This window comes from Rhinolophus hipposideros (assembly GCF_964194185.1).
Source record: "Rhinolophus hipposideros genome assembly, chromosome: 2".
Taxonomy (NCBI): domain Eukaryota; kingdom Metazoa; phylum Chordata; class Mammalia; order Chiroptera; family Rhinolophidae; genus Rhinolophus; species Rhinolophus hipposideros.
The window spans coordinates 32,408,139-32,480,227 of NC_138048.1; the positions used below are offsets into that span (position 1 = coordinate 32,408,139).

The window sequence follows — 72,089 nt, forward strand, 5'->3', positions numbered from 1 at the left end:
AAGACACAGAAGGTGCAATACCTGCGTAATTCATTAACAGTAAGAATGTTTTGAAGCAATAAATTGTGAATTTAGATTATCCTGAACTTCAACTTGCAATAGTCAAGGGTGTGGTGAGATTTGCAGTTTTCCAAAACAAATTTAAAATGTGAGCCTTTCATTTTGTGCCCATCAGAAACAATCTAAGACATTTGGAAGCTTTTTGAGGATTTTTTATTGTTATTTTTAAGATATCAGGGCAGTATTTAGTGTACTAAATAAGCTATGGGCCCTTGTAATTGAACAACCAGTTAAAAACCTGGGACCCCAAGTAGTTCCTAAAATAACTTGAGAAATGGGAAGTTCTGGATCTAAGTTCCTGACTGTAATGTGTCACCCCCCCATCTAGAACAATTTAAGGACGTTATGTATGTATTAATATGTAAGACTCTAGAAGATTCCATAACCAGAAGAAATCCAGGGGTTTGAAAGTCATGGAAGCTTACACTCTGCTAACTGGAAAGGTGATTCTGGCTGATTAAAGAGTCGAAGCTGGAAGGCTGAAACATATAAAAAGGAAGAGTCAGTGCTTTGCTGTTTGGCAATAAGCTTGATCAGCCATTTTTCTAAGTCTAGAGGAGATTGGCTGAATTTTGTTTTTATTTTCCCCCCATTCTGAAATAAAAGAGGCAGAAAAATCAGACGGGTGGCATTTGTTTCCTGAGAAGATAGTAAACTAGCACAGTCTTCTGTTTTCTTCCCCAAATCGATCTGGAGAAACTATAAAAGCGGAGAGAAGGCTGGATCTGGAAATAATGTAAAAACTGCGAAGAACTCATCAGAGGTGCAGGAAGCAGTAGGGGCTGGTGGGCAGCTTGATTGAGTTGCAGCTGTGGGAGTAAAGTTGAGGAGAGAGGGTTTCAGTTCTCTTGAGCCTTGCTCTTTTGTACATTACTTCAGAACTGTTTTTGCCTCATCATCTGCTCAGAAATTTGCAGCAGCAGCCTAGACCTGGCTGTGACAAGGACATAATATTAGGATCTGCAAAATTTCTGCTGGTGAAATGCTAATGGAACAGATGTCAGCTGCTAGGGATCTTACTTGCCTGCCCTAGTTCCCTTTAAATGTTTGGGCTAGTGGATTTTGTTTTAAGGAGATATGTCATCTTTAAAAATGATTCAGAAGACTGGTCTGGTGGAGTGGCAGCAGAGACAGAAGTGAATAAAACAAAGTTCTTGGTTACTTTGAGGCCCCCACTGAGTACCTTGTGCCTTGTCTTCAGTACCTTAGAAGAATGGAAATTCTTTCCATGTCATTTAAATTTATCAGAAAGAATATAACTTAGACTCTTCCTTAATCCATGTAAACAGACAGTATTATGAGCTCATGGGGAAAAAAAGTCTAGATATTTGGGAGAACAACCTCTGAAAAAAAGGCAACAAACTAATATATACAACAGAATTCTTAGAACAGATGGACCAACAATTTAAAATAAGCTTAATTGAAATACTTAAAGATCAAAAGGATATTAATAATATGTGGGAGGAATCATAAAAAAAGAACCAAATGGAAATAGTAAATATAAAAAATATAATAGTTGAAATGAAGAGAAGAAATAAGGTAAATAATCCAATAAATTTAATTGAAGAAAGAATCTATTTTCTGGAAAAGCAGATTGAACTCTCAGAAAGTAAAAAGATAAAAACAGAAAATATAACAATAAACCAAGATATTTGGTAAATAAAAGTGCTAATATCCAGTTAATAATATTCTCAGAAGGAAAATGAAGGTGTTGCATGGAGGGGACCAAAGGGAAGGCATAGTGGAAGAAATAAAGAGTATTAATATCCCAGAGTTAAGAAAGATGACAGACATCTTATTTGAAATAGCTTATAAGGTATATGTTCTGTACCTCAGCTTACCCATCAATAAAATGGAGTAGTAAAATGTTTATCTTACTATTAAAATAATAATTTGAGGAGTAAATGGGGTAACATATGTAAAGCCCTTAAAATAGTATTTATAAGTAATCCCTATTTAGTATTAGTTATTATTAGATGCATTGCAATTAAATTCTAGAACACAAAAGACAAATAGAAATGCATCCCCCCAAAATAAGCATATCAACTACCAAGAAAAAATATTTAGATTGCTATCAGCCTTTTTAACACCAAAATTACATGGTAGAACCAAGGGTATTGTATTCAATCAGTCCTCAGAATGTTTATCATATGAAAACCCACTTTGGAAAACTTGAAGAAGGTGCTGAAATAAGAAAATACATAAAAGCACAAGGGTGATACCAGAGACATATGAAGTAATGATGGCAAAAACAAAACAAAACAAAACAAAAAACCCCCAAAACACACACAAAAAACCCTAGAGTATAATTATTTATAAAAGAATGGATCAAGGGAAATAAATTCTAAACCACATCAACATTGTATTAGAGGTGGGAGACAGGGAAAGAAGACCAAAATGAAGTAAAATTTGCAAGATACAAGTATTGCTATATTTAAGAAACTAATACAGGAAAATAAGGGGAAAGTTCCTAAGTATAGCTCTTAAGTTAGGACAATCACCCTAAGAAAAAAACAGAGCCAGTAGAAATTTTCATGCATTTCTGGCAGGAATGATACAGCTATTCTGGGAAGCATTCTGATAGTTATTAGTCAAAATATATATACTTATACACTATGGGCTGGCAAATTCTTTCCTGGGTGTGTACTGCAGAAAAATTAGTACAAGAGTCCATATAGGCACAAATATCAGGATATAGTTGGGGTCTCCTAAAGGTGTCTGCTATTGGGTGCATGGATGAGTTAAGTTAAGCAGAGTGCCAGCAAAAGCCACACCAACATCAGTGCTGGCAGTCCTGAAACCAGCACACAGCCAGGAGAGTGACTTTGCTGAACTCCATTGTAGCATATGTAACCTGGGGTGGGGCTCTTTGTGGGTGCCCTACTAGATAAAGGTGGAATTTCCAGAAGTGGCCACAGAGATGCAGAGAGGAAGTTATCATGGGCCGTGAATGGGATACTGACAAGACTTCAAGGTCAGCCTTTGCTTAATTTGGAGCTATATAGCTGCAGTGGGGCAATGTGTTTTTATGGATTTTGGACATCACATGCTTCTCAGTCTTGCATCGCCAATTGTGGATCCAAAAAAGAATAAGAAAAGGCAAACTAAAGGGAAAAAGACTGGTTTCATCACTAGGTGGATTAAGGCAACATGTTCCAACAGAAACTATTGGAAGGTCTTGTAAATATATGTATTGGGGTTGGGATTCAAAGGGATCCAGGGTGAAACAACACCTTTGGTTCAAACTTCTCTATCATTTTCTGTACATTTTCAAACCATGTTACACACGGTTTTAATGAAATAATATATGTAAAGGGCCTGGTACGGTGTAACTGTCAAACATATGTTTTTTACTTGTTTCCTTCTGTTTCGTTATTAATCTGACTGAAGAGGTAAATCTTCTTATGTGATTCAGAAATCATGTTTTGTGACTGTGTCCAAACTGGGCAAAGCTAAAAGTGTTGGATTCGTTTGACTCTCATTGCTTCGTTTGGACTCAATTTAAGACAGATGCATTAGTCTCTTGAGGAGAACTTGTTGGCTAAACAGAAGTTTGGATTCTATGCTTGATCAATTTACATGGAACAGATTTGGTCTATTATTCCATAGTGGGCTCTGAAGTTCTTGTTTAATGGAAAGCTATGCAAGTTACAAACAGCCATTTATGATGACACAACATAAATTTGCACTGTTATCTTTATATATTAATTTATGATAGTATATAATTATGAAATAATTAATATCACTTGCATTCTTTAAATATGTATTTTTAGGCAAAATAAAGTGCCTGTTCTACTCTATAATTTTCAATTGCTTTAAGTTTTATATTTAACTGTACACTTTCTGACATTTGGACTTGAATATCATAGTTTATGAAATGTACAGTGATGTTTATTACATGTTTGTTCTTTCCTCCAGTTTGAAAGGATAAAATTTATATTGCCAATTTAGCATAATAAACAACTTAGAAATTTAGAGTGAGGAAAATGTTAGCAATAATAATTTTATTTGTCAAAGAGTATGTAAACATCAATTAATAAAATTTATAATGATTCAGGTAATTATACTCATTTTTATCATTTCTATAATAATAGGGAGATCAAACTGATTTAAGGTAGATATGTCATATATACAAAGGAATGGGGAGTCTACCCTCCGTTTCTTTCACTTAGAGTGTGTGTGTGTGTGTGTGTAAGAAAGGAAGATAAATTTAGGAAGAGAAAGAGAAAAGAGAGAAGGTATAAGTTACTTTTAGTTTAGTTGATTATTTAAACACTTGAGAAAATTGTAAATATGACCCAATATTCTTAATGAAAGGAAAGAAGGGAGAGAAAACCAACCAGAGCTTTACTTATGTTAAAATTATGATGTGAAATTAAAATTTCATTTCCTCTAGGAATTTTTCCCTGATCCTCAGCTGGAAAAAATTTCTTCCTCTTCTTTCAGTGCCTCTCCTAAAGCACTTAGGACCTTGTATAGTAGTAATTTATGAACACTCTCTAGGGTCTTATGATATTGCAAGATTATAAACTAATTGAGTAGAGGATTTATATCTGATTCTGCTTCAGTGTGGAAGGTGGCTTATAATAGAAAAGCAGGGCATTTAGAGTCTGCAAGAACCCAGTTTCAAGCCAAGCTCTGCCACTTCGTAACTGTCTGAACTACACATTAATTTTTCTTTTTGTGCTTCGATTTCCTCATATATAAAATGATGATAGCAATACTTAGCTTATAGCATTTGGGATTGGTGATTTTATAAAGTAATTCCTGCACTACTCCTATTCCCTGCATATATTCAGTAAACGTTACCTTTTTCTTTCATGTCTCTGATAAGCATTCCTTTCCTCCATTCCTCCATGTAGAAGGTGTTTCTATGAAATAAGAATGAATCAGTCATTTTGCAACTGTGCTTCTTACTACTGGAGTGGAAGTGTAACCATTTTTTTACAGGTATGCTTTGTGTGATGTAATCATAAAACACTTTTTTATTCTCCTCTACCTCGACGACCCCCTCCTCCAACACCATTCTTTTAATTCATTCAAGGGGGCTAGTATTTCCCCTTCTCCTGGATGAAATTTAGGGGAAGCCCCATGACTTTTCTAACCACGTTCAGACGATCAAAGATATTTGGTCAGCAATTTATAGGTCTCATTTCATAAGATAATTAAAACTTCAAATTTCATTTGAGTTCTATCTACTTCCTTTTTTGCTGCTCAGTTCTTTTTCAGATTAGCCATTGCTTTATTGGGGAGAGCAGGGGAAGAAGCTGGTTGACCTCCTCTTTTCCACTGATGTATGCTTCTAATTGTAAAACGGAAGGAAATTATTACTCCACTAATACTGGCATGAATTGGTGCCAGACTCTCAGATTTATTGTTGTTGTTTTGTTTGCTTTTAAAATGGAACTTTATCTCTTGGGCTAGTGTTTAATGGATTCTTTAGAGATCACTCTGACCTAAGCCCTCCCCATTGATGGGGATTTTCTATCTGCATTACCTTTGATTTAAATACTTTCTCTGGCTTAATATGAGGTTCCCATTGGTCTCAGATGGTTGATGGGTCTTTCACCCATTCATTCAAATAGTATTTATTGAGTCCCTATTATGTGTCAGAAACTCTTCTAAGTGGATTCATTAGTGAAGAAAGATTTCTACCGTGGGGACATATAACTTAAAGGAGGAAGCAGAACAACAGATAATAGACATAAGTAAATAACAAAGTATGTGAGAATGTAGCCTATACTGTGGAAACAAGAAAAAGTAGAGCAGGTTAAAGGGGGACAGGATTGTTTGGATGAGGCTAAGTTTCTATTTTAAATAGAGAGATCACTGTATTTCTTATTGACAAAGTAAATTGCAACTCTTCCCATTCCTGTATGCTCACCTCCTTGCAATGCGACTTTGTTGCTCAAGAAGTAGAATCCCTCTCTCCATTTCTGGAAAATAGGCTTGGCCATGAGATTTGCTTTGGCAAACGGGCAAAGGGTTAAAAATGCTTGGGCATTGGGGCTTTCCCTATCTTGCTGCTAGGGGATCCTCTACCACCAAGTGAAGAGGCCTCATTTTGTCTGCTGGCGGATGAAAGCCCAAGTGGAGACAGAGCTTTAAGTTTTCCAAATCATTTTAGCTAAGGTCCCAGCTGAGGCTGAAAGCCATCCACCTCAGTTCATTCTTGACCGTCCAGCTCCAGCTGAGCTGGCACAAATAAGAAGGTTAGACTAGCCAACCCACATCATCATGATCAATAACAAACTGTGGTTGCTTTCAACTACTGAAATTTGTGGTTGGCAATAGCTGGCTGATACACTGAACTTTTAATATTGGCTTGAAGTAAGTCAGGGAATGTGTCCTATGAATGGCTGGGAGAACAGCCTGTGAAAATGCCTTATAGCAGAAGAGGAAAGGAGAAGAAGCCACTCTGAGGTGGAAGGGAGTGAACAAAGGGAAGGAATAGGAGAAGAAGGTGGTAGAAATAAGGGCAAGGGCTTTGGGAGGGACAACTCAGATTATGTGGACTCATAAATAATGTGACTTTTTTTCTGAGTTAAATGGACATTCCATCCTTGAATTCCAATTACTCCTTCAGGTAGCCTCATGCCTTTTTTTTTTTTTTCCCCTCTTATGTTGCCCATTGTTGCCCTGATGCACCCTGGGAGTGCAGATTCCTTCCAGGTGCAACAACCAGCTCTTCTGCTCTCGTTAATCACACAGGCAGCTAGCCAAACTGTATCTCACTTTTCACATGTCTAAAGAATGAGCTAACCATCAGTTCCCAATGTCCTCCAAAGTGTAAGTGAAGTATAATAAGGTTTACTGACCATCCCCCTAAAAGCTCTCTTTCTAGATTTTAGGCAAAAGGATGAGGTACGTCCCCTCATCATATTTACCTTTGGAGAAAAATGGAATACATAAGGTACCAACAACTCCTTTGAAAAATCCTACTGAAATTTTAGGCTCTTTTTTTCTTTGCTCTCTAATCTCTGTTTGGGCTACAGAGGATGACCATTTAATATAAGATCACAATTGTTTTTTCTACAATCTCCTCTTGTAAGTCCTGAATATTAGTTTTGCACCTTACTTAGAATGTGGTATCTATTATTTTTATGAGTTGTCTCATCAGTTGAACCTGAAATTCCAATTAAAATTGGTGCTTTTAACATCCTACTAGAGCAACTGTCTGACAAGGAAGCCTAATTTTCCATGGTAGAAGAGGGACTTTTCAAACCTCTATCTTCAAAATTATTTAATTTGGATACCATCTTTTACAATATGACTCGGATTTTCTTATAGAGTAGATTATAATTATTCTTCTTTCTTTAATATTTAGTGTTAATTTTGCTTATTTAGCTGTTCATTTTTTAATTACTGGACCCTTACCATGTGCCAGGTCTGAATTGGGTTCCAGGGTTATGGAGAGACAAAAAACATAGTTCTGGACCTGAAGGAGCTCATGGTAGATTGTTGAACATATTTAAAAGTAATTTTATAAAGAGGTATGCAAAAGGAAAAGGGTGATGAATCCTTATAGGATAAATAGATAGCTTAGACAAGGCACAGTCCTCTTGAGTCATGGGACTTTGTGGTACATGAAAGTAATTGGCTTGTCTGGAGTAGAACTGTGCCCAGATATTTACAACATGACCTGAAAGCATTCATCAGCTGTGTCTCTGGTACAGACAGGTTGAGAAATGCAGGAGCAGGAATGTTGAACTTCTACTATCACAGTATATCCTAAGAGATTTTCCTTGGGAATTAGACACCCAGGGAAGGTCTTGGCAAATGCACTTGTGTGGATTAGCGTACAAGGAGTAGCTGATACTGTGTTGGTAGTAAGACTGCAATAATTTCCTTTGAACTATTTCTTTAAGAAGAAATATAGTTTTGAAGGCCATAAGAACTCTGTCGCCAGACTGACAAAATTTGAATTCCAGTCTTTCCACTTATTAGCTGCTTGAGTTTGAACAGTTTATGTAGCCTTTCTGTTCCTCAGTTTCCTTTTCTGTGAAATGGACATAATAGACCTCCTTTCTGTTCCCCACTGCAATCCCATGAACTTATTTCCAGTGTCTAAGTATAATATTTTGTGACTTTCTAGGTAGGACCTTGCTGTTTGACCTGGATGTATGTACACCTCTGTACTTTTTTATATGTGGGATATAGGATTCATGGGGTTCTGTTCTTGTTATATATAACCATATGGAAAGATTTTCTTCCTTGTAAACCCACGATTACATTTATTAATTGCATTGATAGCTATTGCTCTCAAAGCCATTTCCCTCATGTGTTCCTGCCTTCTGGGTTCAGAAAAATCCAGACATGCGTATAACCCTATTGTAACATGCTGATTTGTGTCCCCTGAAAAAGATATGCTCAAGTCCTAACCCCTGGTACCTGTGTCCTTATTTGGAAATAGGGGCTTTGCGGATATCATCAAGTTAAAATAAGGTCATCCTGGATTAGGTTGGGCCCTAAATATGATGCCTAGTGCTCTTATACAACAGGGAGATTTGGAGACATATGGAGACATACAGAAAGGAGAAGGCCATATGACGACAGAGACAGCTATTGGAGGAATACAGCTAATAGCCAAGGAGCCCTGTGGATTGCTGGCAACCACCCAAAGAGGAAGAGGTTAGGAAATATTTTTCTCTAGTCCCTGCAAAGGGAGCATGGCCATGTCAAACTTGGATTGTGCACTTCTAACCTCCAGAACTGTGAGAAAATAAATTTCTGATGTTTCAAGCCTGAATCTGTGGTAGTTTGTTACGTCAGCTCTTGGAAACTAATACACCCATGTTGAAATATACAAAGACTGTAGAATATAGGCTATAATAGCATGTATTGAAACTGTTGGTATAAAAGCCAGATCTCTATATTACTCTTGTGTGGCTGTTACAAAAGCCAATATCCGAATTCTAAATAGGAAGAAATGGATCTATGCAAGAAATTTAGTATTTCAAGTAAAAAAATGAAGACTGTTGGCAAGGAAGAACTTTTTTCCTCCCTTTGGGTCTTATAGTAAAACATATCCTGTCTGCTGTCAATATTGATATTTATCATTATCTCGCCCTTAAATATAAAAACACTACATTGATGTTTCTTTTACTGTATCAGATTTGTTTGCTGGATGAGAATGCTAATGATAGCCAGATCTTCATAGGATGCCTTTATCAATTTTGGTTTTGTTTTCAGCAGACTTAATGAGGCAAATAAAGATTTACTAGTTCCTTGGACACTTTTTTATATTCTAGCAAAGGAATTTGACTGTAACAGTTGCTGATGAAGAATGACAGAGCATTTTGGTTAGTGCATATAAAATTGTTGTTTGTTCAGCTTTATAACAAAGATGTTTTCAATTTAATTTCAAGTTTCCTCTTTCTTCTCTCTGTGAACCTTGCTTTGAAATGCTTCTCGTGGCCAACATGCTTTCGCAAATTGGCTAGACATGCCATTGCTTGTGAGACAAAATTAGCTTCTAAGATGGGCCGTCTGGTTTCACAACGCCAGCACCCTGAGGCCTGCAGGCCGGTTGCCAGTGTGTAACAGTGTGTCCAGGGAGATATCAACTTTCTGACTAATTTCCTCCCTCTTCCCAACCTAATTATTTGGAGACCTTCAAGCTTTCCAGAAATATCTGCAATTAGTCAGATGGAGTCTAGGGCTTTGTTTAAAATTACAATAGAAAATTTATCAAGACTATTTGGTCTAATCTTTCTCATCGTATTCCCAGTGGATTTCTCTTCTTCTCTGTGGAGAGTTAGGCAAGAGGTAACACGATTATTATATAATTACAGAGACTAATAATAATAATGCTTGAGATTATTATTATACCATTAAGAAGAAAGAAATATGTAAAGATAACTCCTTGTCAGATTTATAAAGATTTTCTTCCAGAAGCTCAGACAATGAATAATTATTAGCTTTACCACTTCCTTTTGCTGATATTGATTGGAGCCCTGGTTTTGTAAATCAGGAATCATGAGTTCATAGTTCATTAGATTCTCAACCTATGTCTAGCATCTAGACATAATTAATGCCTGGTGCATAAATATTGTTGCATGAGTTAACAGATAAATTAATAATAGGGAAAAATTTCAATGTAGAGATAGATTATATTTCATTATAAGTAATCTCTTTTTCTAACTGCTTTTGGACAGCTTATGTCCAAATGCAGCAAATATCTGGTTAAGCAAAGTTTAAAAAGAAGAAACTCTAGACTTAGAATATAAAACTCTACCTTGAGTTTGATTTCTAGTTCTATTTTCTAACTCTGACCTTGAGCAAGCCACAACCTCTTGTAGTCGGTCTTCACACATACACTGGAGTTTACAAACACACACACATTTCTTTAAAGTGTTGATTAATATAATGCTAAATATAAACTTAAAAGTCTCTTTAGTCTCCTATCCCCAGTTTCTAGTCTATTCCCATCTCCCAGAATCAGTCACTTTATAAATTTTATATGAATTCTTTCAGTTTCATACATGAATATACATCTATGTCATTGAAGAAAAAGTATTGTGTGCCTACAACTTTTAAAACTTATATAGATGCTATCCAAGTATATATACTATCCTGAAACTTGCTTTGTCCCTCCTCATTGTAGTTTTGAAGATTTATTCTTGATAACATATACAATCTTATAACAGATATTATTTAATTTTCCAATGCATGAGAAACAGCATAGCATAGCATAGCTTAAGAGAAAGCATAGACTCTGGAGCCACACCATCTGTATTTGTGCCCTGGCTATACCATTTATTGCTATGGGAACTTGAGGAAGTTACTTAACTCTCTGTGCCTCACTTTTCTCACCTACATAATAGGAATTATATAAATACCTACTTCATGGAGTTGCTAGGAGGATCAAATAAGTTATAAACTCTGTAAAAGAGTGCGAGCACATAGAAGGAACAATATATGTGCTTTCCAAATGAAAGGGAACAACAGATGAGCATTTTCTTTGTTTTCCTTTTTTTACTATCACTAACAATGTTCCACAGAAAATCTCACACTGGATCTTTGCTCCTGTGTGGGAGTGGTCCTCAACAGTCTATTGACCTGGAGTTGTTGGCTCATTGAGCTTGTGTTTCCAATCTTATTAGATCTTGAATTGTTCTCTATAGTGATCATGCTTATTTATGTTCCTACCCATGTTTAAGAATGTCCATTGTCTCTACATTCTTGCCCAGTTGAGTATTGTCAGACTTTTCAAATTTTGCCAATCTGATTCGGATCAGTGTGAAACGGATCTCATGTTTGTTATGACTTGTTTCTTTGATTACTGTTGAAGATAAACATGTTTTCAAATATCTTTCAGACATTATTATTTCTTATTTTGTGAATTGTGAATTTTGCTTTGCTTAATATAGGGATATATGTTTATTGTTTTCCCACAGGAAATAATCGTTATTCCCAAATAATTTTTTTTCAAGTTTCAGATATTTATTAATCAGTGTAAACCCCAACATAATATATCAACATGATTTCATGCGTTTGGAGGGGGAATATTCCTGGTTAAGTGGAAAATTGTGTGGATGGCTTCTGAAAGACCTCCATTCTAAGCAACTTTATAGTGAAACATTTCATTGACAAGTGTGGACGTTCTTTCTTCAGTTTGCTATAATCTACATTAACTGAGTAGAACTTGTATTGATTATTAGGACCCAGTTTGTTCCAGGTTCTGGATTATTCTTTTTATCCCAACAGACATCTGGATTGAACAATGCCAGGCGCATGACATACAGTGCTGCTCCAGTACCTCCAGTTCCAATAAATACAAAGAGCGGGATCCAGCGTGGATGCTTCCTGGCCTGAACGAGGATTTGGCGCAGCGTGGTTGTGGCAGTGGGCTCAGGTCTGGAAGCACAGAAAAGCAAGACTGCGAGGCCCTGGACTAGATAGTGTCTGGCCCAAAATAATTTTTTGAATCAATCCCACTGATGTGTAATATCACCTCAATTATATAACATGTTTTCATAAATGTACAGATTTTTGTTCTAGCTCACCAACTTTACGTGTTCTTTTATCAATATCACCTTTTCCCTCCTTCCAAATCACAATAATTTTATAAAAATCTTGATAGCTGGTGGGACGTTTTCTTCTCTTTCATATTCCGATCTGCTTTGGCAATATAATATCTATGACTCTTCCACATGTATCTGAACATCAGATTGTGCAGTCCATAAGGAACATTGTTGGAAAGTTGTCTGAAGTATCACTTAATATTTAGATTAATTTTGGGAAAATATACATCTTTGTGATATTTATGGTTCCCACTGAATTGCTCTCCATTTATTCAGTTATTCCTTGATGTTCTCAAAGAATATTTTATAAGTTTCTCCTGAGAAATACATTAAAAATGTATGTGAATACGCATTGTAAAATGAAAAAAGCTATGTATATTTAACCATTGTGTTTTTAAAAGAACTGTGTATAATTGCAATATACAGGACAATTCTCAAAATCTCACTTTATCCAATTACATTTGCCTTTGTCCTTGGTGAACCTCTTATTAACTCTTGGCCTAAATAGTAAAATTGTTCAATCTTAATTTTATCCTGTTTTATTTTTCCAGCTCATGTCATTATAAGAAACTTATGAGTAGTAATTTATACCAAGTGGTATTCTGAAAGGAAAAAGTGGGAGATATAAGCACCTTGAAAAAATCATGTCCCTCTAAACTCTAAATCATACAGGTTTTTGAGAGTGATGATCTAAAAATATTGTTGAACAAATGCCAACTATGCTTATGTTTACTTTCTTTCCTTTCTCAAAACTTCACTTTTACCTTCCTTTCTCTGCATTTATGGATTTTTTTCACTTGTGAGAAATTATTTTGCGAGATCTTGGAAGAGAAAAAAAATTAAAAGCACCATTCTTGCTTTAATTGCAAGCTATTGCATATGAGTTAAAAGGCATAAGGACAATGAAAACGAGCATATCTTTTAATGACAAGTATTATAGATTGCAGGAAATCTTGTGGATGTTTTCTTCTGGTTCTTATTTACCCAGACTACTTATGTAGTTCAACATCTAATTTTTCTGAGCAAAGATTCAGAGCTACACTTTGAAGCCCCTTTTCTTATACAGAAGTGCTATATATTGAACATTTGCCTTGTGAATCTGTGTAATTGCCTGCAAATATCCCCTACTAAATAAGAATATAGCTAAGGGTTCAGTTATTGGCTGAGGCACTATGATAAGTGATTCATTGTTCTTTGGAACCTGAGACTCTGGTTAAAGTTTCAGCTCTACCAATCTAGCTGAGTGACTTTCACAAATTGCTTAGCCTCTGTGTTTCCTGATTTATGTAATGTAGATATAATACAATGTGGATTTATTAGAAATGTGGATGTACTATGTAGATCATAAAATTAATTGAGGACTAAATGACATTACTTATATAAAACTGTACTTTCAAACTGTAGTTGGGAATCCATGGATGCATAGGGCAGACTGTAGTTATACATGGATTTTTGACTACATGCGTGTTGGCACCCCTAACCTCCATGCTGTTCAAGGGTTAATTGTGTAAGTAACTACTTAGAAAAACGTTACTTATATAAACTTAGAATAATGCCTGGCATATAGTAAATATTCATAAAATATTAGATATTATTATTATTTCTTCTAATAATGTTACATAGTGTCAGAGTTAGGGTTATATAGTCCTATGTATTAAGGGAGTTTAATTAAATTAGGCCTTATATTTCTATAATAATATGGAAGAAGTTATCCTAGCAGATAATATTTGAGAAGCCCTCCTTAAGATTTATAAGTATTCTGCATTCTGGTTTTCTACATGTCAGGATGAAGATATTTTGTATAGAACAGGAGAAAGAGAGAGTAAGGTTAGGCTGTGGTATGCTGCATGCTGGGTCAGAAGAAAGGGAAAACACAATGATTGGTACCCAAGATGAGTGTCTTGGGAGAAGATTCATACCTCATGGAATTTTTTTTTCTAATGAAATACTGTGATCCATGAAAAGTGATTCTTCTAATTTACCACAAATATTATTAATAAAATAACAAAAATCATAATTTGTTTTGGTAGAGTTGGTTTTCCAATGGATGAAGGGGAAGGGGCTGAGCCTAAAGCAAAACATATGCCATTTGCGTTACACATAAATTTTGTGGAAATTTGTCAAGCAGAAAAAATGTTTTGCAATTCTATATTTGAATAGAATTGGTGGGAGCAGCTCAAGTTAGTGGTGCTTTCAGTGAAACATGATGTTTTTTAATAAATACTGAAATTTGTCCAAATAGTTAATTTCAATTATGAACTAAGAGCAATGTCTTACAAAAACATGGATATACAATAAATATGTAAAATTATGATAGTCAGGATTAATATTCAAGAAAAGTACCATCAGCATCATGTATTGATTATAATTTTCCCATGGATACTTCTTTGCCCCAGGTTTACTTATTTTATTGCCTCATGGAGCTCACTAGTACACCTGTCCTAGAAAGAGAGAGTGCCAGTCTCTATCACAGAATTTCTCATTGTATTCTGTAATTGCCTGCTCAGCCTCTGCTCTCCAACTGAGAGTGCTCTTAGAGAGCTGGACTATGTGTTTTTTTGTTGTTGTTGTTTTTCTTTTCTCAGTGTGGGAGAGTGTCTTGTGTAAAGTAAGTGCTTCACAAATGTTGGTAGAGTGATTTTTAATAGTCAAAATTTTGATCCTGCTTGAGAAACATCAGTGTTCCAGAGGAAAAACAATTGAAGTTGTTCACTTAAACCTTGAATTAAGAGACTCTGCTAGGCAGTTCCTATGGTTACAGTGACACACTGAGCTATTCTTTGTTAGGCTTTTTCAGTAGGAACTCTCTAGAAGACCTGCAAGCTGGAATACTTTGTTTTGATTTATAATGCTTATTTAGACTCTAGACTTTTAGAACCAAGCAAACTATAAAGCAAGCATCTCCAGAGAAAAACATGAAACTCACAGGAGATATATATATATATATATATATATATATATATATATATATATATATATACACATATATATGTATATATATGTGTGTGTGTGTGTGTGTATGTATATATATATATATATATATATATATATATATATATATATATATATCTGTAAATTTTTAAAAAATTCCCAGAGAAAATTGTTGTAGTACTCTTTATCCAAAATAGCCACTCAGCTAAACTTTGGAACTTGCAGTATTTTTTTTTTTTTTTTTTTTGGTATCTCTTTACTTCATGTCAAAAAAGGAAACACAAACACCTGAAAAGGGCCCAGCCTGACATGGAGACTGAAAAATGTATTTATAAGAGTACATAGTTTACTTTGTTTCTGGCTTAATGACCTGTTTTCTCATTTTATGTAGCTGAGTTAATTATAATATTATATTTTAAGTTATAATATATTTTATACATTTACCATTTCTTTTCTCTTTAGAATGTCAAAATGAGATTGCGGATGGGGTTTATGTTATACTGTGTGGAAAATTTGTGATATGGAACCACAGAGGCATGAACACAGTCTGCCTTATAATAGATGCTCCAACGTTCTCTTCACCTTTCATTTTATATCCTTGCAAATTCTAGTCCTTTCTTCAGGATTGACCCTCTCTGTTATGTACCGAATATTTTTGGGTTCCCTGAAAATTCATATTTTGAAATCTTAACCCTTTATTTATTTTTTTAAGATTTTATTGGGGAAGGGGAACAGGACTTTATTGGGGAACAGTGTGTACTTCCAGGCCTTTTTTCCAAGTCAAGTTGTTGTCCTTTCACTCTTAGTTGTGGAGGGTGCCGTTCAGCTTCAAGTTGTTATCCTTTCAATTTTACTTGTGGAGGGCGTAGCTCAGTTCCAGGTCCAGTTGCCGTTTTCTAGTTGCAGGGGCACAGCCCACAATCCCTTGCCGGAGTCAAACCAGCAACCTTCTGGTTGAAAGGACGCATTACAACCAACTGAGCCATCTGGGAGCTCAGCGGCAGCTCAGCTCAAGGTGCCGTGTTCAATCTTAGTTGCAGGGGGCACTGTCCACCATCCCTTGCTGGACGCCAGGAGTTGAACCGGCAACCTTGTGGTTGAGAGTCCACAGGCCCATGTGGGACTCGAACCAGCAGCCTTAGGAGTTAGGAGCATGGAGCTCTAACCACTTGGGCCACCGGTCTGGCCCCGAAATCCTAACCCTTTAATGTGATAGTATTAGGAAGAGGGGACTTTGAGAGTTAATAATTACGTTTAGATGAAGTCATAAGGATAGGATCCTCATGATAGAACAAGTGCCCTTATAAGAAGAGAACCAATCTTTCTGCCACCTCTGGCCAATCCCGCCCCACTACCACCAACACCATGTGAGGGCACAGCAAGAAGGCAGCTACCTACCTGCAAGCTAGACAGAAGACTCTCACTGGACCTCACCATGCTGTATCCTGACCTTGGACCTCTAAGCCTCCAGAATTATTAGAAATAAATGTCTGCTAATTAAGCCACCTAGTCTATAGTATTTTGCTATAGCAACCTGAACTAAGACACTCTCCCATCTTATGAAGCTAGTCTTCAATGCCTGGTTGAAGCATCATCTTTCTGTGTGTGTGTGTGTTTGTGTGTGTTGAAAAGTGGGCTTACAACACACAAGGTACACAAGAATATATTTTCACTATAAAAATTATAGAAAAATAAAAAGTCAACTACAGAACCAGCCCTTTCTGTCCTCACATATTCCTCATGCCAAGAGGAAACACTATCATTTTAACAATATGAAGTGTTGCCTTTCAGTTATTTCTCTATGAAAATGCCATCTCTAGTCCTTTCAGTTATTGTTATTCTCTCCTGCTGTTTGCACACAGCCCTTTGTTACATTCTATTTCATACTCAGAAGTGGCTTTACAGTAAATTCATGAAGCTCAAACTTCAGGAATCCTGACTTACACCTTCTTCTTCCAAAACTCTGGGAGCAGCCTTGGCAATATGTCACATAATCATAGTTTTATATATTTGCAATATTGGGAGGTTCTTGTGTTTTTAAATAATTTCAAAATTGCATAAGTTTTAAGGCCCCCACTAAGCCTGGGTATGCCCTTGCTCACACCATATTTGAGTACATGATTATCTTCCTGTTTAGAAGGGAGAGAGTTTTCTTGGTTTTTTCCCCCAAGCAACAAAATGTGCAAATTGTCAACTTGTACATTGTGGGTATGTGATAAATTTAATATTGAATGAGCCTCATTTGTACCACAGATTATTTACAAAAGTCGGATAGAGTTTTAATCAGGAACAGGGAATGTAACTATAACATAGCTTAGATATTTTGTTTCCCTTTTGTGTGCTGTGGTCTTATAGGTAAATAAATCCTAAGAGGTTAGTTTCGTTTTCCATCCACATACATAATCAACACATTCTACCTAGTATATTTTGCATTCACCACTTTAAGTAAAGGGACAAACAAAACTCTGGCTTCTTACACTTCAAGAAGGCCAGATTAGATTTCTAGCTTCTCAGCCTATGAAAAACTTCATCTAAAGTGGCGTCGTGCAATAGAACTTGATGAGATAATGGAAATGTTCTGTATATCTGTGCTGGCCACTAGCGATATGAGATTAAGCTCTAGAACTGTGGCTAGTATGGTGGAGAAACTAAAATGTAAGTTCTATTTGAATATAATTAATTTACATTTCAATGTAAACAGCCACACATGGCTAATGGCTAGGATATTGGACAGTATAGTTATAGAGGATTATGAACAATGTGTTCTACTTGGGAGGGTTTAATTGAAGACGTCAAAACACCATTTAAAATAAATGATGAAGGATCACGTTTGGACAATACTGCAGGCCAGTCTTCTAGCAGCACATTTGTAGACTATGTTTAGCTGCATGCATACTTGAGAAGGAAATCAGCACACAGCAACGTAATAAATTAAAAAGGCAATTTCAAAGGAAATGTAAGTAATCAGTTTCTATATATAAAAAAAGCTATACTAAAATGAAGACAGAAGGAAAAAAATCCTTTCAAAGGCAAAAGAAGACAACAATCCCCAGTAAAACATCTCTCTTCTTCTCATTCAGCTAGAGAACAGAAGCAGAACAAAAGAGTGAAAGATTAAGAAAGATTATGGGTAAACCAGGAGTCTCATTGTTTCAATGTGTGCAAGTATTTATGTGGGAAGGGAGAAATAGGCTAGCGACTACAATAACACTTGTTTGAAAAGGTATGCCCCAACAGGGACTTATGGTCCAAAACATTAGTACCACTGTAATCTAAAAAAACCTCTGGAATTTGCAAATTGGATTATTTACTGTGTTAACATGACAAGGGAAACATTTCAAATGATTTGCTTACTGTGGTCGGCATTCTGAAGTTATTGTTCTATGCTTCCTGGTTAAAAAAAAAAAAAAAAAAAAGAAGAAGAAAAAAAGAAGAAAAAAAAGAAACAAAACATCCCAAACCTCTCTTTATTGAAATCGTGCATGGCAGGTTATGAATGTAAATTCTTTGACAAGAAAATGAAAATATACCCTAGGGATGCAAATTAAATTATGCTTCCCTGAATTCCTCATTTTGTATTATTTTAGAAAGTGCCTGCATCTGTCATTGCTATTTAGCCCATATTTATCATGTTATTTCAGTAGTCATGGTGGGTTTTTTGTCTAGAAGATAAAATTTCTTTTACATGTAGTTCTTGCAACTTATTTTCACTTGTGTAGAGATTATTTGGTGACTTTTTAATATTTAAATGCTGATCTTTAAAAAGATGAATATTTCAGCATACATTTCTGGTTGTAAACGAGAAAAGGGCAGATTTTGTTCAATTATTACATGTTGGTGATATTTTATTGTTTGAATCATTAAGCATTAAAATATGTCATTACTTGGCTATTTATTTATTTTTAATGATTTTCTTTTTACCCCTCTAATACCATTGAGGAATATTGGGGAACAGCGTGCCTCCCCAAGGCCCACCAGCTCCAAGCCGCCGCTGCCCCCCAATCCAGCTGCAGAGGGCGCAGCCCAGCTCCAAGTCCAGTCACCGCCTCCACTTTCCACCTTCAGGGGGCACAACCAATCACCCCATGTGGGAACCGAACCGGCATCCCCAATACTGAGAGCCTACGCTCCAACCAACCGAGCCATCCGGCTACCCCAATTGGTTATTTATTTTGTAAAAGTGCTCACAGCATATCTGAAAAAGCACATAAAATTGGTCTGGATGGGATGAAAAATAATTCAACATGTGTCTTGCTTCTTAAAGGATTAATAGCATGGGGATAACCACGATGTGTATTCAAAATTCCTTCTTAGCTTATCTAGTGGAATAAAATGAGTGACACAGGTTAAGCTTCAGGGGCCATGGAGGAGGGCCATGGAGGAGGGCCATGGTTATGCAGCTGAGAGCAATTTACCAGATAGGAGATTCCATTTGGATTTTGGTTGTGTTTTAAAATCAATCTTTCCTTAAAAATAAAAATACCACTGTAATATATAAATATTAAAGAAAACTGTAGTACTAGAACACAACTCTTGCTAACATTTTGGTTAATTTTCTTTAAGTATCTATTTGTGTGCTTTTAGGATTATTTTACATATCTGTAGTCATACATTTTCAATGCTTATTGTTTTGCTTGGCATTAAATGACTAGCATGTTTCCAATTGCTTTGTATTATTTAGAAACATTATTTTCTTACTGACTATATACTGCCAACAAAATCCACTATGACTGAATGACTAATTCAAAGACTCAGGAATTATTATCTAGTCTGTAGATTACCCAGAACTCTTAATGTTTGAAATTCCCCTACTTGTTACAGTCTTCAATTGTAGTTTAATAAGACAGAAGATAAACCCAAATTAGTAAAATTTTCTTCTCAGATATAATCTAGTTGATTCAGCTCTTTTAGAAGGAAGGCAAAACTAATTTAGGAAACTACCTTTAAATTCTCAGACTCTCCATCATTGTAGGTGCCCTAGTTTCAAAATCTTAAAGTAAATGCAAAGCACCTGAGGTTAGATGACAGAAGAGTAAAGCGCTTGGGGACAGAGTGAGGTAAAGAGCCTTTCTCACCCTGCTGAAGAGTGAAGAAGTGCTTGGAAGGAGAAACAGGAGACTACTGGTCTCAGTATTTCCCAGAGGATATAAAGGTGGCCACACCTGTCTCAAGTAATCGAAATAGTCTCTGCCTCAGTAGGCGAGGGGAAAATGAGGAGCCTGTTAAAGAGCAGAAAAACCAAGGAAAGAAATTTCTAGATGTAAGAGGAAGTCAACAGGATCAAATAAATTGAAGATGTCAAAGAAGTAAGGAGAGAAATATCCATCAGGTTTGTAAAAAACTGTCTTTTAAGGGCCTCCATGAGAAGAAAAAAAATTAAATTGGTGAGAATAAAAAGTTCACATTATTAAGAAGATAGGGAGCAGGTAAAGAATGAATGGAGGTAGTGAATATTGATTACAAATTTGAGGCTCTGAAATGTAGGAGTTAGAGAAATAAGATAATAGCTACAGGAGTTGGAAGCATCCATAAATATTCTCCTAAGATAGATGAAGTCTGTACTAGTTTTCTATTGCTGCTGTAACTGTTATCCCAAATTTAGTGACTTAAAATAATACTTGCAGTTCTATTGGTCAGAATTCTACCACGGGCCTTAGGGGGCTAATCAACATGGCAGCAGGGCTGCATTTCCTCTTATAGGCTCAGAGAAGGATCCATTTTTTTTTGCCTGTTCTAGCTTCCAGTGGCCACTTTGGCTTTTGGCCTCTTCCCACCATCTTCAAAGCTAGCAAAGGCTCTACTGGTTTGCCAATAAATCCAAAAATTGGAAAAAAGCTGAAAACAAAAACAAGCATGACGATGTCATATTTAATGTCCTTTTCAGTGCTTCTCTCCAAAAGGATTATGCAGTGACTCAGTGTGAAAAGCGTTTCAACTTCTAGCCCTTGAATGTGAAGTGCTGTTGGCATGTCTGGCAGTTGTCTCTCACTCCTCAATAAACAACATTGAAATACAAAAGGAGTTTGAGTGAAAACTGAAAAAAAAGCTAGCAAAGGCAAGTCAAGTCCTTCTAACAGGGCATTGCTCTGACCTTACTTCTGTTGTCATCTCCTCATTGACCTTCCTCTGCTTTTATTTCCCATCTTTAAGGATCCATGTGATCACATTGGGATCATCTGGAAAATTCAGGATATGTTTCCTATCTCAGGGTCCTTAACTTAATCACATCCCTTTGCCATGTAAGGTAACACTCACAAGTACTAGGATTAGGATGCGGACATCTTTAGATCATTATTCGTTTACCACAATACCTACAGCTATGAGTAAACTGAGGCAGAAGAATTCAGTGGAGAGGAACAGACTGAATTGCTGACAAAGATAAAAGAAAAAGGTAAAAGCTGGTGCTTGGAATTTATGATCAGTGAAGGAGCTAATGTAAAGTGAAAAGGTGCAGAATGGGAGACTTCAAGTAAAAGTCAATCTTGAAGTGTTTGGGGGCCCTGGAAAATGTTTTAAAGGTTTTATAAAACGATGGCAAGTAACATTCAGGATCCCAATGATGCTTAATAGGATAAATGTGTAGTGGGTCAAATCTTTATGGTTCTAAATATTCCTCCAACAATGATCGGCGCAAGCAGAAAGAGGAAAACAAAACTCAGGAGAGATAGAGGGATGAGAAGCGATTTGCTGTGCTTCAGTGAGTGGCCTAAGAAGCTTAGGATTATACTGATCAGCAGAGCACTAAAGTTTCACATGTTGTACTTTGTCGTATCTCACACACTAGGAGGTAAGAAAATTCAGGAATTTAATGAATCCAAGCTCTAATCTTATAATTCTACTTTGTATATATAATAGATATGTATTATCTGAAAAGTTTTAAAAATGTATATCTGAATCCCTAAAATAACTCACTTGAGGATATAAGAGCATTGGCTTTGAATTCAGAAGTATCTGTATTAGAATTTTAGCGGTTACTGATTAGTTATGTAACTTAACGAAGTTTCTTTATGTGTAAAATAGCTATCATGTTTAACTTGCTGAGTTGTTAAGATTAAAAGGAATATAATATTACTAATAATACTTGATATATATGACATATTTAATCAGCTATTTTTGTAGCACTATAAATGCAAAAAGTCTCAAAATCTTTAATATACTTTTGGTAATATACAACTAGTAAATGTTGTTAACTAGTTCTAAGAACTACTTTTGTTTTTCACTTCTACATTCAGTAAGTGATACATTTGAGAGATTTCCTTTGGGTTTCACAGTAAATTGGCAAAGTAATGATTTTACATTTGGTTCTTTTCTTAATGTCTAATGGAAGTAAAATAACTTCTAGATTATTTCAAATGCAGTAAAAACATAAATAGCAATAGTTTGCCAGCTGCAAAATTGATGCTGAAGGTACTTAAATGGCACACAGAATGTTGAATGCTGTAATCACAAGCCAATTCAGGGCTGCCACTTGGCTGAAAACATGAGTTAATGTTTTAAAATAAGTAGAACTGAAGTAGCATCTCTCCCTTGAAGTAGTCTGTTAGATTGCAGTGTGGGAACTTTGAATAAGCACATATGTTAAATGACATATCATTTCTGGAGCCCCTTGTTGTGTTCTTCTAAATAACCCCAACCTGTGTGAATTTTAAGGATAATATACCTAGACGGTGCTTGACCTGCCTCTAGAGGGCACTTTTACATTCTTGATAATTCTATTAGTAGTTATCCCCATGAATAGGCTTGCGAATGACACAAAGCCATATGTCTTTATAGGCAAAAGTCACATATTTAAAGATATACTAGATCTTGGAATATCATTTAGAGGGAATTTTCCCCCTAGAATAAAAATTTAGTGTTAACAGGAAAAACATTAACTTTCAACACTTGCCGTTCTACCTTTTCCATAAGATTTCTGATATATCTCAGACAACTATAAACATACAAAACACAAAAACATTTACTCTAAATGTTTTCTTTGGTTATAAAACACCGGTCAGCACTTTCTGCGTACACTCCCTAAGCGGCATTCCCGAGGGCCATGCTTGGCACCAAGCCTGCTGCATCAGGACTCATAGCTTTGCTTCATTTAGTTAATGACATAGTTAGATTATGCATATGACCTGCTCCTGTTAATTTTATTATTGGTACCCAGGCTGTGAACTTCATCTCTGCCCTTCTATGCATCGTGTCAAATGAAACCAGTAGTGCTTCTTTCCCTGATCCTAAGATGCTGCAATCCAGTGAGAAACAATGGGTAGAAATCCATTATACAGACCAGCCTATAATCAGCTTATCATCAGCCTACCTTTTGTTTTCCATCTTCAAATACAGATATGACTTAAAGTGGAGGAAATTAGTACAGACATACCTCATTTTATTACCTTTTGCGTTACTGCACTTCATAGGTGTTGTGTTTTTTACACACTGAAGGCAAGACCCTCCACCAGCAAAAAGATTACAATTCATTTTGTTGTGGTACTCTTTTTATTGCATTGGTCTGGAACTGAACGAGCAATAGCTCTGAGGTGTGCATGTATTGAAGCTGTATAGCAGTTTTTGTGCACATTTGCTTGCTTAAACTGTCTTCTCATGTGTGAAAACATTTTCACTTGCCCATCTGCTTTTACGCTGGATCCTATCACTTCTCACTGCTTCAGGGACATGGCAAGACATGGAGAACTTTTCTCTATCATTTTTCTTTAGCTGCTCTTCTTTTACTAGCGCTTGATCTGCAGCATTCTCCATTCTTTCTCATCCTGCACAACAACAAAGTAAGCTCTTCCTAAATCTCCTTTTTTCCCTTTCATTATACTTTTATTGCTTTTCTTTCTAATGACATCATGCTTCTTAGCATATAAGATACACTTGCTCGCCCAAATCGTTTACTTTCTATTAATTTTCAACTTGTGAGGAAGACAGACTTTAGAACAGAAAGCTTTCTTTCAAACACACATTCCGTCGCCATAATGCATTTTGACATTTCCTTTGAGAACGAGGTATTTTGAAAATTTTGAAAAATTCTTCCTAGCTGATGTCATATGAGAATTACTATCTTAATGCAATTCTTCACTGTTAACACTCTCTATTTCCAGTCTTCTCACTAAGACTGCACCCAACTGGCAAACTCTAATGCTACTTTCCAGCCTTATCTTAGTTGAGCTCCCTGAAGCCTTTGAACTCATTGACTAAGCCTTTTTTGCAATCCTTTCTCTCCTAGGCTTCCTTTACACCACTTCCTTCCTTTCCGTTTACCACTCATAGTGCTGTTCCTCCAGCCACTCTTCTCTCTCTCTCTCTCTCTCTCTCTCTGCTCTCCTGGAAGGGTTTTGTGTATGTACATATTTTTCAGTTCCCTTATTCACTGACACATCTCAAATTGCTCGATTACCATCACAACTGCCCATTTTTGCTGTGCATCAAGCTCAGATCTGCATTTTCCCTCTATATACTCATGCTGTTTGTTGAAATACTAATAGAAAACTTGGTGAAAGAAGACATGTTAAGGCATGTTAAGGCAAATCCAGTATCTTTGGCTTTTCCCCTCTCTTCTCTAAACTCTGTCAATGTATCCCTCCTATTATCACAGCTATGTGGTCCCAGGACTAAGATTCTAAGCTGAAGAGTTGTAGAGCTTGATGAAAAGGGTTGCAGAGGGAGGAAAAAGGGATATGCCATTCTGCCTTGTCTCCTTTTGCCTGGGGACGATATAGATCTATAGATGACATACTATGTTTGTGATTTACTAGGATTAAAATTTGCAAATGATTATGTAAAATGACAGGCAAATTGTGTAAACCTAAATGTAAGCAAAGCACTGAAAACTAGCATCCAGTTTTAGAATTATGACAAAGGCACAACAAAGCGTATGTTTAAAACTGAATTGAAAATGAATGTAGAATTCAGTCTGGGAAGAGTCAGGGCAGGTGTGTTATGTCCAGAACAACTGTAAATGCAGCTCATCAAATTGAAATAAGGACAATATCAAACGTGTTTGATTGCTGAAGGTTTGTTGCATAGAAAGTACAGTAGTCCCCCTTTATCTGCAGGTGGATGCATTCTAAGACCCTCAGTAAATGCCTGAAATCACAGATAGTACCAAACCCTATATACTATATACTTTTTCTATATATACATATCTATAATAAAATTTAATTTATAAATTAGACACAGTAAGAGATTAACAACAATAACTAATAATAAATAAAGGGGAATAACTATAACAATATGCTGTAATAAATGTATGTGAATGTCTTTGAGGCTATTATAAAAAAAAAAAAGGGTTATTTGAACACAAGCACTGCAATACCATGACAGTTGATCTGATAACTGAGATGGCTACCTAAGTGACTAATGGGTGGGTAGTTTATACAGCCTGGATGCATTGGATAAAGTGATGATTCACATTCTGGGTGGGACAGAGCTGGACAGTGTGAGATTTCATCGCACTACTCAGTATGGTGTACATTTAAAACTTATGAATTATTTAATGGTGGAATTCTTTATTTATTATTTTCAGAACACAGCTGACCGTGGGTAACTGAAACCAGGGAAAGTAAAACTGGGATAAGGATGGAACTACTGTACACAAAAAGATTAGAATAGCCATTGTGATCTTATGAGAGGGAAAGCAAAGAATATTAACTGAGGGCGTGAAAATTTCACTAGAAGAGAAGAGGTAGAAGAATCGACTTTATGACATACGTCAGCTGTATAAAATTTCAGAAACAGAAAAAGACACTCATCACGAGCTTCTAGATTGCAGATAGATTTTTTTTTTTGAATAGATTTAGTTACCTAGATCAGGAATAAGCATTTAATCACAGTAAAGGATTACATAGGCTATTTGAAATAGTACAACTTCCCACCACAGTTTGCATTGCAATTTGTCACCTAAGAACTCTTGGAATGATAGCTTACATTTAAGTCAATCACATACAAAAAAAAAAAAATAGTTGAATTGTTAAAATCAAATGTAGTCTGAAAGACTGTAAGTTTTAATCTTACTGCCTGGTAAAAATTTTTAGCACTTTGAGTGTGAAATAAAATAATTTATAGGATTTAGCAAACAAAATTCCTTTCCAAGGTTGATGGAAGGTTACAAAAATCCTAAAAGGGCTTTGAAAATCACTGGCTCAAATAGAAAATTCATGAAAGCTGAGACCAAACTAAATTAAATAGGCCCAACTCAACTCAATGTTATAAAAGATTTGCCAACATGCTTCTCAAGTGAAATACAGAAGCAGCAACATTGTTTGTATACAAAATAACTCAGGTGTCTCTGGAAATCAGCTACTGTGAAGTGCAAAGGTAAATCTCCCAATTCATACATATATTATTTGAAAATTATGGATAGGATGGCCAAGTAGGGAAGAATAATAGTAATAAAAAAAACCCAGAGTTACAGAAAATGAGTGAGGCTTTTCAATTACTTTAACAAAGGGTAGGTATGAATTCATATGTATCCCTAAATATTGATAGTCACAGAAAGTCTTATTAATTTTACTTATTGGGAAATATATATACCCCTATAGAATAAATTTACTAATTTAAAATAATTGAATTTCTTTATATTTTTTAAACTGAAGCTGTTTTTGCTATATATATGTATATACATATATATATATATATATATATATATATATATATATATATATATATATATATATATATATGTATATGGTGAAGAATGCTGGTGAATGGCTAAGAATACAGAAAAAAACAATAAAGGAAACATTATGAAAAGGACCTAATTACATAATCACCAAATCAAAAAAAAATTAGTGAAGGAAAGGTTTTGAGAAATGTCAGCTAGTCTATCTTCTCTGTCTTCAGGCAAAGTTAGTTGGAAACAAACATTCCATACTCTTTTTAAAGGCTAGCAGATAAAAAGATTTTCCAGGCTTACATTCATAACTTAACAGACCCCTCTGTCAGCCGATCTTTCCAGATATCTAACTTAAATCCTGTAAGCTTTAATTTAAGTCTATTTGTTCCAGTTAGAACACAGAGAAAATAACTTTTTATAATAATCTATAACAAGAAACTTTACTACAATTCTAAGAAAGAAAGAATAATAAGGATATTCACAAAATGGAACTATCTCTCCTTTATCTTAACCCATATACAATTTTTGTTCAATCTTTATCTCTTTTTGTAAAAGTATCATTGAATTATAAAACTTCATCATATTTTTAAGACGTGATATTAAAGACTGTAATAAAGATTTTTGAGATGTAGCATTATTGTAAAGAGAACACATTTCAGAGTCCAGAGAGCTAACCATTACACCACAGAACCCACTTTGAGAGAACACATTTCAGCGTAGTGTGTAAATCAAAATGATCTTGAATGAATTATAAATTAAGCCATTTGAAAATCATTGTGCTGAACTGTTAGTTATTGAAGTTTTCCTTTCTCCCTCCCTCTGTTCCTCTCTTTCTGAGACACTATTGTTCAGCTTCAGTTTCTCATTGTTTTCTGAAACATTGTCTTTAAGAGAAAAAAACAAAAAAAAAAAAACCCACAAAAAACAAAATTGACTAGCGTATTTATCATGCTATTTATGATTGCATGGGGACATAATTTGAATTCTGATGGCAGCACTTGAATTTTATGAAAAAGGAGTTTAGATTCAATCCTATAAAGGTTGCAATACTTTGCAGAAATTTAGCACTTATTTTCATTCTATTTATTTATTTATTTATTTATTTATTTATTTATTTACACATTTACTTGTGAAGTTTCAGCTTAATATCATCTTTGTTATTTGGAAACTTTAGGTCATTGCAAATCACAGATTTTGAAATAGAAACTAAGAGTTATAAATCTCCTCATTTTTTGAGACTAGATTTTTGTGTGTGTGTGATTTGATTTAAAAGATTCTGCTACCATTGCCTGGAACAAGTTAGAATTTGGGCTGTTTTCCCATGAAATTATATTTTATAAAAGTCAAGACACAGAATTCACTACGAGGATTAAACAGAATTCACTATGAGGATTAAATTATTTATTTACATATTTGATGATTTTCACTTCCTTTTTTAGGATTACTTTATCTCTTTTATTATTTTTATTTTTATTAAATTTATTGGGATGATATTGATCAGTAAAATTATATAGGTTTCAAGTGTACAATTCTATAATACATCATCTACATATTGTATTTTGTGTTCACCACCCAGAGTCAGTTCTTCTTCTATCACCATATATTTGACACCATATATTTTACTCTTTCAATCACCCTCCTTCTCTCTCCCATTTCCCTCTCGTTACTGCTAATCTGTGTGTATGACTTTTTCATTTGTTTGTTTTGTTTGTTTGTTGCTTTCAGTTTTATAGCCCACGTATGAATGAAATTATATGGTTCTCGGCTTTTTTGGTCTGACTTATTTCACATAGCATGATAATCTCAAGATCCATTCAGCTTGTCACAAATGACAGTATTTCATCTTTTCTTATGGTCGAGTAATATTCCATTTTATATATGTACCACATCTTCTTTAACCAATCTTCTGTGGATGGACACTTCAGTTGTTTGCATATCTTGGCCACCATGAATGATGCTGCAATGAACATGCGGTACATATATCTTATCTCGTTTTTAAAGAGAAAAAGTTGTAACTTAAACATTATATCAGTTTGAGGAAATACATTTTTGACTATGTCTTGTAATCCTTATACTTAGAAAAATAATATTCTGTTTTATTCTCAGGATTGTATTCTGGTAGTTTGCAATTTAAAAAAGAGTTATAAATAAATAAAAAGAAAAAAGAAACAGAAATATAACTGGGTTTCTTTTTTTTAAGAAATGTGGGACAAAGGCAATTTTTACACATGTTTTCATGTATTTAAAATTATACTGGATCAGTGGTGATAAGCCACTGCCATTGAATTATTGATAAGGAAGAGCAAATGCTCATCTACTACTCTGAAATTATATAAGGCAATATTTTTATTGATATGGAAATGTGAAACACTGACATTTGACTCCGTGGAAATTTATGATACTCTAGAAACTTTCTTTTTTAAAGAAGCATTTTTCTTACAGAAAAAAATCATGCTCGTTACGGAATGATCCCTAAACCATTTGTGGAGTTATTCTTTGCTTATAATCCTTAGCCCTGACTGTTGAGACTGACTCAAAAATGCCAGATGCTTTCTTCCCTTTCCTTTTTCCTTACACAGTTTGAGTTCTTTCCAACATACACAATTTACTTTAAGTCCATTGGGTCCACATACAATTGTGGACATAGTTTAAATACTTTTCCAAAGAAGCCACTCTACTTTCATGTAAATCAAGGGTGTGGCTAGGTACTGTTGGGGCAGAAAACGAATTTATCTAGTTTTACAGCCCCAAAGTGCTGTCTAGTCATAACATCATTGAGTCTTATGCCAATATCCAGTTTTGCTCTATTTCCATGCACCTGGGAAAATAGTAATCACATTTGATTTGATCTGGCTAATGATATATAAGTGAAAAATATTGTGTAACACTTTTGGGGGCAACACATTTAAGAAATGACAGGTAGAACTCCAAGTTTCTTCCCTCCTCTGTTGACTTAGCTGTAGAACCAGATGGTTTTAAAACTTTTAAAGAACATTAATATAAGGATGTACAGATGTTTTGTGGCTAAATGCCTGGCACCATTTTTATTCTAGTCTTCATCCAACTTACTAATAACCAGTATTGTTCAATTTTTTTTCCTGGTAGGTTAAGAGAATCCATTTGAGGTTTGCATTTCCTCTAAATATTGATTTTAGAATTTTTATTTTCCACATTTATGGTTCAGGTTTTTACCTCTGTGCTGTCAGTGATAGTAAGTATTTCAACGGGTATGTTCACCATAAACCTCAGGGAGACTGCTATTGAGCTCTCTAGCTTGCATGAGAGGAAATATTTGATTCCGTTTCCTGACAAACTAGATGAGATTTCTCTTACGATGAGCATTCACACTGCCAATGAGCATGCCATATGTTTAGACACATGGTTTTATTTTTATGATCTTTAAAACTTAATTTATTTTATGCAGCCCATGGCTGAGGTAATCATTTATAGGTTTCTGAGTACCAAGATTGGTGTCAGGTTTGAAAGTGCTCTGCTTTGGGCAGGAATGAAAGTATTGCTTCACTGCAAGGCATGCATTCAGAGAAACACATATCTTCTTATTAATAGGAAACTTCTCAGGAAGTTCATTTTTTATTAGTACTTGGTGGTGGTGTACAATATTATGTAGGATAGATGTAAGGGAAATGTTACCCATGTATTGACTTAGAGAGATAGCATTATAGATTATATAGTGTTAACCATTCTATGCATTATTGCTCCATGCCACTTTTAAAATGCATGTTTCAGATTGAGTTAAAAAAGAAAAGATATTTTCTCCTTGTTTTGAGTCTGATAATTTTTATGTCAGAGTATTATTGGAACAAATTGAATGAACTAGAGAAGCTAGGGAAACATGATGAAATGAATTGGTATTCAATCTGTGTTCATGACTGCTTTTTGGCAAAGGATCATGTAAAACTCCATGTGGGTGTCTTGAGGATAAAATTTCTTTTCTCTGGACTGTCAGATAAACTAAAATAATTCTAAATTCCAAAATGTCAGAACAAGTATCAGCCCCAGCATACTAGCTCATGGTTCCAAAACAACAGATAGAGACTGTTGCTACCCAATGTTCTGAAGATGAAACAATGAACAAGACACCGTCTCTCCTTCAACACTCCATTGGCTACTTGGTTTTACAAGGACCAACAGAAGGCCCAAATATTTTAGTGAGGTTAGTGAAATATCATGGACAAAATAAGATTTTAAAATACGAGACCCCATAACAGTTAATGCTTATTGTATATATTTAAAAAAAATAGTTAGTACACAATCGTATTGAATACTGTGATTCAAGGTTTTAAATCTGGTATTAAGGAAAATATAGGTGTTGAGAATGTGGAATCCTATGTTTCTAATTATATCTTGGAGACTCATTCTTTCTAGTTCTACAAAAGCTGATAAAGGGGTCCTGAATTTTGTAAATTCTGTGTAATTTTCCAATGGATTCCATTAATGGAAGAAGCTAAAACAGAAAAAGCAGATCATCCAGTTCATTAGCACCTCTTGGAGGAGGTCTTGGAGAGGATATTACCACTGGTTTACCAGTGAACTGGAGCAGGGCAATCTGGGATTCCTCAACCCCTTCTCTGTCTTTAGAATGTATATTCTACTGAACATTCCGCCTTTGGGAGCTGTTTGAAGGACATAACCATGAGATAGTACAGAATTACTGATACCGTCTGAACTGAACACATGCCTGAACCCAGTTAAGGGCTTCAATACAAAGTTTTAAGATTCTGGAAGGCATTTGCCGAGATCTACTCTTCTAGCAGCAGCACAAGACAAGCTTTTCATTGCTTATTCAATCTGCCACCAACCAATCTGGAATGGCCTGTCTTTTTCTTTGGTCTTTCTTTGCCCTATGTTTACAGAAGGCCAGTTTAAAATTTTACCTGTGAAACTCCTTGGGAGTTTACAAACTCCCAAGACCCCTTTTCAAAATTGCTTGTCCTGAATTACCATTCCAAATTGGGCTCTGGTATGATGACATTAGTCTATATTGAGAATTGAAATTGCCGTTATGCTCATTACATGGTTGTTGTGAGGAGTGCTGTTTATTTTATCATACAATGGCCTTTTTATCAGGACTCCTAGAAGAAATTACTGTATGATCTTACCACCAAAATGAATTGTTCTTCTGAGCAATTGGTTTATTTCATCTATTACAAATTGTGAATTATATACCTGATAATTACATCTTCTCAAACAAGACTGAATTTTTTCATTACAAAAATTTTTTTGTTACTTACTATGAGCAAAGTGCAATGATGAGTCATGGAGTTTTCTAGTGAGAATAACCTTAATGATAGCTAGTATTTATTAATCACTTCCTATGTTACAGCAAAATTCTAAGCAGGTTAATGTATTCATGATTTATTATTATTATCATTAAATTGCAGATGAGGAAACTGAGATGTTGAGACTTGACGAAATTTAAGAAACTTGCCAAAGACACAAAGCTAATAAGAGCTATCACATTCAAGGACTGACAGTTTACTATGGCCACTACATAATGTTATTTTTCAATTCAAATGGAGATGATATTTGTTTGACATCTTAAATTAACTGAGCTTATCCTGTCTTATTTTACCTAGAAAATTCAGAAGTACATACTTAAGCATTAACCATTAAGTATCATTTTACAGTTTAGAGCACATAGGTACTTGGTGAATGTTATTCACTTACCTGGAGAATGTCCATACATGATGCAGAAGATATACGGACCTTGCATCCAAGAATTTACAAAGTCATTGTTGTATTATTATAGCTTTTTACATCTAAAATATAATATAACCACAGGTCAAACTGAGGCAGAGATAGGTTAGATTGACTAACTATTGATTGACTTAGGAAATAAATAGAAAACAACAGCTATCAAAACAAGTCTTCAAAAGAGTGTCCCTTGATTGGTATATATTTCTTGTGGAAGGATTTCTTCTGCACTTGAGAAAGAGAAAATGAATAGTATTCTATTCACAATAAGAGCTCAAAGTGTTTTGATTAAGGAAAAGAGGACAAGAAGTGCAGGAATTAGGTTTCTTGTGAAACATGTATACTTGCTGCAGTGAAGTGTATTCCTGAATCATGACCCTTTGTTCTTTTAAACAGTTTAGTCTTGAATGTACTCATTTCATTTCCTAGAAAAGTTTGTACTATGGACGAAGGGACTTTGATTGTTTGGCAATTGCCCACATTGTACAGCTCTACTACCCTTCATAAACACAATGAATTTATTGGTTCAGGTAAAACCACTAAAAAAATTGTTGTTTTATTTTCCCCACTCTAAGAGTTTAAAAATGTTGAGTTTGAGACTTTAAATATCTGCAGAACTTTGAAATATAAACTTCCACAAATTTTAAGTTTGGACTCTTATGGAAAGCAAAAGCTAACTAGTAGCAGTAGGCTAGCAGCTGATTAGAACTAATCCAAAATGCCTTAGATGTTGAGTACTCCCACATCAGTGCTTTTTAGGGTAAGCATTTGACTAATTTAAATATGCTCAAAGATGAGAGCTGGCTGAGATCTTATAGAATCTAGATTTTTATTCAGTGTGTGTCTGAAAAGTCTTTCCCAGACAATATGAAACAATCAGAGTGGGAAGGCACTTTGCTCCCTAGAATCATTTTCTAGAAGGTAATTGCAGGAGGACAAATTAAACTCCATTATTATTCCTGGAGTTCAATCCTGTGAATCTCTGAACTTAGAAAATCAATGATAGGTTTTCTTTTTAATTTTTTGTGCCTTATTTTAGTTAATTTTATCATTGACATACAATGTTATATTAGTTTTTGGTGTATGACATAATGATTCGACATTTATAAACACTGCAAAATGATCATCACAATAAGTCTAGTTACCATCTGTTACCATACAGAATTAATACAATATTATTGACTATAACCCCCATGTTGTATATTACATCCCTCTGACTTATTTATTTTATAACTACAAGTTTGTACCTTTTGATCCTCTTTGCCAGTTTAACACACTCCCCAGCCTCCCTTCCCTCTGCTAACCAGCAATATGTTCCGTCTCTATGAGTCTGGTTTTGTTTTATATTTGTCTTTTTTTTTTTTTGAGTCCACATATAAATGAAATCATATGATATTTGCCTTTTACTGTTTCACTTGTTTCACTTAACATAATACCCTCAAGATCCATCCATGTTGTCACAAATGGCAAGATTTCGTTCTTTTATATGTCTGTTCCATTCTTGTTCATCCATTCGTCCATTGGTGGACACTTTGGTTGTTTCCATATCTTGGCTATTTTAAATAATGCTGCAATAAACATAGAAACTTATGTATGTTTTTGAACTATTGTTTCATTTCTTTGGATTAATACTCAGAAGCAGAATTGGTAGATAGTATGGTAGTTCTATTTTTAATTTTTTGGAGGAAACTCCATAGTGGCTGCAGCAATTTACATTCCCACCAATAGTACATAACTGTTCCCTTTTCTTCACATCCTCACTAACAATTGCTATTTCTTGTCTTTTCGATAATATTCATTTTGACAGGTGTGAGGCAATATTTCATTGTGGTTTTGATTTGCATTTGATAATTAGTGAGGTTGAGCATCTTTTCATGTGCTTGTTAACCATCTGTATTTTTTTATTTGGAAAACTGTCTGTTGAGATCCTCTTCCCAATTTTAAATGAGTTTTTTTTTTTTCTGTTATTGAGTTGTATGCATTCTTTATATTTATTGAATAATAACCCCTTATCAGATATATGATTTGCAAATGTCTTCTCCTATTTACTAGGTTGCCTTTTCACTTCCTTAATGGTTTCCTTCACTGTGCAGAAGCTTTTTAGTTTGATGTAGTTCCATTCATTTATTTTTGCTTTTGTTTCCCTTGCCTTTGGAGTCAGGTCCAAAAAATAATCGCCCAAATCTATGTCAAGGAGCTTACCTTCTATGTTTTCTTCTAGAAGTTTTATGGTTTCGGTTCTTATATCAAGCCTTTCATTCATTTTCAGTTAACTTTTGTGTGTGGTTTAGGATAGTGGTACAGTTTCATTCTTTTGCATGTAACTGTTCAGTTTTCCCAATATTTCCCAAACCAATATTGAAGAGATTGTCTTCTCCAATTTTAAGATTGTTTGTTCTATTAGTGTGAAAAATGGCATTGAAATTTTGATAGGGATTGCATTGAATCTGCAGATTGTTTTCGGTAATTTTGTACATTTTAATAATATTCATTCTTCCAATCTATGAACATGGAATATATTTCCATTATTTGTGTCTTCTTTAATTTCTTTCATCAGTGCCTTAGTTTTTATAGACTTTTATTTTGATGCACTTATCAAGTAAAAGGGAAAAAGAAACACATTATCTTCCTGAGAATAGATTATTAAATCATTAATTTTATTTAACCAATATTGATAAGACATGGGTATTCATAGTGGAATTATACATTTTGAATTGTTGGTAGAAGAGTGTTATGATTCAAAAGCTTCCGATCTCATCCCTGACATGTTTCCTATTTGGATGATTGACATCTGGATCCCACCACCATGTAGCTGGACAATGATAATAAACATTTTTTCCTGATTAGTATTAGCTCTCCTGGATCCTCTTAGTAATTCCATCAGAAGGTAAATATAAGGACCAACATATACATACTTATCCTTCTTTCTAAGGTTTAATATACCACTGAAATTTAAGACAGATCCGGTTAAACACTATAGAAATCAGTAGCTATTAAAATAATAGTGATTCGAAGCTACTTGAATGTGACAAAGATTTGGGAGAGGGCCTACATTTAGTATGGAACAAAAAACAGAAAAAAAACAATGAGTAGATGAAGGAAAAAGAGTAGGAACTAGAGGATAATCATCATTAGTAGAAGATACATTTAAAGAAAATAATTTTTTGTGTGAAGAGGGGTAGGAGTGGTGATAGAGAATAGTGGAAAGATTCATTCTTTGAAGAATTACTTTATTCTAAAATCATCATCTATAAATATCCTAGAAAAAGCATTAAGATGATATTTAAAGTCATTATCTTTGTTTTCCTATCTAGATGCTAGACTTAATATCAGGGGTTCCCAGATTATTGGAAAAGGGGGTGTCTAGTGAGGAGCAGGAACCACTCTGATAACTTTGGGGCCTTATGTTTGTTGTTTTGATTTAAGAAAGTTATTTTTAGTGCTTCTTAAAAAGTCAATGAAAAGGATTTCAAAATTGAAAATATATTAACTTTTTTCTAGGTTTCACCTAAGACTGATGTATCCCTCATGTATATAGTTATAGAGTTAATGAATTACATATTTGCAAGATACCACATTAATAAGAAAGAATGATTGGAAAAGGTGTCACCTGTATTTCATTAATTTGCTGCAGGTTCACTCTTCCTGCAGCTGGCACATATTTTTAATCTTTTAATTTGGCAGTGTGAAAATATCTGTGATGGGGAAACCAGCAGCAATTCTTTCTTTTCATAAAGAAAAGGATGCTGAAAATCTGAATAATTACAGCGCCATTTTAATTGTGCTCACAGCAGTTAAATTATTCAAATGTTGCTTCTGTAGTAAAAATACTTTTAAATTTACAAACATTTTATTATCATTAGAGCAATTTTGTTTCCATTATTTTAGCTTTACATTTCTGTGTTATTAAAAATGAGAAATAACCCTCACAAAGTGTTTACAAATTAGAGTTCTGGGGTCAAATTATATTTATTGATTTTCTTAGGTTCTTTGACTAGGGGGACTATATTGCGTATCAATAGCTAAGTTACATATATATGTATATATATATATATATATATATATATATATATATATATATATATATATATATATATACATTTTAGTCAAGCAAGAAGCATTATATTTCAGGCGAAAAATAAAATCTGTTGAATACATTACAGAGTTTCTGCACCAGGAGATTTAATACTATCCAGTCTTATGTTAGAATTTAGGGCGTGACAATTTTATTGATTATATCATGAGCTTGATGTCTTGGGACTGCTGATACTGGAAAGAAACAATTAAGAAACTTTTCCATTTTTATCCTACTATCTTTTGTGAACCCAGCTAGATTTAAAAAAAAATAATTTTGGAAAATCTGATTTTAATTACTTTAACTTGAGAGTATTTACACAGAGGGCATGAAAGTAAAACTTTTATAGATTTTGGTTAGGTTTGTGAGTTTTCAGTTTTCATTCTGTTGGTCATGATAAGATATGTTGTCTAAAAAAAAAAAGATATGTTGTCTGTCTCAATAATTTAAAGGAGGCAGCCTTCTTAGAACGCTTTCTGTCTACACAGAACATCAGGATGAGATTATGAGGTAATTAGAAATTTTACTTTATGTGCACATTGCATAGGTTAGCTATTTTGTAAACCTAAGCACAAAAGAATCAACTATACAAAGAGATTTTCAGTTTTTCATTATTTGACATTTTATATTATTATTTCTTATTTGACAGGATATTTGACTAACAAAATAGTTGTAGTATAATTTTACCATTATCAACATTTTGTGCTATTATTTCTAGGGCTGAATCTTAGAACGGTTAAATATTTTATTGCTTACTCATTAAAAAGTTGGGTCTGTGGTTAGCTCTTTGGAATGACAAATGCTTTTGTTTCATCTAATAAGGAAAAACAGATAGGAAAAAATACTTAAACTTGTCCATTTCAGAATCAAGACTTCTGGAATGGCAAAGTAAGGAGCTACAAAAATCTCATCTATGAAAGCAATGAAGACACTGGAAAAAAAATTTTGAGAACTTGGAAAATAACAAAAAGCTATAGAGTATATCAATTCTATCTTAATAAACTGGTTGTAAAAAAAAGTGCCTATTTCATCAAAATAGCTTCCCTATTTCTGTCTGTGGATGTACATTTGGATTTCTCCATTTACAGATGACATTGTAAATGACATAAATTTTGCAGAAAAATGAAAAAGTAGAAGTAGTCGGAAAAGTAGACAGCTAGATGGTGAGGAATCATGTACATGGGCATGGTGTCTGAGTTGTTAGTGCTTGGGAAATCTTAATATTTAACAAGAGTTCAAAGAGATCTTGTCAAGCCACACTGCAAAAGTTCAGCCTCGTGCCAGGCCAGATGCCCAGCAGAAGACAGAACAAATGCCTTGGAACAAGGTAGCAGAGTTTTACAAAGGAAATAAGAGGCATTTGTGTTCTAATTCCCATCACATCTCCAGTACGTGTTTGTAGAATGTTTTATTTTCTCTCCGACTGCAGCCTTTTTTCTCTCTCACATTGTAGTGTTATGTTTTTTCTGCATTATTCCAGCTTCTTACACAATGGGAGATTCCCTGGAAGGCGGGCTTCTCCTCTGTTAACAGTTCGCCTGGATCATAGGGCACCGAGTCCCTGTGGGGATGTGGAGAGCTTTTGAAGTTCCAAAGCTCTTCCTGCACCAGATTCAGAGCTAGTGTGTTTCAGCAGTTCTGTTTACTCCTTTAGCTGAATTCAGCAGTGAGACTCTTCGTCTTGCCTGTCTGTGTGCAGGGAGTCCTTTGTGGAGTTACAATTTTTCAATCTGTTGTACATTCCAGGGAAGATTTTCAGAGGCTCACCTCATGCCGCCATTTTGATGATGTCTCTCACCCACATCACATCTCAACCACTTACAAGCTGTGTGATTTAAATTATCCACTCAAAGCCTTCATTCTTCATTTGTAAAACAGAAACACCAATAAATACCTCAAAGCTCCATGTGTATACTAAATGCAATAATTGTGAATAAAATACCTAACACAAGTCCAGGAACTTGATACTAATTGCCTACTTCCCCACATCTAAGCCAAAAAGAAAAGAAAATGGGTCACTCAGCCAATTTTTTATTCTCATTCTTCTGAGTTGCCACATGAGTTAGAGATAGATTTGTATAATGAGTGCGACTTTCAACCTTTACCCTCATAAACATGGGAAACAGCCTTATTTGGTTTAATTATATTTGGTTCTGGATCTACATTCGATCTCAGTTATTATTTAGGTTTCCTTTCTTTCTCAACTTTGCAGCTGATTAGAGAGGACTGGTATGGCCTATGTGACCTACTTTATGCATTATTATGCTCAGTCTAAGGTCACAGTATCCGTTAAAATCAAACAGCTTTCTGCTTCTCTGCCATTCACAGACCCAGAGCAGCTAAATCTGGCTTTTAGTTTCCAAACTCCCTTGGTACACCACGTACTCAGTCCTCTCTGATATTTTCCCACTTTCTGAGCGAGGCGTCCCAGTTGTGGTGGGAGATTCTTCCCCCCATCTCCATTGTAGGCAGACTCGTTCTATGTTGCCAGTCATGTAAGAAAGAGGCAAAGGAAATGTGTCTGTTACGTTAACAAGCTAGTAACTTACAGATAATGTAGAAGGACAATGGAGACGATTTAGATTTTCTCTAAATCCTATTAAACAGTGTGATTATGAGATTATTGGCAAACTAAAGAATAAATTTTTCTATTGACTAATTTACAAAAGAGTTCTTTGCTAAGAAATTCTATTTGTCCCTGGGTTCTATCTGTACTGGTGGATTTTACTCAGTTCTTGAGTAAGGAGGTGATGACAATCTGAAATCTGCACTGATGTTAATAGAGTGGTTAGGTTGTGTATCATGGCACTGTTTAGACTCACGGATTGTTGACCCATGGATTTGTTGTCATTACCACAAAGAATGCCCTGATTGAGAAATTATAGATCACACATGCGATTTAATTTCTATCACTGCAATAATATTCAGATAGATAATATATGAGATATTATATCTATCATTACACATCTTAATTCATATGTGATGGTTAATTTTATGTGTCAAGTTGGAGGGTGTTTCTGGATAAGATAAACATACAAATTGGTGAACTTGAGTAAGAAGATTGCCCTCCATAATGTAGGTAGGCCTCATCTAATCAGCTGAAGGTTCAAATATAACAAAAAGGTCATTATTCCAGAGAAAGAGGGAATTCTTTATCAGGCTGCCTTCAGACTTCTTTGCATCATTTGCTTCCCTAGGTTTCCTCCAGACTGCTAGTGTAGACAAAGAAATATGTTTCCTCTATTCCCCTAGGTTCTTTTGGCTTCTCTAATAATTAAATTGACATAGACAGATTAACAGGAGAAAAAAAATAATTCCGTATATGTGGGAGCCTCACATAGACCTGGCGGTCCAAAGACACTCAGGCAACTGAAGCTTATATGTCATCCTGAAAAGAGAGTAAGGGTCTGGGGCTTTAAAGGGAAGGAAAACAATTCACAGGAAGATGGGAAGAGAAAATGTCAGGTAAATAAACTTTTGCCATGCCATGCAGAGACAATGGGATGCAGAGAGGAATTTGAACAAACAGGTCCAGGCCACCACAACCAGCCTGTATTTTTTGGTTATCTCTGGTAATAGCTCTCTTTCTGGAGCAGTCCCTGTATCTAAATTCATTTAGACAGTGAAGGGGGAGGTAAAAATCTCTTCCTGAGTCTTTTGGGCCTTGAATGTCTTCAGCTCAAAATAATCCAGTGGCACATTTTTGAAAGCTCATTCTGAACCCCTTCTCCAATCCACACTGCATATTTTGGACTCAGCAGTATCTATATTGATCTGAGTCAATTTTTTATAATAAATCTTCATACACACACACACACACACACATACACACACACACATACATACACACACACACGCACAGACACACACACTATTGGTACTGTTTCTCTAGAGAAACCTGACTAATAAATACAGCATCTATCAACTTTTAGATATGTAATGAAGAAAAGAATTCTGTATTTCAGTACTATAAAAGAAAATATCCTACTTTACTCATTTTTTTAAATTCTTACTAGATTTAATGGGTGAAACTGGTTAGTAAAATTATGTAGGTTTCAAGTGTGCATTTCTATAATACATCATCTATATATTTCTCTGTGTTCACCACCCAGAGTCAGTTCTCCTTCCATCACCATATATATGATCCCTTTTTCCCTCTTCTCCCACCCACCCCTTACCCCTTACCCTCTTGTAACCACTAAACTGTTGTCTGTGTATATGAGTGTTTGTCTTGTATATATGTTACTTTCAGTTTTATATCCCACATATGAGTGAAGTCATGTAGTTCTCAGCTTTTTCTGTCTGACTTATTTCTCTTAGTATGATAATCTCAAGATTCATCCACGTTATCGCAAATGGTAATGTTTCATCTTTTCTTATGGCCATGTGATATTCCATTGTATATATGTACCACATATTCTTTATCCAATCATCTATCAAAGGACACTTGTTTTTTTTCATGTCTTGGCCACCATGAATAATGCTGCAATGAACATGGGGTACATATATGTTTATGGATAAATGTTTTCAGGGTTTTTTTGTGTTTGTTTTTTTTTTGTAGATACTGAGAACAGGGATTTCTGGGTTGTATGATAACTCTATTCTTAATATTTTGAGGAATCTCCATGCTGTTTTCCACAGTGGCTATAACAATTTACTTTCTCATCAGCAGTGTATGAGGGTTCCCTTTTCTCCACAACCTCTCCATTACTTGTTATTATTTGTCTTATTGATAATTGCCATTCTAACAGGTGTGAGGTGATATCTCACTGTAGTTTTGATTTGCTTTTCCCTAATAGCTAGTGAAGTTGAGTATTTTTTTCATATTATCTATTGCCCATTTATATGTCTTCTTGGGAGAAGTGTCTGTTCAGGTCCTCTGCCCATTGGATTATTTTGTTGTTGTTGTTGTTGAGTTGTATGAGTTCTTTATATTTTTTAGATATTAGCCCCTTATCAGAGGTGTTGTTTGCAAATATCCTCTCCCATTTAGTTGGTTGCCTATTTGTTTTGTTGCTGGTTTCTTTTGCTGTGCAGAAGATTTTTAGTTTAACATAGTCCCATTCATTTATTTTTGCTTTGACTTCCCTTGCTTTTGAGGTCAAATTCATAAAATCTTCACTGAACCCAAGGTCCATAAGTTTAATAAGTATGCTTTCTTTTATGCAATTTATTGTTTTAGGTCTATGTTCAGGTCTTTGATTTATTTTGAGTTAACTTTGGTATGTGGTGACAAAAAGCAGTGTAGTTTCATTCTCATAGCTTTCCAATTTTCCCAGCATCATTTAATGAAAAGGCTTTTTTTCTTCATTGTATATTTCTCACTCCTTTGTTGAAAATTATCTGCCCATATATATGTGGGTTTATTTCTGGATTCTCAGTTCTGTTCCAATGGTCTGTGTGTTTGTTTTTCTGCCAATGCCATGCTATTTTGATTACTGTCACTCTGTGGTATAAATTGAATCAGTGAGTGTGATACTTCCAGTCTTGTTCTTTTCTCTAAAGATTGCTTTCACTATTTGGGGTCTTTTGTGATTCCATACAAATTTGATGATTTTTTATTCTGTTTCCTTAGAAAATGTCATTGGGATTTTGACGGGGATTGTAGTAAGTCTGCATATTGCTTTTGGTAATATGGCCACTTTAACTATCTTGACTCTTTCAATGTATGAACATGAAGAATCTTTCCATTTCTTTGTTTCGTTTTCAATTTCTTTTAATAATGTCTTATAGTTTTAAGTGTATAGGTCCTTCACATTCTTTATTAAGTTTATTCCTAGGTACTTTATTCTTTTTGTTGCAATTGCAAAAGGAATTTTTTTTTTCATTTCTTTTTCTGACATTTCATTGTTAGTATACAGGAATGCAACGGATTTTTGTACATTGATTTTGTATCTTATAACTTCAGTGTATTTGTTTATTGTTTCAAGTAGTTTTTTCATGGATACTTTAGGATTTTCTATATATAGAATCATGTTATCTGCAAAAAGTAACTATTTAAATTCTTCATTCCCAATTTGGATGCCTTTTATTTCTTTCTCTTGTCTGATTGCTCTGGATGGGACTTCTAATACTATGTTGAATAACAGTGGTGAGAGGTGGCATTCCTGTCTTTTTCCTGATCTTAGGGGAAAAACTTTCAGTTTTTCATAATTAAGTATGATATTAGCTGAGCATTTGTCACATATGGCCTTTATTATGTTGAAGTACTTTCCTTCTATATCTATTTTATTAAGTGTTTTAATCATAAATGGATGTTGTATCTTGTCAAAATGCTTTTTTCTGCATCTATTAATATGATCATATGATTTTTAACCTTCATTTTGTGTATGTGTTGTATCACATTGATCAATTTGCATATGTTGAACTATTGATGTGCCCCTGGAAAGAACCCCACTTGATCATGATGTATAATGGTTTTAATGCATTGCTGTATTTGATTTGCTAGAATTTTGTTTAGGATTTTTGTGACTGCATCAGAGATACTAGCCTGTGTTATCTTTACCAGGTTTTGGTATCAGGATAATGTTGCCCTCACAAAATGAGTAAGGAAGTATTGCCTCTTTTTCAATTTCTTAGTAGAGTTTGAGGGGGACAGGTATTAAATCATCTTTGAATGCAGGGTAGAATTCACTAGCGAAAAACATGTGGTCCTGGACTTATGCTTTTGGGAAGGGTTTGGATGATTCAATGTCCTATTGTTAATTGGCCTATTTAGATTTTCCAGTTCTTTGTGATTTAGTCTGTGAAAGTTAAATATTTCTAAGAACTTGTCCATTTCTTCTAGGTTGTTGAATTTGGTGGCATATAGTCCTTCATAATATTCTTTCATGATTCTTTGTATTTCAGTGCTATCCGTCGCAACTTCTCTTTCATTTCTGATTTTGTTTATTTGTGTCATTTCTCTTTATTCCTTAGTGAATCTTGCCAGGGTGTTGTCAATTTTATTAATCTATTCAAAGAACCAGCTTTTTGTTGCATTAATTTTTCCTATGGTCTTTTTGTTCTCTATTTCATGTAATCTGCTCTAATTTTTATTATTTCCTTCCTTCTGCTGACTTTTGGTTTCATTTGTTCTTCTTTTTCTAGTTCTTTAAGATATAATGCTAAGTCATTCATTTGGGATTTTTCTTGCTTCTTGAGATAAGACTGCAATGTTATAAATTTCCCTCCTAATACTGCTTTTGCAGTATCCCAATAGTTTTCAGAACTGCAATCCTGAATTATCTGTCATTTAAGTCACCTATTTCCATGTCTTTAAGTTTATTTTCTTGAGATTTTTAATTTTCTTTCTGAGCTACCTTGTTATCTTAGTAATTCCTGGTAATTAATGGATTATTTCTCTTCCTGGGCATTTATGGGAGTGAATTCTGCAGCAGGTTAATATGAAAAGGTCTTTGTTGTTTTCTAGTAAGTAGTGGTAGAGCATTTTGTTTTCTCTTGCCCTGTTCCAGCTTCTTGCGGTGGAAGATTTCCTGGGGGGGGGGCGGCGGATGTCTCCTTTGTGACCAGCCTCCTGGGTCTCAGGACACCACCCCTATGGGAAGATGTGGTGGGCAATGGGGTACTGAGTCCCTGAAGTCCCAGTGCTGCCCCTGTAGCCAGATGCAGAGCTGTGCACCTTAGCAGCCAGCCTCGGTGCCCCTGCTGGGATTAGCTGGGGAAGTTTGGGTGGGGTGGACTGGGAGACGTGGCTGGTGTGTTTTGGCTTTGTTCTTCTCTCAGTAATAAGAACAGTTAGACTACAGCTGCCTCACCCCAATAGCTCCTCTCTTGTCACTGGAATTATCAGTAGTGTGATTCTGCCACTCAGGGACTCTCTTTCCAGTTCTCAGGGCAATAGATATTCTGCTTTTTAATCTGATACTACTATCATTTTTTTTTCTGGGGCTCACTGCTAACCCTGGAAGTGTGTGTGGGACGCAAGCTCTGGGAGAGTGGAGGAGATGCAGCCAGACTTCATGGCTTTGTTTTCTGCCTAGCAGTGAGGGTTGCTAGACCACAGTTGTCGCACTTCTGTATTCGGTCTTTACCCCGTGATCTCTGCCACAATCACTGGGCTCAGCCATATATATGTTGATGCCTTAGGCAGGATTGTTGGGGCCACAGAGAGTGCACCTGCATTCTCGATTCTCCCCTTTGGTAGGAGTGCAGTGAGCTCCAGGCTGCATCCTGCAGCCCCCATCTCTGCTCTTCTCCCTTCCCTCCTCCCGTTTGCTCCAATTCACCCACCTTTGGATGTTTTGATGTGTGGATCTCTCAGACATATTTGTGTGTTGTATAGGGAATCCTTTGTTGAATTATAATTGTTCAACTTGTTGTAACTTCAAGTGGAGAGATCAAGGGGCACCCGTCACATCACCATGTTTCTTATATCCCTACTTTACTCATTTTTAATGTAATGCTTCTTGACTAGGAGGACATCAAGATATATCAAATTGAAAGTAGAAAGATACACATAATATTTGATATGTGTACAAAAGTACAAGAGATGTGGGTAAAATAGACACACGAAAATCCAAGTGAGTGCAAAGGAAAAGTGCCTGATTTAATGACCATTTTCTTCTTAGAATGTTAATACTGACATAACAGGCTTCCATCTGAATTAACCTGATGTTTTAGAGTGAAAGTTTTTGAGAGATTATTGTGTCAATTTCTAAATAATTCCATAACACATACAGAGATTTTAAACTACTAGCTATAATTTGAATGTCCTTTAGTGAGCTAGAGAGATAAGGTAGTTTTACGCATGTTCAATATGGCATCATTATCATCTTACCAAAGCAAGAAATGAGAACGGATGACCTCTAAAGCTTCTCACATTAGGATACTTTTATTACAATCAGGCAAGCTTTGTACTTAGAGTCTACAAAATATTAAAATTTAGAATGTTAAATAAGATCACATACAACAGCATTTCAATGCCATTAGCTTCCAATAAATCGAATTTGCAGAAATTAAAGTATCTAGTTATTATATTTCACTGAGAGGAAATATTAAAATTCATGAGTATTCTAAAGGACATCATAACTAAAGCAAAGCAGATTACAGTTCTGCCAATAAAGGGCTAGAAACTTCCAATAGTTTCTAGCCCTGAAATTATCAGAAGTCAACAGGAAAATAAATATCTTCACCATGAAATTATCAGAAGTCAACAGGAAAATAAATATCTTCATTGAAAAAAAAGTGTAGGATTAACTTGAATGATGGTTTTAGAAGATAAAAAAGTTAGAGCGATAATTTAAAAATAGCTGATATCCTTTATAGCTCCTAGGAAAGAGAAAATACCAGCAAAGAGGTTAAAGAGAACAAGGGGGCATTTTAAAATAGTTAAGAAGAAAAAGACATAAAAAAGATGAAATAAACCCTTTTAGAAAAAAATGGCTATAGAAACTACAGAAATTGATAAATAATAATTAGATTTAGGAGAAGCAGTAAATTATAGCAGAGAGAATATTGAAATTTTGTAAACTTGTCAAAAGTCTTTATAAATTATAAAATTGAGAAGTAATGTGAATTCAGAAAAATTATACCTAAAGGAAAAAAGTTTAAAAAGTGATATTGAATATTATTTAAATAATCTCCACCCTGAATAAAAATATCTTATTGCTAATGATTTCCTTTTTTTTAATACTGACAACAGAATATTAAAAATTTAAATATAATTACTCATATTAAGGAACACTAGAAATCTCTTTTTCAGGAGCTTTTGTCACTACTGATATCATAAACTATTGTGCTAATGTTCATCAGTCAATTAAACTGCCAAATTAATTTATGTTTTAACTTAAGCTTTCTTTTCCATACACTGTACACTCAGGAAGCATAGCTAGTGCTTGGATGCATGGGAGATAGTCATAAAGAAATCTTTTTGAGATGGTTCCATTTAGGAAATGATGATTCTTTTCCTTTGGAAAATTGGAACACTAGTAATTAACATGCAAGTTTAAGTTTTTTCTCTTACATTATTTAATTAGCCCAATGTTTTATTAAAAGAGCGAGCATTCTTATAGTCTTGTGGAGACTGCTTTCATTTATCCTGTGCTATTATCCTTTGCGAGGACGCTTTCTGTATACAGAAGTTTAGACTGGTGACTAATTAGCACAGAGCAGGTGGTTGCAGGGTTGGGATCAGCCATAAGAATACACAGTGCTTAAGAACCGTTCCTAGTCAACCAGTTGGGAGGGATATGAGATGATGCTTTTCCTTTGTAAAGGATATTAAATAAAGATAATTATTGAAAAGAGAGATGCATTGATGTGCTTACTGCATGCATTTGTAACACTTGTTTTAATAATTTTCTCATTTTTAGAAATGTTGGTCGCTTTAATTTTTCAGTAGTAAAAAATGCAAGACCATAGTCATTAGACTTTAATTCATTTAAAAGCTCTGTGACTTAGTCACTTTAAATTTCCTTATGTCCAAAAAAGAAAAATTATACCTATGCCAAGTGGTTAAGCATTGCATTCCATGTGTTAGTTTACTGTGTTTCCCCAAAAATAAGACCGAGCCGGACCATCAGCTCTAATGCATCTTTTAGAGCAAAAATTATTATAAAACCCGGTCTTATTTTAATATAATATAATATAAGACATTAATATAATATAATATAATATAATATCCGGTGTTATATAATATAAGACTGGGTCTTATATTCACTTTTTCTCCAAAAGACGCATTAAAGCTGACGATCCAGCTTGGTCTTATTTTCGGGGAAACATGGTATGCAATTGTCTAGCCCAGTGGCTGCCACATAGTAGATGATAAACAAAATTTAATTCTTTCCCTATCCTACTTCACCGTTGCAAAATGACTTAGGAACTTGGCACTCAACTTACTTTGAGTAGCGTCTAATAATAGAAGTTATTATTAAGGCTGTTACTTTTCTGTACATGACACTGTCCTTAAATTAGTATAACCTAAAACTGAGTTAGATATTTTCCTTATACTGTTTCCTTATATGTTGGCTTATATTTAAATTATGTCTTTAAAACTCTATGTCTAACTCCTGTGGATATATCAAGGCAAGCTTTGCCAAAACAGTGTTCAATAAATTCCTTTTATTAGAATATCTGCCCCCACTTCCCTTACCAGTAATTTCTTTTCATAATCCTCTCGCCTCTTGCTCCCTTCCAGAAGTCTGTGTACTTCATGAAGTGCCACTGGGATCCCATTCAGGCTGCAGAGAACAGAGTATCTCTGATTATCTAATGGTGTTGAGGAAGGATAGATAGCCTAGGAAATTGACAACCCCCTCCAGGGTACAACATGAGGTGCCTCACTGCTTACACAAGTAACAAGTGACTGTATCCAGTACCTGCAGCTGGAGAAAAACAAGAACCAGTGTCATACAGCTAAGCTGATCCCTATGACCAGCACCTGACCTTTAGCCAATTATAATGTCATTACATTGTGGTTACTATGACTCCCATCATGCATTTGATGTCATGAAATTTCCAGAGAAACCAAATAAGTAAGAAAAAGCAGGAAACAAGGGCTCTGCCCGAAGGGAGGAGGTGAATGAACTATGTAAATGGGACTTTATCAACTCCCACAAGGAAGGGATAAAAACCCCTGATCCTGACTTCCTCGGAACTTGTTTTCTGAGTTCCGCTGCACTTTCCTCTCAAGTGTGTACTTTCAGTTTCAATATATCACTTTCACTTTCATGCATCTGTCTCACTTTTGAGTTCTTTCTTGCATGGAGACAAGAATCCAGTCACCGCTGCTCTAGGTTGAGTCCTGTCTTGGACATCCCTGTGAGCCCCCTGGTGACAGTGTTGAAAGTCAATCAATAAGCAACACAGATTTAGTGAAAACAAATAAAGCCAAGCATCAAAGCTCTGGTGTTTGTTACTAAACTAGTGACATTCTGAAATAGAAGTATTTCTTTTGTGCTAGTTAACAGTAAACTTCAAGACCAAATTGCATTTAATTGTGGATGTTTTAAATCACAGGATTTAATAAATAATTAAGGCAAGGATTATTTATCACTGATTTAAAGAGAATAATATGTTTAATTATGGGTAACATCTTGGAGATGTGGCTAAATGTCTCTGAGTACAGCCAAAGAGAGACATCAGGATTATTGGAGGTTAACGAAGCATAACTATAAAGAGAAAGGAAATGAGCCAAGAACATTCAGATGAAAGACAAAAAACAAATCCACTATAAACCATATTGAGGGGAAAATATCAGATACTCTTTCATGACTCCAAAATGAAATGCAAATATTTATAAAGTGTAAAATTGGCTCCAGAACATTTTGAAGTTATGCATTAGGATTAATCTGAGTGTTCCGTCAGGAATGCAAGATTTCTGTCAAGAGTGTAGGAATGTCTGCTTTTTGTGAGTGAAATCATCATAAAAAGATTGGTTTATGGATGTCAGAGTTCTGATAGTCCTCTTGCCCCTGCAAGTCACTCCCCTAATTCTCTAGGTCTCTGGCTTTCTAAAGATGCAGTCACTGGAATTGATTTCTGTATTAAAAAATTAAGGCATCTATATCTCAGTTACACCAGTATATTTAATAAGATTATGATTTACTTAGGAATTAGTCAGATTTTTGCTTTGGAAAACTCTGGTATAGGTTAATTATGGTTTAGATTTGAGTTCTTCCCGTTAGGTTGGATCCCTCTCCTTAGGGGTGTTATCTAAGTCTGAGGATCCCTGGACAGTTGAAGTGAAGGGAAAAGATTCCTAAGGCATTTTGTGGAAGCATACCTGAGAAGGGAAAGCAAAATTGGAAAACCAAGAAAGTTGAAAGCAAACTCCTGCCTTGAGTCCAAAGGGTGCCTTGAGGATAGATGTCAGAACTAGCAGCAGGGTAGGAAAGTGGGTAGCATGCAGAGTTGAAATCTGGTAGGTGAGGTTGTTATGTATTTGTCAACCAAGAGTAAAATCTGACCATTTATTTTAGGAGTACTCACTTCTATTGTGGAAGTGCTATGTCAGACTAAAGCAACTATACATCCTTGAACAGTTGACAAACATCTTTTGTTGTTTAACCATATGCTTCTGTTTTACTAGCCGGATATTAGAAAATGAGATTATCTCCACTTTTTTCCCAAATGGTTGGGGGGTGATTATTCCCTGATATCCTTCTGGGAAAGTACACCCCTTTAAAGATATATCTATTTTATTCCTGGCAGTTTCCTAGAGTAGTAAATTCACTGTGCTCTGGCAAAAGTCCTCTATTTCCTCTGACCTGGTATTATGTCTTATATTCTTGTCACTACCCAGTTGTTTCAACTGTTGTTGACCCATGTGAGCAAGTTCTGGGCTAAGCAAAGCTACTCACTGTCGGCTATTCTGATGTACTGCTTGTACCCATTTCTGTCCTATACTTTGCATACATCCTTACCCCTTCCTTCCAGTTTGACACATGATTTACCTTCTGGGTCATTAGACTTCTCCAATCCTGTCTCTTCATCCTAGACATTGCATAGCCTTGTCTAAGGAAGGGAACTGCACTCCCTTTCTTTTCGCATAGTGGAAGTTAGACCAGGACAGGAATTTTAACAAGGCTGCTGAAATTTTGCAGTACTGAAACATACACAGACTAGCTTAAAAATTGTCCGAGACATAATTACTTGTGATTACTCACTTGATCAAACCTTTTGCCAGGATATCTGCCCAACTCCTGCAAGGTTTCCCAGTGCTATTGGAGTTGGGGGGTGGGGAGGACAAACTCAGTCTCCACAATGGGAAATCCTGAGGCTTGTACATCTCAGTTGTTTCATTTGCTTTCCTTTTGTGTCTCTGCAACACAGACATTCTTTCCTCCTCCAGTCTATTTCATATCTTGTCACAGAATATATAATAGCCTGACATATTTTTCTTATGCTTATTATTGCCTTTCACCACAAATGTATGCAGTGAATTTTATTCACCAGGTAAGTCAGTCATTTATTCTATAGTATATTTATTGAAACTGAGTTTTTGAATCCTAAATTATGACATTCATTGCTTAGTCTAGTTTGGAGTTGTGCCAAGTCCATACTATTTCCTTTGCATAGTTTTTGTTTTTATTTTTATTTTCTGTTACATGAGGTGTACGTAAGGTCAGGACTCAATCTTTCTCAGTGCAAAGTCTGATCTAGGGTGTTAATGGGAATACAAAATCTTCTTTACAAAGGTACACCTGTGCCAAGTAGAGATGATTTACAAAATCGAGATGTTTTTAAGAGGGAAACAAAATAAATTTATAATTAAAGGACTTCTCCAACTCTATGGGTACTTCTCTACTAAGGACACTTATTTAAGTTAATAGACCAAAGATCAAACCCCTCTGTCTCAAGTTTTCCTCAAGAACCATAGAGATATTTGTTCTTTATAGATGTAGAAATTGAAGGTTCAATTAAGTGGCACCCAAGCAAATCAAAGAGCGGTCTTCCCTAAAACCAACGTTAATTCTATCCTAGAACATGAACTGAGCTTTGCAATTATCAAAATAAGTCTTCCAACCTCAAAACTGAGACGTGCTCCATCATCTGTCTTATTATAAGGATATTAAAGGACTGTGCATTGAGGATTGATAAACCTGAGACTCACTCTTTCTTAGGAGGACATATCGATTTGATGAAACCCTCCTTTGGATTTAGTTCTCTTCCTGAACATGAAGATCATGGCGCTACTCTGCTTATTTATGGTCCTCTCATGAGACGTGGTCTCAGTGGTAAAGTTTTAATTATTTCAGAAAATGTAGAACTCTTACATATTTATGATGTTTTCTTATTCAGACATGGAAAGGGACTTATTTATATAGAGAAATCTGCCATTTTTCCTTCCAGAAATAGCTATGCTATAAATATTTACATATATATTGCTATGCTATATGCATTTTCAAAGTGAGGTTGTTATTTATTTTTATAGTTACATATTTGGAGTCCATTAGGTCTACTCTGGGAAGCAGATAGATTTTCTTGCTGCTGACCATAATCATGACATTAGAGGTTACTCTCTCCTTTGAGATTCATTTAAAATTGACTCACATTCTTTACTTTATGTCCAATAAAAAATCCAATACTTTTCCCAACATTCCTGTGAATTGCCAAGAGTGTACATTCTTATGGTCACTTCTAATTCTGGTTCACTCTGAATTTAATCTACCTGTTTGTCCTTTCCCCTAAGTGTTTTCTCCATAATCTACTCAAATAAGGAGCATTGCCTATGTCTTTAAGTTCTCTCACATATCATTTACAGAGCATTTGTAGATAACCCCAGATTATGCTTTAGAGTAACGGAGGTGGGAGCGGCATTGCAGTAACAAGTACAAATTCATGTAAAAAGTTAGATCTCCCTGTTCTTTAAAGTTCTTTTCTTACCATCTTATCCTGTGCACCAACAGCCAGAAATTTCCAACTGGAAAAATTTCTCCAGGGGCTCTACTGGGTACAGCATATTTTGAGCACACTGTTCCTGAGGACCTTTTGAATAAAAACACTTTATCAGAATTATTTTAATATGAATAGATTTTTTACTTTATAAGTGTTTTCTGCAGTAAAATGGAGAAAATAATCAAATGTATTACAAATGATCTATTTTTTATATAGTGCAGTTAAATCATTTTAATTTTTATTGTTATTTTCTTTAATTTTAAAAAATTTTGCAAGTTTTTGTGTAGGCTAAATTTTGATAACAAGATTTATCTCAGAGATTGGTACCTTTATCCATATCAAATTCTATCAATTGTAGCTCTTCGTTTTTCTTTTGTGGCTCTTTTGTGTTTAATAATTATTTGAATTTCCTTATGTCAATTTTTCAAAGATCTAAATTTTGTCCAAATATTGATTTTTTCCAACAATTTTTAGAATAGCATGTTTTGACATGTGCATTGTTGGCCATTGTCAACTTGTATTAATTATTTCTACCAGACATACTCATTTTAATTTGAATCAAGAGAGCATGAATGTAACATTTAACTGATAACATTACCAGTTGTAATAATTAATAATTAATGAATTCAAGTAATATAAGCCTTTGGCTGGAAAGTTTTGTTTATTGTGGTTCGAATGAAGTGGGAAAGAGAGGGCATATACATAGAAGATTCAGAATCAGCGGCAGAAGAACAAAGAAGCAGATACAGAAACAGGACCCCTGAGCAATGCAGAGTTGCTACTTTTTTCTGTCTAAATGACTCTTATGCTAGGCATGGAAGTATCAGAATTCCCTAGGGCCAACCTGTCAATGTTAAAAGGATGAGGAGAAAAGTTTTCTTGGTTCTATTTTAGATCTTGCCTCCAAATGTTTCTTTGTTCTGTCCACCTCTGCTCTCGCCCTGCCCTCCGATCTCTACTAGACTGTCTGCATCTCCAAATTCTCATTGTTTCTTATAGAGAGCAGTGTACAGTGTTTCACATCTCCAGCGTTATGACCTTGGTTTCCCACCTCAAGCAATGTATTCTGTGGACACATCAGACCATCTTGGAGAGAAATTAGCCCTCTTCCTTGGGGGCAGAAGTAACCACATAGTTGTGCTGCTCCCTGGTATAGTTAGCTGTCCTGGTATAATTAGCTGTCCTGGTATAATTCTTCTCATATGGATATACTCTATCCTTCTCATTTCAGGAGCACCTTTGTTTTTGTCTCTACCCTCTGGCTTCTTTTTTACCCAGTTCCTTTTGACTTTGTTTTCCCTAGGACAGATTTCCATTGAGGAGCCTCATCATTCTACAATAACTACTATGTTTCCCTGAAAATAAGACCTACCTCAAAAATAAGCCCTAGTTAAGATTGTCAGCCGGACGGACGCATTTAGTACGTTATGACAATGCTCCAGAAAAAGATGACACGACTATATTTGACCAAGTGTAGGTTGTTGTAAATGAAAAAATAAGACATCCCCTGAAAACATGTCCTAATGCATCTTTTGGAGCAAACATTAATATAAGACCCCATCTTATTTTGGGGGAAATACGGTAATCCCAAACGTACTTCGACCTTGAAGAGAGTTCCAGGGCTGGGACTAGGCAGTAGAGAAGAAAAATTTGGGCAGGACTTCTTTCAAGTTGTACTGTTACCATAGCCAGAAAGAATAGGGTGATGGGGAAAGAGGGAAGGAGGAAAAAATAGGAAGATGTGAGGGGATACAAAGGAAGGAGATCAGATCATTCTTAAGAAAAGGTGCAGCTACCAGACTGGCCAGAACCAGATTTTGGGGACTCAGGACACCATCTTGCCCCTCAAGGTGAACTTTAGCTAATTGTAATGGACTTTTAACACTACGAGCAGGGAAATATTTCCAACCCCTGTGGCCATGACAGTTCCAACAAGGGCCAAATCAGGACAAGGAAATCCCACCTCCTGATGGGAAGGTGTAGTCAGCAAGGACAAGCCTTGGGAATGCCTCTAACAGCACCCCTAAATCTTGACTATTTAGCGCCCTCATTCTAATAAAATCTTAAGCCTCTTCATTCTTCGGGGCAGTTGTTGTTTTCCTGGCCTGATCACTCCCACTATTTTGGGAGAGTGTCCTGTCTTCCTTTCTTTTAATAAATCCTCTGCTTGCTTGACTTTTCTTGCTTGGCTTATTCAGTGTATCCTTGAATTCTTTCCTGTGATATTCACCCAGAACCCATGTTTCTGAAAACAGTACTGCTCATATTATACCATAAGTATATATTTTACTTATGTGTAAGGCTAGTTTTACAGACCCAAATCTTTGTGGGAATAAGTAGATCTAACTCATGATGCTGTGGTTTATATGAATTATGCATTTGGTCATTTAGATGACAAAATATATTTTTCATATATATGTAATCTTCATCCATAGTTCCCGACTCACAGCTCCTCAAACCCTTGGAATTTCCTAAGTGTTGAGAATGACACTTTTGTAATATTAATAAGGTGGCTTTTATAAAGCACCTAAGGATGGGGGCTGGTTGCAAATGGAGCCACCCAAGTGATTAGAGGATTGGAACTTCCAGTTCTAGCCCCCCTGGCCTCCAGGAAGGGAGAAGGGCTGGAAGTTGGATTAATCCTCAATGGCCAATGATTAAATCTATCATACTTATGTGATGAAGACTCCATAAAAACCCAAGAAGACAGGGTCCAGAGCTTGTGGGTTGGAGATGCAAGGAAGAGTGACCAGCTAGGAGAGGACATGGAAGCTCTGTGCCCTTTTTTACATATCTTGCCCTATGCATCTCTTCCATCTGGCTGTTCCTGAGTTATATTATTTTACAATAAACCAGTAATCTAGTAAGCAACTTGTTTCTCTGAGTTCTGTGAACCATTCTAGCAACCATTCTAATTGAACCTATAAAGGGGGAAGAGAGGTCATGGGAACTTCTGATTTATAGCCAGTCAGTACGAAGTACATGTAACAACCTGGGCTTGCAAATGCAATTCAATTGAGTTGCCAAGAAATGGTCTACTGGAACCTCTAATTTATAACTGGTTGGTCATTAGCACAGGTACAGCCTGGGCTCGCAACTGGCAACGGGGGTGAGGGAGTGGTGGCAGTCTTATAGAATTGAGCCCTTAACCTGTGGAATCTGATGCTATCTCCAGATACATACTGTCAGAACTGAGATGAATTCTTAGACAACCTGTTGGTGTCTGAGAATTGTTTGTTGGTGCGGGGCACCCCTACCCCATTTTGAAATTGTGTGCAAGAATACCTATTTAGTACTATACTTAAAGTTTCTATTTGACATAGAGACTATATTAGAATGTGCTTTAACACCCTATTTTCTCAAAGCTAAGCATTTAGAATATAATTTTCTTTCTTCGGTAAACCTGATAACCGTTGCATTTTCTCAATATTCACAGAATTTTACCTAATCTGAAACATCCTCTTAAGTTTATGGTTATATTTAAATGTCTTCTTCTTCTTCTTCTCTTTTAGCACTGGCCCTGATTCAGGTAGGGAGATTTATTTATTTATTTTAAAGTCATGATGCAAATCCATTCAACCATTCTTTCTTGCTCTAGGCTCTAGCTTACACACAATTTGTCATTAAAATATTAGTTGAACTGAAGACATCTGCAGTAGCCTGAAACATATTTTCTTCAGTGCTTGATTTTAAGCCCTCTATGCATATTAGAATTCTCTAAAAAAATTCAATGGCATGTTCGAATATCACTGAACAAACAACAACTATGCCTCTATCAAGAGCAGTGCCAGTCTGAGTGGAAAATATGCCAGCTTTTCTTAAGAGCATCTTTAACATTTTTAAATAAGCTTTTTATTCTGTCAGTAATACTGTTCTCTGAATAAAAAACATCTCTATACGTAACACATTATTTGCTATGAAATATTTTAAGCATGGAGAAAAATATAATGAAAATCATGATGAATATCTACCATCACCTAGTTTTATAAAATCTTAATATTTTGTCATGTATGCTTCTGATATTTTAATTAACCACTACATATTCATTTGACTTCCACTGCTCAATTATCCCTCTTCCATTTTTTTCTCCTTTCCAGACATAACTGATATCTTTGTTGTTTATCAAAGCAATGCATGTTTACACTTTTATTATATATGTGTATTCTGAAACAATATTTAATATTTTATATTGTTAAAGCATATAAATGTAATATAATTGTTTCCCTGAAACTTAGTTTGTCTTCACATTATTCTTTTTAAGATTTTTTGCCTATTCATATCTGTTGGTGTAATTTATTCATTTTCGCTATGTTACGATTCCATTTTATAAACACAACACAATCTGTTTCCCCTTGTCTTGTTTTTCTCTACTTTTTTTTCACTTCCCTAAAGTTACACTTTCAAAGGGCTCTTAGACACAAAGACAAGTGAATCTTAATAATAAATGATTACTCTTTGAAGCCACTGAGATTTGGAATGGTTTGTTCTGCAGCAGTAGTGCTAATTCCTTCAGTTGAAAATAAAGAGGATATTGCTTTTTTCAATCCCTAAAGCACTTTCTATTTTTTCATTGGATCCATGTTTGTAATATCTTTAACTGTAGTTATTGAGGATCTCTATCTTAGTTCACCACTAAAAATGTATGCTTTTTGAGACATAGGCCTCGAATCTCCATTTTAAGTGTTTCTTCTCCTATGTCATTATTCATGGCTAAGCAGTTCTTAACCGTTATTTCATTTCTAAAATAAGTGAAACAAATTCGTGTTAAAATAAATTTTGTTGGCGTTATTCTTTTCTACAAAAGCCTAAGCCTTGTTTTTATTTTAAAATAGTGCACCAAACATTTCCTTATTGAGTTTTTCTAGACTGAATATAGAAAGTCAGAAAAATCTATTCTTGGTCCATTCATCACCTTTTCCAGTTCTGTCCTCCATGACATTTCGCTGTTGTCTCTAGTGTAGTCCACTGGGAGCATAAAACTCTCTGAGATGATGAAAGTCTCTTACTGATGATACCACTAGCTTCTCTGTTTTTCCTTTCATCTTGAGATCATCTCCTGAACTCTTATGACTTTGGCCCTACTTGCTCTCTGTATTTGGATTCACTTGCCTTTTTCTATTTATGTTTGCTGTTGCCTACTGCAATATTGTGATTTATAGGGTGTATATATTTAGTCACTCAGAAAACCAAAATATATTTCATATATATATTCCATATATATATATATATATATATATATATTCCAAATATGTATATATATATATATATATATATATTTATTTATCTTTGTTCACAGTTCCTGGCTCATTATTCTCCAAACCCTTGGAATTTCCTAAGTGTTGAGAATGATGAAAATGTCTTTTGTTATGTTAATTAGGTGACTTTTATGTTATGTTAATTAGGTGAACAAATATATATCTTTGTTCACAGTTCCTGGCTCATTATTCTCCAAACCCTTGGAATTTCCTAAGTGTTGAGAATGATGAAAATGTCTTTTGTTATGTTAATTAGGTGACTTTTATAAAGTACCTAAGGATGGGGGCTGGTTGCAATGGAGCCACCCAAGTGATTAGAGGGTTGAAACTTCCAGTCCCACCTTCTGGTCTCCAGGGTGGAGGCGGGCCTAGAGGTTGTATCAATCCTCAATGGCCAATGGTTTAATCAATCCTGCTTATGTGATGAAGACTATAAAAAAACTCAAGAGGACAGGCTTCAGAGAGCTTCTGAGTTAGTGAGTACATGGAGATTTGGGGAGAGTGGACAGCTAAGAGAAGGCATAGAAGCTCTGAGGTCTTTCCCCATACATTGACCTATGCATCTCCTCTACCAGGCTATTTTTGAATGGTATCCTTTTATATTAAACAGATAATCTAGTAAGTAAAATATTTCTCTGACTTCTGTGAACTGTTCTAGGAAATTAATCAAATCTGAGAAAGAGGTCATAGGAACCTCTGATTTATAGCCAGTCAGTCAGAAGTACACGCAACAACCTGGACTCATGACTGGCATCTGAAGTTTAAGGAGGTGGTTGTGGGAACCTCAGTCTGTAGCTGATATGGTGCTGGGGAACAGCATTGTAAGATTGAGCCCTTAACCTGTGGATTCTGATGTTATCACCTGGTATACTGTCAGAATTGAGTTAAATTTTAGGAGTCCCTGCTGTTGTCTGAGAATTTCTTGGTATTGTGTAGGAAGTTCCCAAACCCACACTCATGTGGGGATTGGGTCCAGAAACCAAATTTACCTACTTATCTTACTTCTTGTTATTTTGCAATATGTAGACTCCAGAAGAGTCATTTGTTTTAGAATAATTATTTGATCCACTGCTAATTTTTAAATCATCCTTAACAAACATGCCCTACATTCCTTGCTCATTGACTCTCACTCACCCCTATGAGAGCTTATCCAGTCTACTAATTTTTCTGGTGTATTTTTCCAAATTCAAAGGCCCATATTTATGTCTTATAAACATTGCTCCCTTTTATTCTATTTCTTTTTATTAGAGCTTATCTGGATTTTTAATTGTTCATGTTCAGTACCAAGTTATCACTTTCATTGTTTTAATAGTTGGTTTAACTTGCCCATTAATATGACAAAATTACTCAACTACAAATGATCTGCTACTTGATACTTGGAGAATCTGAGGGAAATGAAAAATGTCAACCTCACCATTATATTATTTGATTTGGTGCACTTAATAGATATGGCTCATGTGGAAAGAGAATGTTTTTGCTTTACCCTTCTTCAGGAATATATATTCACTATTTTTTCTAATGATTAGTGATAGAATAATTACCTAATGATTTCTTTGCCATTCTAGATATACACAACCTTATTGTCACTTCTTAATTCATGGTTTAATTTTTTCTTTATTTATAAAGTTTCCATGATAATGATCTTACTTCTAGATACTTCTTTTGTTATTTTTCTAGATCTACTGAAACTGTGGCCCTGTGATACTTCTCTTTAAAGAGCAGCAGATGGTTTATTATAGACCACGGTACACTCTCCATGAGCCAAACATGCTAAGCCATCTCTCTTCTAGGGTTCATCTTCTTATCTTGAGTATAAATGAAGATTGGTGAATGTAAAGCAGTTAGGAATAATGCTTTCTGAAAAGGCTGCTTGTGTTGCTTGTGTACTAATTAACCCTGTTCCTCAGAAAGTGAAAATGTCCATGGCTCTCAGAACTACTTATATCTCACCAAGAATGGACTCATACAGCCATAGGATATCAGGAGATCTTAGATTCTATCTAATAAGACCTTATTAATCAAGGCAGAAATGAATGAAATAGTCAATATTTGGCCGGTTTTGATGTTCACAATGTAACTTTCATTTGGTTCATCTAGTAGAGAAGGGGAAAAGCCCCACTAATTTGATAATGAGACATCTCTAGAATGGCCATTGTACCACGTACATTATCTCTATGATTTCAATAATACCATTTGCTCTGTCTCTCATCTTGCTTACCTACTATTTAAAAAAACACACAATTAAAACAATTGATATGTATTTGGAATGAGAGAGAAAGGAACCATAGGAAAATTTCCTTCAAGAAGCATTAGGACATTTCGAATGAGGATGAACTAGCAAGATACATTAGTGCAATTCTTTGCCAGCAGGGAAGCATCCTGGATCATTTCCTATGTTGCAAACCATTCTGTTATTATCCAAGCCAGACTTTTTTTGACTGATGAGTAAGTAGCATTCTAAAAATCATTTTTCAATTATTTGCTCCAGATCTTAGAAGGCATTTTTCTAAATAAATAACATAATGAATGATTATTATGTCCTTGATCAATGTTGCAAAGTCACTTTACCACACAAGATACCTAAGTATATTGGAATTGTTTCAAATGCATCTAACCATCATATGCACTATTATTTCTATGGGGTAATTGAGCTCTCCTAATTCTTAAGTCTTCCCCTCTCAGTAGCAGCATCCATTTCCAGCATAGATATAAAGCAGGTATTTATTAGAGTTTAGTTGGGGGTTATACCCAGGAACCATTAAGGAACATTTTTACTCAATCCGTCTAAGTATCTGCATGACAGCAAGGATGTCTCAGGATAACCACTCTCCACTTGTACAGAATAGAAGATAAAAAGAGAACAGCATGAGGAGCATGGCAGTTTCAGACTTATGTCGAAATGTGTTGTGATATAATTGTTTACAATTGAGAACCACCTAATCTTCATCTTATATCTTTTGGGCTTTCCTTTTTCATCCCATTTCAGAAAGCATGCTATTTTGTATCCTGCTTATGGAAATTAGAGAGGTGCATTTAATCAAAACATGTGGGGACAGAGCCAGGAGTGCAGTTTCTAGGCTCTCCCCCTCACATGAAAAGGTGCTCACTCTGATAGTAAATGGCTATCAACTGTGATTAGATGGCCATCAGCTGTGGCTAGTTGGCCGTCAGCTGTAACCAGTGAGCCATTGGCCACTAATATACCTGCCATGGCTACGCTAGCAGAAAATGGGGGCTAGCAAGAAGATGGTGGCTGAGCTAGCAAGAGCGGATTGCAGTTAGGACATGAGGTTGGTTGGCAGAGAAACGGTTGGCAGGTTGCAGATCATGTGGATCCTGCTTCCTGTGTCTCCAATCCAGCCGCCAGCAAGACTGTAGTGGTATGACTCTGGTATTTAGGGCTCTGTGGGAGTTCCTTTTTGGCCTCACCATGTCCTGTGTTCTTATGTGGGGAGCGGGACCAGAGACCCCACATGACACCCTGCATGACAATTGGACCAAACTACCGTAGTATTTCTTGGGTCTGAACACTTTAATTGTTTTTTTGTTTTGTTTTGTTTTGTTTTTTCAGTTTCAGGTGTACAAAACAATATAATAATTAGACATTTTACCCCTCACAAAGTGGTAACCCCCTCCTGCAATCTATTGCTCCTCTTTTTTTTATTTGACCCACTGCTATGTTTTCATTCAACTTTATGACTTTTTTGTAATGTGCAGTGAGGTAGCACCAGCTCTCAAATTTATAAATTAACTCTGACTTGCCAAAAGAAGCTTTGTTTCCGAAAGTAATTATTTGCAATAATTGCCACACTCATTCCTGAAGAGATAAGATTCCTAGTGTCACATAGCAACCTCATCCCTGGGTCTCTTGCTGGCTCCTGTCACATTAATGTGTGCTGCTCCCCTGCTTAAAAACACACATGGGTTCTCCTTAAGGCTGCATGCAGAGGAGCAAAGGATTTTTAATTGTTTTCCTTAAATTTCCAACATTGTACTTTTCTTTCTCATTGGGGAGTGAAGAAAATAAGAATAGAAAATAAGAATAAGAATGTAGATTGGAGCACGAGGTATCACTTACTAATGCTGTTTTTGAGAAAATTTTATCTCATGAACAAAACAAGTTCAACTTCTGGTCTCAAACCTACTAGCATTATTCTCTCATATCTTTTTCCTGAAAGAATCTGACCAGACTTTGCTGCTTCTACTTGTCCTCCCCCTCTGCTCAAATCTTCTACTTCCTTATTTCAGATCAACCTTTTTTTTTTTTTTTTAAATAAAAGGGGTAAATATTGTTTGTTTCTTGGTAAAGTTTGGGAAGGTTTAGACATAGGTCTCTTACTATTTTAATCACCCAGTGGGGCTAGGTTGACAATATCTATAATTCTTCCCCCTCTTTTATCATTATTATAACTTTTCTTTCTTTCTTTTTTTTTACACTAAAATAACTTTTCTTAAAGCAGGCCTCTTTAGTGAATTTCAAGTGCCAGAAACCCCTCTCCCCAAAGCTTGCAAGTGGGGATAGCTGCACCGTTATCAGTCAGTGCCAGACTGCCTCCCCCCCACCCCCCCGTTTAAAGATCACAAGATCAATATAGATCTGAAATAACAAAGGTGCCAAGACTTTCATATTTGTCCTATCAGTTATAGGAAATCAATTACAAACTCTGCTGGAATGTCTTTTAATTTTGAAGAGTTTAACTGTGGCCTCCAGGAATATTTATTTGTTTATTTCCTCTACACTTCTTTTCAGTTAGGTGAATGGTATAAATGTCTGTGTGGTTGGGTTTTGATGTGAGATCAACTTTGTAAGTCATTCCCTATGTTCTCAAGAACAAGGCTCTTTATCTTAATGAACAAAATTTCTAGACAATATATCCCCCTTCCTGGGATAACAGTTACACTTTTAATATTTGTTGACTAAAAAACATACACTGACTAACATTTACTGTTCATTAAGTAAATATTTTAAATGTTATTAATCACCAAGTCATTTTAATTTATATGATAGAGAGCATAGAAGTATGTGAAGTATATTTTACTCAGTCTATAGACAACATTTAGAGAGCAAATAGATACAATGATCTCTAATCATACCTCCATGTTGCTCTCTTAAGGCCTTCAGAGCTTGTCTCTTATTAATTTAGAATGACGGGCTGTTGTGGTATAAACTGAGTATGTGTTTTTATTAGGGCTTTACCTATATGATCATTTACTCATGAGTGGAGTGACGAACCATCAAATACGTTCTATATGAAATGCAATTCTTAACTCTCTAGGGAAAAAAATAGAAAGATAGAGATGACTTAAAGATGTTTGGGTTTTTACCAAATCTAATACTTGTCACATATATGAACCTTTGCTTAATCCTCACTCTTAATGAATAGTGTGTGCTCTGTGTATGTGAACTGTCTCCTTAGCCTCACTTCGTTATCACTTAGGAAGGCTTAATTCCACCGATGATTAGTCAACATTTGGTGAAAGAAATGAATTTTATTCCTCAAATTTATTTCTGGTGAATCACTATTAACAGTCATCAACCTTATTGGAGATCTAAAAGAAATTTTCTAACTTAACTGATAAATGCTGTTAGCAGGGCAAGTGCAAGTTCTCTGGTTCAGACTGGCTCATGGTAAATCAATCTCATTATCCTCCCAGATCCCTGCAAGTTTATGTCCCTTTCTCAAAGGGGTTTTTGTTTTACAAGAGTAAAGTTTTGCTTTTTTATATGAATTTGGGAAATTATTGCTTCTCTTAATATGTAATTATGACTTAAGGCATAACTGCTTCTAGAAGTAGTTGCTATGTAGGGCTTTGGAAAAGCCAAGAGGCCAAGGGTAGGGAATGTATCTATTCTGCCCATTATGTTATCCTAAGTGTCTAAAATAGAACACTTTACCTAGTGAGTCTCAATAAATATTATAGGAATGAGTAAACAAATGTTTAAATTACTCTTGAGTCTCAGTCATTGATATATATGATTTTTTTCCTGAGCCCTCAAATGATACCCCCAACCAGTAGTTGCCCCCAACCCTTATAAATGAAGCTGTGCAATTGTGAGATCTAGGCATAGGGTTATTTTGTTGCTTTTCAGAATCTAGATAATCATCTCACATGATGGTTCCTCTCTCTGATTCAAATGTAGTCAACTGATTTTGATATTTGTTTTAATAATTCGCTTGTGGATCTTTTCTTATTTGACACTCTCCATAAGTCTGTATTTGTTGGTGTAGACTAAGGACGAAGTCATACCAGAATTTAGAACATGAATACCATTTCGCTGGTGAGCAGTTCTGACAGTAATAGATGACTCATTTAACAGCAAGACCTATGATGATATCTTTTGAGATCAGCAACATGGGCTCAGTGAGTACATGACATTACCACATTATAAAGTGATAATATGGCCATTAAAACATTGATGCTTTCATAAGTGTTTCCCTCCTCAAGTAATCATACTAGAGTTCTTGGGAACATCTGAAAATGAATTACTAGAGAAACAATAAACAGAAATCCCTCTCTCTCTCTCTCTCTCTCTCTCTCTCTCTCTCTCTCTCTTTCTCTCTCTCCTAATGGAGAAAGGCAATTCATACAGCAAATAGTACTATTTTTGTGGTGCTCATCACAGTGATATGACCCCCTCAAATATTATAGGGTGTTTTACCAAACCACCACTGTGCCCATTCTTTTGCTCGGCTCCTAATAGGCTTTGATAGTTATCCATGTTGGGAGACCTCAAGGCTCTGAGAAAGATCTGAGTCTTCATGGTCTTTCAGACACCTTCCTGTGACTTAGAACACAATAGATCTGCTAAGCAGCCAAAGAGAGAGAATGGGGTGAGGGGAAGGAAATGAGAAAACATTGATAAAATCTTCATTTGCTATTGAACATTCTTTTGTGTGTGTGTTTGTTTGTTTTGGAACCTGGATTCTCAGAACTTGGATTACAGTTTAACAGGAGAAAATAAATCAAGTCTCTATTCTTGAAGGTTGCCTGTCGATCTCAGTTATTGGGCAAAGTTGACATAACTATCACATGCATGAGTATAGTATGTTTGCTAGTGATAGAAATATTTCAAGCTTGCCCTGCCCATCTTTGGAAGATATAGTCTGTCACAGTGAGACTATCAAAGAGTGGTGGAAAACCTTGTTGTTGAATTGCTTTCCAGAGTGGGAAACCCATCACAGGTGAACATGATGATACAGAAGCTTCTAAAAAAAAATATATATATATATAAATATATGTATATATTCACATGTACATATATATATACATATATAATATGTTACATATATGTGTATATATATGTATTATATTATATATGTATATACACACACGCACACACACACACACACACACACACACATACACGGAGTGTGCCAAAAAAATGTATACACATTTTAAGAAAGAAAAACTGTATTAAAATTATAATACTCAATATATACCGATAACAAAAGATTAATATAAATCTCATTTGACTTCTGCAACTAGAAAAGGTGCTCAAAGTGGTTACCATCAGTGTCCAGACACTTCTGGTTATGGCGAGCTGCTGCTTGAGCAACATTGACCAAAGTGTTCACTAGCATACATTTTTTTGGCACTCCCAGTGTATATACATACATACATATATATATATTTCAAGTAACAATAACAAGTATATTCAAGTATATATATATATATATATATATATATATATATATATATATATATATATTTCAAGTAACAATAGTAAATAATGGATTCTGCTGGTTAAAAGAGCAACTAAATGGGATCTGTCAATATATTGAGTTCTTGAGAGAAATGTGCAAGATAAAACAAAGTTATTTTTAATCCATTTATTTAGCAGGGTGGTCATATTCAGAAATGATCATTTTAACATTTGTAAATTCAGAGAATGTGATTCTTCACAAGTGTACAGATTGGAGAAGATTTTGTGAATGTGTGCATTCTATGAAGGCTTCACAGTGAGCAAAGTCACCTTGCCTAAAATGTTGGGTATCATCTGGGTTTCTTGTGGGCTATAGTTAACATTAATGGTTCATAGGAATCATACCTGGGGGTATTATACACTGGCAATGTAGCTTAATTTTATGTGCTTATCAGTGCTGCTCATGTTAAATTTTGAACACTCTTAACTATGAAACTTTTTTAGAGCCTGTAATACCTATTTCTGTTGGCCACCCCTCCCTCACTGTTGGTCTTCTTTTCCTTGTCCAGTAGCTCCCACACTTTAACATGACTAAGCATCGCCTTGGAAACTTGTTATAGTGATAAGATTTTAATTTAGTATGCTGGGATAATCTCATGAATTGCATTAAAAAAGTCTCTCTAGATAATTCCAGGGAAGTGGTTGCCCACATTTCAAGAAACATAGTTTAGACCTTCCTTTAGTTAACAGCTTCCTTCTTATTAGCATCAGACTGGCTTTCCACCTTCCTGGATATGGATTCTGCAGGCTCTTGGCTGTCCTTCTCTTTACCACCTATACCTATAGTGAGCTAACTTCACATTGTTGTAGATCAATCACAGAAACATGTGTTGGAAGAACTGTGAATATACTACCTTACATGGCAAGAGGGACTTTGCAGGTGTGATTAAGTTGAGGATTTTGAGATAGGGTGGATCCAGTATAATTTTACGGATGAGAGAGAGAGAGAGAGAGAGAGAGAATGGTGTGCTGCTGACCATGAACATGGAAGAAGGGACCATGAAAATTCTTCCCTAGAACCTCTGCAAAGAGCATTGTCCTGCCAACACTTTGATTTTGGGCCAGCAAAATCAATTTCAGATGTCTGGCCTCCAAAAGTATAAGATAATAAGTTCACTTTTATACTAAGCCACTAAGTTTGTAGTAATATCTTATAGTAGCAATCGGAGGCTAATATATCCTTTTTGAACTTCAGTGTGTCCAATTCAATGAAAAAAAATGAAAGTAATGATTCCTATTCCTTACAGTTTTTGAGCAGATCAAATGAGATGCATCATGTAAAATACATGGGTCCATATTAAATACATGCTGCTGATGAAGACTATGTGGATGGTGACAATGCCAAGCGACCCTGCTTTCCTTCTTCGAGGCAGATCTTAGCCATTGCCAAAAATGAGGGTTATTCTTAACTCATTTGATTTCAGATCACTTTCTTCTTTTCTCAGTCCCCCTAGATAATAAACTCTCCCTTTTGTGTGTTTCCAGGAAAAGCCAGCCATATTCTTGTTCCAATAGTAAATCAATCCAATTAACAAGACTTTTTGACCATCTACCAACTATCCACAATTACACATGCCAGGAATCACTTGGCTCAGTCATATTTCCCTTGAGTTTCTATAATTTATACTTTTAATGTTGGATGAGATTACTTTTCCCTCCAACGAAGAACTTCTCATGGTCCCATGACTCTCTACTACCTCCCTCTTTCAGCATCTAGCATGTCCTTAAATGATGATCATGAATGAAAAAAATAGTAATATTTGCCTCCTAAGGAGTTGATGATATATTGTAATGTGTAAAACATGATTAGATACCAATGAAATAGAGTGTGATTAAAGAATGATGAGAACTTATATTAGAGGAGACATATATCGATACGTTCAGAGAAGGTTGTAGGGAGGAAGTGAGCCTTGAACTGTGATTGAAGGATAAGTAGAATTTGGATTGGAAAAGGGATGAGGGAAGAGACTTTGAATTAGGGGGGGCAATGAAAAAATTCACTGAGTCCACTTAGCAGTAGGGATGATCAGGGATTGCATGGGAGAGGATCAGCTTAATTCCATAGAGATGGAATTAAGGTTGAATCATGATGTTGTCAGGCTTTACAATCATTGCAAGCATTGCTTATTCCATCTTATTATTGAACTTTCTTAGAAACCCGTACCAACATATCTGTAAGTTTAAGAAAAAGGCATTTCTTTCATTTCCTTTTATAACAATCAGATGGAAAGCTCTTATCTATCTGAGCTGATACCAGGGTTAATGGACATCCATCCTCTCTCCTGCCAAATAGCTTGGACCCTCTAATGTTGAATGCCATTAATGGTGATAAAATTCCAATTTTAGATATTTTTAAAAGCAGAACAAATCTGGTAGGCATATGAAATAGAACATGACTATTTTAAGTACTAAGTAATCTGTTTTAAAGAAGAAACAAAGCAAATCAGCAGTTTATGTTTATTACTACTTCTTTGCAGTCACATTAATATAAAAGGGGCTAACACACCAGTGAAGTAATAGTGCAGGGGGCATTAGCACCAGTATCCCAGGCAAAAATTCAGCTGCCTTCTGGATCGAAGCAAAACAGCAGGAAGCAAATGAGATGATGCAAGAAAATAGCAGAGCTAGTGAATCAGGGCAGTCATCAGCTCTTTCAGATGTAATTTATGTTCATGCTCAAAAAATGGTGACTCCTTCCTAAAGAACATATAATAAAATAAATAAAGAGCAGAACATAGTCCATTTCAAAAGCCCAGAGTAAGTAAGGAAAGATATGGGGTTTTTAGGAAAGGGGAGCCTTTGAGTACATTTCTTAGATGTGACAAAAGAGATGCAGCCCTAACTCAAGAAGTATCAGGGCTCGGGGATTACAGCAGCTGGTGCTTCTCACACATTTTCCTTCCCAGTGCTTTCCTGAGCCTCCAATGCTGCTACGTGTTAAGTGGGTGGGGATGAGGGAAGAGGGAGAAGGTGAGGGGATTAGAAAGCACAAAGTGGTAACCACAAGATTGCCACAGGGATACGAAAAACAGTTTAGGGAATATAATCAATGATGTTGTAAAGATTTTGTAGGGTGTCAGATGGGCACTTGTCTTATTAGGGAGACCACTTCATGGACAGTGTAGGTTCCTGACCACTGTAGTGTACACCTGAAGCTGAAGCTGAATGATAATAAATGCCAACCATATATGTGTGTGTGTGTGTATATATATATATATATATATATATATATATATAGTCACAGGATGTGGAGTACAGCATAGGGAATAGAGTCAATGGAATTGTAACAGATACACAATGTCAGAGGGGCAGTAGATTGGGGGAGTGGGGTTATCACTTGGTGAGGGGTGAAATGTCTAACCGTTACATTGTTTTGTATACCTGAAACTAATGAAAGAAAGAAGATAAAAATAATCAGCAGAACCCCCTGAAAGTGTTCACTGGCTTTGTAAAATTTTTAAAATACACATACAAAAAAGTAGGCAAAACAAGTTTTACTTGTTAATGAATAATCAAAAGACAAATATATGAGGTCTGTTGATTAAGTTCGTGAACTTATTGCAAAGATGTTGCTAACCTTTTTTGATATCAGAGGGATTATTCATTATGAATTTGTACTAACTGGACAAACAGTTAACCTAGTTTACTATTTGGAAGTGCTGAAAAGGCTGCATGAAAAAATTAGATGACCTGAACTTTTCGCCAACAATCCATGGCTCTTGCATCACGACAATGCACCAGCTCACAAGGCACTGTCTGTGAGGGAGTTTTAGCCAATAAAAAAATAACTGTATTGGAACACCCTCCCTACTCACCTGATCTGGCCCCCAGGGACTTCTTTCTTTACCTGAATATAAAGGAAATATTGAAAGAGAGACATTTTGATGAGATTCAGGACATCAAGGAAATAATACGATGACAGCTCTGATGGCCATTCCAGAAAAAAAGTTCCAAAATTGCTTTGGACTAGGCCCTAGCATTGGTGCATAGCTTTCCAAGGAGAGTACTTCAAAGGTGACATTCAGCAGTGAGGTATGTAGCACTTTTTCTAGGATGAGTTTGCGAACTTAATTGTCAGACCTTGTACATATAATCACTGCCCCAGTCATTACATAGCACATTGTCAGTACCACAAAGGAACCCACCCCATCCCCAGGGTCCTTTCCCATTACTATTCCCTTCTTTCTCCCAAAGTTAACCACTGTTCTGAGTTTCTTTGTGACCATTTTATTCTTTTAAAAATATATTTGGCATTTATGTATGCATTCTATAAACACCACAATTCAGTTTCACTTGTTTTCTTAATGTGCTGTAACTGGAATTATATTATAAGTATCCTTTTGTGTCTGGCTTTTTTTTCCTTTTAATGTTATGTTTATGAGATTCATCCATATTGTTGCCTGTGGTTCTTGCAGTTGTTTTTAAAGTTACTTTAATGGATATTACATTGCATACATGTATTATAGAATGGATGTGTAAACAAGTAGATGTAAATTTCAGATAACATTTCTTAACAGAATCTCAGTTAAGATGAACAATCATCAGCTCCTAAAGGAGTTATATTAGTTTTCTATTGCTGTGTAGTAAATTACTACAAAATTAGCAGTTTCAAACACCACCAATGTGGTGTCTCACAGTTCTAGAGGTCAAGCATTTGGGGTAAGTAAGTGTGACTAGTTTCTCTGTTCTCAGTTTCATAAGTCCAAAATCAAGGTGTCAGCTATTCTGATCTCTGATACGGAGGTCTGGGGAAGAATTCACTTCTAACTCACTCAAAGTATTGGCATAATTCACTTTCTTGTGGTTGTAGAACTGAGGTTGTGTCTCCTTGCTAGCTGTTGGCTGGCAGTCACTTCTCAGCAATTCAAAGTTGCTCCCAGGTTCTTCAATGTGGCCTCCTCTATCTTTAAAATCAACCAAGGCACCACAAATCTCAGGCTTCCGATCTCCCTCATTTTCCCTTTCTCAGAAGCTAATGAAAGTTGCTTTAAGGTAAAGAGGTTTATGTGATGAGATTAAACACACCTGTAAAAAAATCTCTTTTTTCATATAATGTAACATCGTTATGGGAGTGATATATCATCATATTTATGAATTTTTGCCACACTTGAAGGGGAGAGGATTTTACAAGGTGAAGGTAATTGAGGGCATCTTAGAATTCTGCCCACCAGAGGAGAAAACTACAACCTTTCAAATGAGTGAAATGGCATATACTACCCATTAGGTTTATCTAGGAACCAAAGGTTTTTGTTTTTGTTTTTGTACTTTGTAACTGTGAAGTGTCTCTTAGATAGCTGTTTTACCTTTGCCTAGAGATAGGGTGACGATTTATCTCAGCACATGTGAACTCATATATGGCAGAGCTGGGATTAACCAACAGGTATTGACTCATCATGAGAGACAGGAAAAAACTTCTTGGTGGACATGCCACAGGATGATTCAGATGCTTTCATTGTAATTTTCTGATTTGTGTGATGTTTGGCACTTATTTCAGATAGCTTCCACTATGTCAGTTTCTGAGCAGAAGAAGTAATTCTGATTGAATAGGATTCTAACCAATCTAAAATGACACACAAATTACACAAATTATTATTATATTTTACCAACAGTCACTGAGTTTACAATATTGTATGATTTAGATAATGAGACAAAGAAGTGAGGTTATCATATTTTTCCTTCTCTTTCTAATGTCATACTCTTCCAGAAATATTTGAGTCATTGAAAGAGATGCTACTCTAATTTTTGAGAAGAGGGACGCAAGGTCCAGACAAGTCACTTAATTAGTTCAAGGTCACAAAGCTAGAGTTTGGCAAACTGAGACAGAACCTAATGTTCAGGTCTCTGAGCTCACACAGTGATTAAAATATCTACATAGCTTCCTGTAAAGATTATAATCTATATAAAGTTTGCAACCTTACCAGTGCCCATTGCTGCATACCAACTGTTTACCACAGAATCTGGCAAATGAAGTAGATAGAATATTGGCTTTGGAGCTATACAGTAATGGATTTGAATCCTGACTAAACTGGTTATGACTTTGATTATAACAAATAAGTTACTTCAACTCCTTGAATCACAGTTTTGTCATTTTTTTTTCGACTAAAGTTTAACTCCTAGGTGTAATGGCAACTGAACTTAATAACACATGTAAAATATGTAGCAACTTAAGTAACATATGGTAGAGGTTAAATTTTATTAAAAAAAAGAAACACCTGTATCCAAAAAAGCATTTCAAGAAAATTATAGATAATTTCTTTGGACCCAGACAGGGTAATAGGATAAGGACCTGGACTGCTATGAGCTGCTTGTTCTATGCTACATGGATAACCTGAGGCAGAAGCAGAATGAAGACATAGGGACTGGGATCTTAGATTGGGATCTTAGATTGGGATCTCTGAAAGCAGAACCTGAGACAAGGCCTTGGTTTCCCTAAGAAGCAGTGATTAGGAAAGAGAGAAAATGAGATAGGGAGGGATAAGAGACCAATATTCAGTTGTGTTGTTGAGGTTGCTCCTGTGGATATTGGGGAGTGATTCCCCAAGATCTCCTAAAAAATATGGAGAACCTCTCCCATAACAGACCAGCTGAGAGAAGAGCTGCCAGGAGCAGTCAGGGGACTTTGACCCACACTTCAGGACTGAATTTACACATGGGTTGAAGGAGTAGCCATAACCTTGGGGAAGTTGCCTAACAAAAAAAAATGGAAAGATCCCCTAAACATCTTTGACAGGTAGCACACTGCCAGGAAAAAGCTTTAGAGGAGTCTGAGCTGCAGATTAAGTTAGAGACTGGCTGGCGGTTCTGATGTGGGGTAGGCAGAGACATCAACCACGTGAAGCTAGAACGGTTTTGTTTAGAGTTACATAAGGCCAGCACTTTTTAGAAGAATATGGCTAGAACAGGTTCACCTTCTTCTCCAAATATGCTAAAGTCATTAATTTTCATGTTCAATGCAATGAGTACTGACTTATTGTAAACACAAACTAAAGGAAAAATTTATACTTGACTTTGTACATTTTATAGTGCAATATATGCTCCCAGCGAAATGACCATGCTAATAGACATCGGCTAGAACAGTGTTTTACATAATGTGGTCCTGAGATTACCCACACCAGAATTACCAGTGAGACCCACAGCATTAAAAATCTCAGGATAAGGTATCTTTTCTTTAATAATCTCTATACTGGAAGTCTGGGAATTATTATGCTATACAGTAGTCCTCGCTTATTCGTGGTTTCTCTTTCTGCAGTTTCAGATACCTACAGTCAACCACAGTGTGAAAATACTAAATGAAAATGTCTAGAAATACATAATTCATAACTTTTAAATTGCATGCCGTTCTGAGTAATGTGATGAAATCTCATGCCATCGACTTTGT

At 35.5% G+C, this 72,089-nt stretch overlaps 1 pseudogene across 1 annotated transcript; it reads right to left on the reverse strand.

Moving 5' to 3' along the window:
- Nucleotides 1-11,577: 11,577 nt before the first annotated feature.
- Nucleotides 11,578-38,184, reverse strand: LOC308509991 (cytochrome c oxidase subunit NDUFA4-like; annotated as a pseudogene). The gene is made up of 2 exons: nt 38,180-38,184; nt 11,578-11,919 (listed from the first exon to the last, which is right to left on the reverse strand). The product of its transcript is annotated as a cytochrome c oxidase subunit NDUFA4-like (transcript).
- Nucleotides 38,185-72,089: the final 33,905 nt, after the last annotated feature.